This window comes from Pelecanus crispus, chromosome 17, assembly GCF_030463565.1.
Source record: "Pelecanus crispus isolate bPelCri1 chromosome 17, bPelCri1.pri, whole genome shotgun sequence".
NCBI lineage: Eukaryota > Metazoa > Chordata > Aves > Pelecaniformes > Pelecanidae > Pelecanus > Pelecanus crispus.
Window position 1 is genome coordinate 3,463,791 of NC_134659.1, and position 68,322 is coordinate 3,532,112.

Below are 68,322 nucleotides of genomic sequence, written 5' to 3' on the forward strand. Positions count from 1 at the left end.
GCAGATCCTTCCCAAAACGCTTTTCTCCGGCCACGGCTGGGTGCCGGGGGGGTTCAGCTGGCGGAGCGGAGCCAGGGCCCTGGGAGAAAATCCGGCAGGAGAGGCCAGGGGCGGCCTGCGCTGCCCAGGATGGGGTCGGGCAGTGTCTGGGGACCCCGGGAGCATCACCCCGGTGTGGCTCTGAGGTGGGCACCCTGAGGGAAGAGAGGGTCGCCCCTTCCTTAATCTGTTATCCCCCTTTCCCACTGGAATCCTCTGCGCCTCTGCAGGAGAGCCTGGGTGGGATGTGGAACACCCCCCCTCCAGCCAGCTAAAGCGTGGCTGTCGAAAGTCTCTGCGTCCCCTGATGCAGGGTCCCTGCACCCCCCTGATGGGGAGGGTCCCTGCTTCCCCCGTTGGAGTGGTCCCTGCACCCCCCTAGGAAGGGGGTCCCTGTCCCCCCAATGCAGTGTCCCTGCATCCCCTATGGGAGGGGGGGTCCCTGTATCCCCTGATGTGGGGTCCCTGCACCCCCCTGATCGGGAAGGTCCCTGCTTCCCGCGTTGGAGTGGTCCCTGCACCCCCTGATGGGGGGTCCCCGCGTCCCCTATGGGAGGGGGGGTCCCTGCACCCCCCTAGGAAGGGGGTCCCTGCCCCCCCTGATGCGGGGTCCCTGCATCTGCTATGGGAGGGGGGGGTCCCTGCACCCCCCTAGGAAGGGGGTCCCTGTCCCCCCTGATGGGGGGGTCCCTGCATCCCCTATGGGAGGGGGGCTCCCGGCACCCGGTGACCGGGGGTCCCGGCGGGCCCCGCTGCGCACTCCCGGCAATGGGGACCGGGATGGCGGGGGGGGGGGCACACACAGAGCACCGGGACGGCTGCCCCGGGGGCCGGGCGGGTCCCGGGGCGGGGCGGGGGCGGGAGGGAAATCCCGGGCGACGCGGTGAGCAGCGGCGAGGCCCCGCCCCGCCCGGTATAAAGCGGGGCGCGACGCGCCGGGCACCGGCCGCCGGCAGACGCGACGTGACGGTGAGTGCGGCGGCGGGGCGGCCCCGCGGGGGCTGCCGGCAGCCCCGGCCCTTCGCTGCCCGGGGTGGGGGGTGGCAGCGGGGCGGGGGTCGCCGGTGCCCGGCTGGGGGGAGCGGGCGGCGCTCGGCGCCGGTGGCCGCGTCCCCAGCGCGGCGGGAGGGGGTGGGGGGAGCGGGGCCGCTGCCGGGGGGCGGCCCGGCCCGGGGGGGTGGGCGGTGCGGAGCCCCCGGAGACCCCGGGCGGGCGCGGAGCCCCGGGCCGGGCAGCGCTCGCCCCCCGGCGGCAGCGGGGCGCGGTGCGGGGCGCGGTGCGGGGCGCGGCCGGGCGGCCCCGCCGCGGAGCATCCCTGCGTGTCCCTCGTCCCGCGGGGGCGGCCGCTCGGCCATTGGGATGCGGACCCCCCCCCCCCCCCCCCCAGGGCTCCGGCATAGCCCCCCGCGGCTGGTGAGCCCCACGGGCTCATCGGTGTCATGAGCGGGGCGTTCTCTGCGCCGCCCCCCCCCCCCCCCCCCCCCCCGGGGCAGGCACTTGGCGCGGGGTCCCAGCGGCCGCCGGCCCCGTCCGCCCCCGGGGGTGGGTGCTCCCGGCCCCTCCCGCTCCCCAGGCCTTCTCCCGACTGGTGTAACTGGTCCTGGGTGTCGCAGGTGCCTGTGGGGCTGGCGAGGGTGCGTGTGTCCCCGGGAGCACCTTCGCCTCCCGGCCCGGCTGGGTGAGGCTCCAGTGCGCCCGCATCTCCCCTGCGCCCCAGTTTTGGGGCTCCCAAGGTGGGTTGCGGGAAGCCTGGCAGCTCCTGCTTTGGGGAGGCCGCTGGAAGCGGCGCCAGCGCCCGGGGAGGGGACGGTGACCCCCGTCCTTCCCTATTTGGCGGCTCCAGCAACCTGCAGTCATGAGTCGGGGCCAAGCTGGTGTCTCGAGGTGCGGGGCTGCGGGGGGGCTCCGGGGCCGTGGCCCCAGGATGGGGAGATGGGTGCCTGACACAGGCGGGGAGGGCCGGAGGTGCCCGGTCAGGGTGTCCAAACACGTCTGCTGCCTGCTACCTGCCAGGGCTTGCCTGGACATGCTGGGGCTTGCCTCGCAATGAGGTCACCCTGTTTATGTGCTCTGCCTGCCAGGAGATAGGAAGTTGGATTTCTATTTTTACTCGGGGATGCTCGGGCTGGGCTGGGAGCGAAGCTCGCGTTGGGTCGGGGTGGCCCCACCAGCCCCGGGCTGGAGGCTCTGCAGCCGCCCGCTGGCACGCCGTGCGGGTGGCAAGCCTGCTAATGCGGCGTGGGCAATCCGGAGGGGCTGGCGGTGCTGAATTTGGGCAGAAATCTTCCCTGCAGGAGGCTGAGCACCCCATCCCCGAGGATGTTTGAGGGTGTGGGGGGTACAAGCCTGGAGGTCTGTTGTGGCCCTGACTTTGGGGTCCCAGAGTGGGTGGGAAATGACAAAGCTGTCTTGCATGCAGGGATTTTATTTCTGTGACTCTTTTTTTTCTTTAAAGCAGATCCAATGCGCACAGCTATCTAAGCAGGGTCAAGCCTTAGTTCCAAAACCTGTCAAATCCCAGAGCGTTGTTTGCTTTTGCTCTGATAACGAGGTTCCTCATAACTGCGGGCGGCGTGAGGGATCCATTAGCCCCACGCACATGTAAGGGGGGAGGACTGCTTGGAAGGAAAGGCTTTGCCACTTACTGTGAAGGTCAAGGCTTTTGGCACTGACTGGGAGGAAGAAGAAAAAAAAAAAAACAAACCAAAAACCAAACAAACAGGGTCTTGTCTGTGGTTACCCAACAGCTTCTTGCAGATAAGGGGTAGTTAACAAAGTGGTCAAGCTTGTGGCATGTTCTTGCAGTTGCTTAAAAGTCTTCCTTACCACTGGGCCTGGGTTCTTGAGATGAAGAAACTGGCCAGAAAAACATCCTGTTGCTTCATTTGCCCATGCACCGACTTGCCTTGTGCCTGCGTGGAAGTGGGAATGCAGCGGGGCTGTGGAGGGAGCCGGTGGCAGCATCGAGGTGCCAGATGCTCTGCCCCAGCAGGGCTTTACCTGCTGGAGGAGGAATGGAGAACATCAACACTTGCACCTTCCCCATCCTTCTGCGTCACACTAGGCTGTGTTTGACCTCAGTCACGCTCAAGCCTCTGCCCAAGACACCACTAAAATCCCAAAACTGAGTCCAAGATGAGCGCTGGCAGATGGAGGTCCCCTCTGGGCTGCCTCGCTGCAGAGCCTGACCCAGCTTGTCCCACCTTGGCTACAGCCTGCTTTGCCCTGCTAGCAAACGTACCAGTCCTTGGGCTTGCTCGTGGCTTGTCCAACGGCCAGTAACTCGCGCTGCTTTCCTTCCAGCCACCACGATGCCCCTGTCTCAGAGCAGGGCCGGGCGGATGCCATGCAGCAGCAAGGTGTGCAGGAACCTCTTTGGCCCTGTGGACCATGACCAGCTCCAGAATGACTTTGAGGACCTATTGAGGCAACACCTGGAAGAAGCTCAGCAGCGCTGGAACTTCAACTTTGAGACGGAGACTCCCTTGGAAGGGCACTTCAAGTGGGAGAGGGTCTTTCTGGCTGAGCAGCCACCCCAGGAGGTCCACAGCCTGGCCAAGGTCGCTGGCAGTGAGAGCAGGAGCTCCTTGGTCCACAAGGTCCCCTCCAAGGACCCTCTTGGCAGGATTTGCCCCGAGGGATCTCAGCAGAGCTCAGGGGTTTACAGGGCTGGTTCCCCACAGAGCTTGAAACGGGGGCAGACCACCATCAAAGGTGAGTGCTGGAGGCTTGGTGGCATTGCCGGTGTCATGGCTTTCCTGGTAGGGACAGATGGAGGGGACTTGGATGCAAGAGCCCTGCCTGGCTCCTGGGCATGGGGAGGGGACCACCCTCCATGCATCTCTCCCGGAAGAGCAGAGCCCATCTTCCAAGGGGAAAAGACTGCAGACTGGGTGCCTTCTGGTTGCTGGGAGTTAGGCAGGTGGCTCACATCGGGCTTGTGGGTCTTATAGCTGAAGATGCCCCAAAATAGTTCATGACCCTCAGTTCCCATGGCCTGAGCCTGTCCTCTAAGACCAAGGGCTGGGGTGGAAGTGCAGGTGAGACCAAACAGAAGAGAATGGTGGAGACCTACAGGCTCTTCTCTCCAGGAATGCATGGCTTTGGGTGGGTGGCTCTAAAACAGAGTCCACCTGGGCTGGGTTTTGGGGTACTTCCCTGGGGACACCTCCCTCTTCCTGCCCCACTGCTCCTGATGGGCTGGAGGCACTTTCCAACCCTCTCTTTCTACCTTCCAGACTTCTACAGCTCCAAGCGGAGGATCGTCCCTGACAAGCCCAAGCTGTGACCTGGTGGTGATGGGCTCCTCTGCCATTGGGGACAGCTGCCGATGCTGATGTGCCCTGGGGGTGTCTGTGGCTCTCTTCCCCCACCCTGTACTGTGTAAGCTGTCTGTATGAAGCAATGTAGAGTCTGTAGTTCCGTATTTATGAGTAGCTCTGGGGTCCTGAGGGACCTTTGCTGTGTGCAATGTATAGGAGTAGCCCATGTTGAGGCTTGTAGCCCCACGGAGGGGGACTGAAACGGGCCTGGTGGGACTAAGACACTGCCCTGCCTGCGGAGAAGAAAGCGTGCATCTTCTGCCCTGTGTTGGTGGGGCCAAGCATTGTCCTTGCACTGTCCTACTGTCCAGCTGTGGTCCTTCCCCTGCTTGATGGCTGGCCATGGAGGACACTTGCGTCCCAGCCACCTGGTGACACCAGATATCCTTAAGAAAGGGTCACTGGTATGGATCGTGGAGCCCTGGGACAGCCTGATCCTGAGGACACCCTGATCCTGAGGACACCCTGTTTGCTGGCACATGGTGGTGGCCCTCTTCCCAGCAGGATGGACCCAGCAGTGGCAAGCCCTTGTCCATGCATGGAAGCAGAGTGACACGGGGGCTGCTCCTTCCCACGGCTGCTTGGGAGAGGAAACACTGTTCCCTGGACAGCCCTTCCTTCGGGTGCTGTCACCTCTCGGATGGGCTGCAGATGGTGACAAACCCACTGGAGGTCCCCGGTGCTGAGCTCATTGTGGGACCAATGCTGCCTGGGAGGCTTTGGGGTCCCCTGGACTCTGCTGACCCAAACGCCCACTTTCTGACCTTGCTGTTGGCTTGTTGAGTGGTGCTGTTTGCCCTCCTCTTCTTGCCTCCTTCAACACTGACACCAGGCTGGGGAGCTGCCCACTGTGGCCATGTTGGACAGCTCTAGGATGGAAGGAGTCCTGCTCACCAGCAAGGATGACACCGGAAGATGAAATGGTAGCTTTTTTCCCCTGAACTTTTTCTTCTTTGGGGCTGGGAGGAGAGAGGACCCTCACTTGACTCTGCAGAGCGAGGGGTTTCAGTCACCTCTGGGACCAAGGGATGTTCTGGAGCGAAGGTTGTGCAGTCCCAGCGCTGAAGGATGAGTCCCTGCTCTTGAAGGACTCAACACTGTCAGGTCTCAGCACTTTCATGGGGTTCATCTCCTGCTCTGCTGGATTTGGACTCGGGAAACTGGTGCAAGATGGTCCCAGGCAGAAAAGGGATGGGGTTGACCTCCCGCCTTGCACCGCGACGCACTTTGCTGTCAGTGAAGCTGGCAAGCTCCCAGCACTAAATGTTTATTTATATTAAAAAAAAAATGCTATTAAGTCTGTGTCGGGGGGGGAGGGGAAATACCTGTTTGTCTCTAAATGTTAACTCTGAATAAACACTTGTCTTGTGTAAGGGAATTGGTGTCCCTGGCTTAATGGAAATAATTGTGCTGGGAGCAGGGTCTGGCTGTGGGGAGGGGGATGCAGAGGCTCTGGGGCTTGGGGGTGCAGCCCTGAGCTGGGAGCAGGGACAGCTGCAGCACAACCCCAGCTGTGCAAAGGGGCTGTCACAGGCCCTGGTGACTCCTCTGCAGCATGAAACAGCAAAGCAGGGGGGACGAGGAGCTGTGCAAGGGCTGGGAGGGGCCAAACCTCCCCACAAGCCCTGGGCTTAACTCCGCTCCCTTGGGACGGCTGCCTGTGCCGCGGTCCTAGGCGCAGGATTGGTGCTGTGGCGTGTGCAGGGTCTCGCTGTGGGACCTCTGTGTGAACGTAGGCTCCTCCGCTGCCCGCATCATTCCCCCTTCCCCGCTGTGACCCCAGTCCCCCACTCCTACCCCCCAGTGCGCTATCTTGATGGCATGTGGCCATTAGCCATGGGCAAGCTGCTCATGTCCCCACTCCTCCTTTACAGGGGGCCCAGGTGCCCAGGCCAAGGAGGGTGACCCATGTTGTGGGACAGGGACATATAAGAACATACAGCAGCGAGTCCCAGGTGGGACTGGAGCTGCTGGGTGCCAGGGCTGCGATCCCCTGGGAGTCAGGGATGCCTCCACCATCGGCTGCTTCCTCCGAGGGCTGTGCAAGGCTTGTATGTGGACTGAGCTCAAGTTATGGTTAATGTGATAAATGACCTGATTTGCAGAGGATCCAGGTGAAAATGAAGTTTTGATGGTAACAACCTTGTTGTGTCATCATTCAGCTGAGGATCCCTAAAGTGTCTGCCTGTCCCCATAGTACTGGGTGACACCCACGCATGCCGATGGCCCTTGAAATGCTTGCAGAGTGCAATCACGCAGCCTTTTAGCTGCTGCTGAGTCAAGCCCTACAGATTTAGCCCTTTTAATCTTTCCCCTTATGTCAGTCCTTCCAGCCCCCTTGGCTGCTGCCAGCTGCTCCCCTCTGCTGTCACCTCCTGTTTGTCAGGAGCGGTGCTGATGGAGGAAGCAAGAAATAAATCAGCAAATACTTCCTCGTCCCTGTTTGTGGGGCTCCGAGGGCAGCCAGGGTCTGTTTCAGCTGTGCGAGAGGGAGCTTGGCACCCGGGCTTGAGGTTTGCACCCTCCTGGGAGACCCCAGCCCTGCACCACCTCTTCCAGGCAGGGGAAGACTGTGTCCCCTCAGCTTTGAGGACACAAAATGGTGATGGGCTTCCAGCAGCTGAGAAATGGATGCAAACCTTGCACTTTCAGCCCAGGTTGTGTTTTGCTGCTCTCTCCCATCCCAGCCTGACCTCAGCACGGAGTGAGGATGCCAGGGTTCAAACTCCCACGATGGCTGAGCGGGGCTGGGAGGAGGGTTGGGCACTTCCCCTCCTTTCCCCACTGTATTCAATCCCATTCCACCAAGCCCTGCCCAGCATCTCCTCGGGGCTGGAAAGGGCCATTGGTGCTGCGGGGCTTGATCGTACCCTCGAGGGGCTTGATCGTACCCTCCCGTGGCTGGTGCTAACCCCGGTGCAGGCTGCTGGCAAGGCTCTGCAGCTGGGCTCTTGCTGGACAGAGGGCATGAATCACTAAGCTCTCCCAGGGATATTTACGGTTTCCCCCCAAAAAGCACCCTCAAGGAAAGCAAAGCCAAAAATTCAGCTTTCTCCGTGCAGCAGCAAACAGCCACGGGGGTTGCGAGATGCAGTGACAGCTGAGCTCAGAGGTGGTTTTTTGCAAGCTGAGCACCCCAGCCTGGCCGTGGGGTTGCTTTAATCTGGGGTAACAAGCACCAGCTTTGCTCAGGGAGCAGAGAAGAAACAGCTGAGCCCTCCATTGGCCTACAAAAGCCCAGGTGGAGCAGTTGCACCTGAGCTGGCTGCTGCTTCGTTAGGTTAAACGCAAACGAGCAGGGCTGGGCTGTGACTGGGTGGGTGTGATGGGGCAGGGCACCTGTGCGGCCGGTTCCCAGCGAGTGATTTAACACCACAGACTGGGAGAGATGGGCAGGGCACACAGCTCCTGCCCTGGGAGCATGGGCTCAGACCCATGCTGTGAGCTAGTGGGTGTTAATTCTGGTTGTAGCCCAGAGATAATAGTTAGTGTTTCCCCTTGCTTGGGATCTCTTCCCATGTTGCAGTTAAAGTGGAGCAAAAATGCACAGGGGCCGTCTAATTCCCCTGTCCCCTTGCAGACCAGAGCAGATGCAGATCATGGGCAGTCACTGGGTTTGTTCATGGCTTTAAAGCTCAGTTAATAATTCAGGCAGGAGCCTTGGAAAAAATCAGTGTGAGCAGCGCAGCAGGGGAGATCGCCAAATCCTGGGATCAAAGAGCCTCCGCAGGGGTGGGTTGCAGGTTTGTTGTCTTTGGAGGGTGTTCTAATCTGTGGGTTATATGTAGTCTTGTAGTTTGGGTTAGTTGGGCTCTTAAAATAATGTTTAGTGTTTCTCTGATGCTTTTTCCCTGCCCCAAATGCCTTCCAGCCTTGGCCGGACCATTGCAAACAAGGAAAGAATGGGGATTTCTGCTGCGGTTCCCGATGACACCAGCGGTGCCCGTGCTTTGCGAACTGGGGGATTTGGGGGGGACGGTGACCCCACGGATGGGCCCTTCCCGCACCCCGCTTGCAATGCAGCAAACAGGAAACGTGTGAGCACCAGCAGTTGAGTGTAAGCCGAAAACGGAAAGCTGCCTTGAGTAAGAGAGAAAATGAGAGCTCAGGCGCAGGGCAGGTCAAACGCCTTCGGCGTGGGACCAGCATCCCTCCTGGCCCGGGGTGCCTCGCTGCCCTGTGCACCCCAAAACTGAAGATCCCTCTCGGTAGGTGGGAAAGGTAAGCTTTGCTGCTCCGGGGACAGCTCGTGCATCACCTTAAAAAATAGAAAAGTGAGGAAAATAAGTGTTTTTTCTCGCTGTTGGTGGGCTAGGGGGGCTTTTTCTTGCTGCCTGTGGGGGGACAGTGGCTGGCGACCCTTTTCTGATGGCTGGGAGCAGCGTGGGGTGTTTGGGGGGAGGCAAGTTGCTGGGTGTCGGTGATGCCGGGGGGGGCCCTGCTCAGCTGGGACGGGGGGGTGCGTGGTTCCCATCCCAGCCCCCCTGCTTGCTCTGCGCCTCTGTTGTGCGGTGGGCTCAGCTCGCCCCTGGGGCTGGGGCAGGTAACTGGGGGCTTCCCCTTGCCCTTAACAACCCCACCTGCCCCCCGGAGCTCCCAATTTTGCTGTCCTAGAGCCTGGGACCACCATAAAGGCACCTGGTTTCTGCTCCCCCCACCCTGCTGTCCTGTGGGACTCCAGCAACTCCACAAGACCCTCTTGCTTTAAGGGGAAGGGGATGTTTTGGGGGACTATTCCTGCATTTCTGGTGCACCCCAGGATTTAGCAGAATTGGGGCAGAGGGCTGGAGCAGCCGGGGGTCTCCCCGGGCTGGGAGAGGGAAGCCGGGCTGAAGCTGGCTCGAGCATGGCCCTGGCTCTGCGTCATTGTTGCCTGTGGCTTCCTTCACTCGGTTTTTCAGCTCTGCCATGCAGACAACAACCCCTCCCGGGGATGGCACAGTGGCTGTCGGTGACACTGCCACCCACCCAGGATGGGGAGAGGGGAGCAGGGGGGTCCCACAAGCCGGGGCGAGCACGCAGGCGTGATGAAAACCTCCCCGAGGTCTCGCACAGCTCTTCCCGGAGGTGACTCACGGCTGTGAAAGCCGGGGGAGGAATTTTAAAAGCTGCTGCTGAGCTCCGAGAAAGCAGGTGGAACCACCACGTTTTGTTCAGACCTCCAGCATCGCCTTGGCTTGCCCTTTGCTGGTGTCACCTCCCGGCTGTGTCACCTCCTGGGTGGCCCTCAAGCCCCGGCGGTGCCAGTGCATCCTCCATAGCCAGGGTGGAGCATGGGGAGATTCGGGATGGGTGCTTGGCCAGTGGCAGGAGAAGCCGCTTGCCTGGTGGGTGCTGGGCTCATGGACGGTAGGGATGGCCATCGCTCGCTGCGGGTCGAGGCTCCGTTTGCGCTGTGCAATCGGAGATAAGAGCCTCTCTTCCTGTTTGCAAACCCGGGGGCCATTTACACCAGCCAAAATTAATTTCCAGCTCAGTCCTGCTCCGCCATCTCCCACCGTGCTACAGTAAAGGTCTCCGGCAAGGAGAGAGCCAGCCGAGGCTCAGCACCCGCCAGTTTCCCCCTCGACAGGACGGAGCCGGGAGCCATGGCCGAGCGCCGGGCGGCCGCCAAGGGCCGGCGCATGGGCTCCAGCCGGCGCAAGCAGCTGCGCGAGGCCTCCGGAGAGGCGCTGGCAGCAGCCCCCGGCCCCAACGAGGAGCTGCCGTGGGCATCCGAAATAGCGCAGAGGGTGCAGGACTTCTTCAGAGAGCGGGACAAGGACCGGGCAGGGTTTGTCACCCGCTCGGACATGCAGGTAAGGGATGGGGACATCTTCTCCAGGGCAGCTGGAGACTGGATGATGGGCAAGTTTTTCCCCCTGATTTGCGTTGTTGTTAGAAATTGCAGGAGGAAGATTTCCCGTGCAGCACGGAGGAGCTGGAGCTCATCTTCGATGGGCTGGATGCTGCCGGCACTGGGCGGTTGAGCACCGAGGAGTTCACTGCTGGGCTCTGTAAGTGCCGGTGCTGCTTCCAAGCAGCCCGGGCTGATCCTGGACACTGCTCCGGTGCTTTCCCAGGGGGGAACCTGAAATGGTCCCCTTGCTGGGTGGCACATGATGGCACAAAAAGTGTCCCCATGCCTGGGTCTCAGCCCATGGCTTGCCTGGTGAGGGGTCGTATTTTGCCGAAGCAGCTCGTTGAAGCCATGGGGTGGGAAGAGTCAGGGTTTGGGCTCTGCTGTCGCCCCGGCCGGGCACTGAGGGTTTGGGGTATCTGTCGGCAGCACAGTTCCTGAGGTCCCAAAAAGCTGCCAGGGACCACCGCCGGCGGAAAACAGCATCCCGGAGGGTCCGCTTGGTCCTCCCCAGCCCGGCGTTGGAGGGGGTGGACAGCGAGGAGCGGAGACACTTTGCCACCTTCATGGACCAGCTGGGCACAGACAACATCTCTTCAGAGTAAGCCGCCCTGTTTAGCACCCATGGGTGTCCTGCAGGATGGGTGCAGGAGCTGCCCTAGGCAGAAAGGCTTGGGGCAGGGCAGGGTATTCCCCTCATTGGGTCCCCATGCAGGCAGCGAGCCCAGAAATGGGTTGGGGGTGTCTTTGCCCCAAGCGCAGGAGCAGGGGACAGGATCACGGTCACCCCAATGGTCATCTGTCCCCCAGGACCACGCGTCCTGAACGGCGTGAGCTAAATGACCCAGGATCCCATAGCTGGCCTGACTTTGGGGGTTCTGGGGGGATGCTCACCACAAAACACCCCTCTCCCTGCAGACAGGAGATCTGGCAGCTCTGGGTGAAGCTCCGGCAGGATGAACCCCACCTCCTGGGCAACCTGGAGGACTTTCTTGCCAAGATGAGGCACCGAATCCAAGAAGCCAGGAGCAAGAAGGAGGCTTTGGAGGTGACTCTGAACAAGTGAGTCACCAGGGCAGCAGAGAGGGACGGGGTGGGAAGGATGGGGACAGGGAAGGGGCCCTCTGCTCACCCCAGCTGTGGAGACACACCCAAGGAGGGAGAAACCTGGGTGCTTTCAGCATCTCCATCAGTGGCTGGAGCAGAGGTTTCACTGGGAGCCGAAGTTTGGGGTCGGGCTCCCTCTACAGTCACGCACAGGATGGCAAAAGTGCCGGACCCAGACTGCTGGACACATCCTTGTTGGGTGAACGCCTCTGGGCAAACCCGGCTGCAGCCTGCAGGTCCTGTGGGCAACGTGGGGTCCCAGGGACCTGCATCCACTGCAGCAGGGTCTGACCACCCTCTGGCCTTGCTGTCCCTGGCAGGCATGTGGCTGAGCACGACAAGGAGGTGCAGCAGCTCTGCGAGGCCCTGGAGCAGAAGGTCCAGCAGGAGCAGCAGCGGCTGGAGCAGGAGGTGGATCACCAGCTGCTTCTCTCCCGTTGCTACCCACCCTGGGAGGGGACCCAGCACCCCCAACCCCCTGTGGCAGCTCCCAGATGGGCGAGTGGGTGCAAACATCCTTGTTGCCATCCCAGAGCGTGGCCCGGAGCCACCAGCATGGTGTGGAGCTGCAGCAAGCACTGGATGCCAGCGAGAGGGAGGTGCAGCGCTTGGTCATGGCACAGATGGAGGTGAGCTGGCCCCAGCCCCTGCTCCCTCACCGTGCACGTGGGGTCTCTGGGCTGTGCCTGTAGCAGTAACATGGTGTTGTACACCTGATCTCAGTCTGTCCCCACCAGCCCTTGATGCAGATTGTCACACAGGACCTCCATCGCCTCTCCTTTGCCACCCCCATCCCCATGCTCCCCTCTGTCCCCAGAGCATCTAAGTTGAATTTCCCACTCTCCACCCTCAGGGGGAAAAATTCAGCCCCAGGTCTAGAGGAGATGGTTATCCATCATTCTTTGGCATGGGTCTCATGGGGGTCCTGGTGGGGTGTGAGTGTCCTGGTTGCCATCTCGCAGCTGGAGACGCGGTGCCGCAGCCTCCGCAGCATGCAGCAAGCCACCAGAACCGAAAACAGGCAGCTGGAGGAGAGCAACCGGGTGCTGGAGGACCACCTGCAGCACCTCCACCAACAGCTCCAGCAGACCCGTGAGCGCCTGCAGACTGCAAGGGCCACGATGGCTCGGGAGCATGCGGAGGAGCCCAGGTGAGTAGCTGAGTGACCGGCACCTCCCTCTGCCACCTACGTGGTTTTCTACTGGGGGTTGCAGTGGATTGGGAATGAGTTTGATGGGTCTCAGCCATCACGGTGCTGCAGTGGTCTCCACGGTGCAGATTAATGGCGGTTTGGCATGAAAAGCATCAGAAAAAAAGCCAGGACTGTCAGCACCATGCACTGAGCATGTCACTGTAGGGCAGTGCCAGTGGAGGTGGAGATGTCCCTCACCCAGAAGGACCCAGGACTGGTCCAAGGGTTGTGGGTTTTGCTGTTCTGCTCCAGCCCATCGCTGCCTCTGGGGCTGGGGACAACCCTGGGGCAGGGATGGACATGGTGAAAAGGGTGCAATTGCTATTTTGACCCCTGTGCTCTGTGTTTGCAGGGACAGAGCAGTGACAGAGCCACCTGGTGAGATGCCCCTGTCCCCACAGGTACTTCAGCTGGGTACGCAGGGATGGGATGGGATGTCTGCGCTCCAGGGCCTTGCACCATTCGGTTTGGGACTGCTGGGGAGCCCAAGAGCACGGGGTGCTTCCGCAGCAGAGGCCGTGCCTCTCCTAAAAGCTTTCTCAAACCGGGTCGGCATGGTGGCAGATGTTTGGGAGGGGAGGGGGTCAGTTCTGATATCCCCAAGATTTTGGGTGGGTATGTCTGGACACCTGCCGGAGAGCTCAGCATCATTTCATGTGGACATGCTTCCTCTCCAAGCGTTTTTCTTTCTTTTCTTCCCACCCTGTTTACTGCAGATGAGTCTGGAGAAGAGCGAGGAGTACCACTCCAAGATGTGGATCAGGCTGGGGTCCCAGAGCAACGAGCCCAAAGCCAAGAGCACCCACCAAGTGTAAGGGGTCCTGGGCAACAGCTGCAGCTTCAGCTCGTGCCCTTGACATCTGCGAGCCGGTGCCAAGCACCCAAGTCCTCCACCTTCCCCAGGCAAAACACGATATTTAGTCCTTTTAATGCTCCTTTCCCACCCACTCATCTCTCATCCCAGAGATCAGATCTCCTACCCCAGCTCGTTGCCCTGCATCAGTCCCTTGGCGCAGGCGCTGGCTGTATCTGGCCGAGAGTTGTCTTTTCATCTCCGATAATGTGAACACGGAGCCTGGGAAGAGGCACGCTTGCTTGCCAGGCAGGATATGGTCCCGGGTCTGGCTCCCTGGGTGTGCATCCCCCTTTCCCCTGTTCCCATCACTGCGTGTGTGAACCTCCGGTACACCTGGAGGGTAAATACAATTGGGTTTGGGGAGGGGTGGGGTGAGGTGGTGGAGGAGAGACCCCCCGATACCAGCTCAAGTGGATGGGAGGGAGCTGCAGCCCGACCCAGGGGCTGGGCTGACACCCCCTCTCCCCCCATTTTCTGCCCTTTTCAGAGTTTGGGAGAGGCTGCCAGCAGAAATAAGCATTTTGGGAACCCCACCAAGAGCAAGCTCCATGGAAGAGGATGCCTTCCCAGAATTTCTGAAAGAGGAATGCTTTTCTGACCAAAGCTCTTTGCTAAGAGAGATGAATGATGCAATAGCGGCTCTGAGCAAACAGCTGAAGCCACAGGCACTGGGTGCACCCCCTGCACCCGCAGACGCTGCCCATCACCCCTGGGATGATGTTGAGCCCCAAATGGGGCCGGAGGCAGCTGCAGCCCATGGCACAACCCCCGGGGTCCTGCGAGAGACCCTCCCTGGCCATGCTGGTCATGAGCTGTTTGAAGGAGACCTGAAAGAGGGATCAGCCACAGCTGAGCTTCACGCTCCAGACATGACACAGACTGGTGCGTCCGTGGGAGCCGGGCACCGCAGAGCTCAGGAGCCGGGGGCAGAGCAGGGAGAGAGCCCAGAGGAGGCGCGGAGGATGTTATTCCTGCAAGGAAAGGGTGCTGGTGTGAAGGAGCTGATGCTAAAGGCGGCTGAGCATCCGCAAGGAGCTCTGGGAGAGAGCACAGAGGCAGGAGAGCAGGCGTTCATGGAGGTGGAGGGAGAAGGATGGAAGCAGGAAAAAACAGGTTGGGAAAAGGCACAGCTCCTGGGAGAAGCTGAGGAAGCGGCATTAAACCAGGGAGGAAATCTGGACGCAGGTCTGGGGCAACCTGAGGCTGGGAAGGCAGGTCTAGCAGCGCGATGGCAGCTTGCCACAGATGAGCTTGGCCCGGCTGCGGCTCCGGAAGAGTGTGTGCAACCCGTGGGCGCAGGGCTAGGGGAAGAGGCTGAGCCACCATCGGGGGTCTCTGAGAAACTTGAAATAAAGCCTGGAGAGCGTCTGGAGCCAGAGCCACCATCCTGGGGTGAGGTGCAAATGGGAGCAGCCCAGGGGGACGGTGTCCTCCCCGAGGTGACAGTGACTCCTGACCCCAGGACGCTGGAGGAAGAGCACGTCGGTGCAGAGGTCCAGTCCTGGGGAGAGACCTTAGATGCCGACGTGTGGCCAGGCCCAGCTCAGCATGGAGGGAGCAGCGGAGCCGGGGCCGAGGAAGGGGAGGTGGAGGTAACGCAGCCCAGGGAGGCAGAGCCGCAGCCGCAGGGTGAGTCTGCGAGGGGAGACACGGCGTGGGGAGGGAGCACGGGTGCAGAGGTGCTGCCGCCACCCACCAACGTGCAGGAAGGCGGAGCGGGAACAGATGTGCAACCGCTGGAGGCCCAGAGCAGTGATGCCAACGTGCAGCTGCTTGCACAGGTGGAGGCAGCTCTGCAGCCCCTGAGTGAGGCTGGCTCCCTGGGGACAGAGCAAGGAGGGAGGGTGGCTCCAGGTGTGCAACCACTGGAGGAGGGTGATAAACCAGAGTTAGGGCTGGAGGAAGAAATGGGTGCTCCTGTGGTACATGGTGAGGGTCCTTCCCCAGCAGAAACACCTGCGGGGAGCCAAGACCTGTGTGGACTGTTACAAGTTAAGGCTCAGGCACTGGAACTGGTGGAGGCAGAGGATGCCCAGGCAGGCACACAGCTGCATGTGGGTTCCAGCCCAGAAACGCTGCAGGGAGGGGAGGGTCGTGCAGCCATGGAGCTCGGGGAGGAAGCTGAGGATGGGGCACAAGGGCAGGGTGAGCGTGAGATGTCACCTCAGCCTGGGCTTCTCTCCCACAGCGTGGCCATCAGGCAGGGAGAGGGGGCTGCTGCAGATGTGCAGCCATGGGAGGAGGCTGAAATCCTGGATGTGCTGGAGGACCAGAGCAGCGATGCCAATGTGCATCTGCTTGCAGAGGAGGACAAGCTCAAACTGGCCCCAGAGAGGAACACTGAGACAGATCTGCAGCTCTCGAGTGAGGTCAGCTCCCCTGGGACAGAGCAGGGTGTGAGCATGGCTCCAGATGTGCAGCCCCTGGATCAGGTCGATAGACAAGAGCTAGTGGAATTGCAGGCAGAGGATGCCCAGGCAGGCACACAGCTGCATGAGGGTGCCAGCCCAGAAATGCCCCAGGGAGGGGAGGGTTGTGCAGCCATGGAGCTCGGGGAGGAGGCTGAGGATGGGGCACAAGGGCAGGGTGAGCATGAAATGTCACCTCAGCCTGGGCTTCTCTCCCATGGTATGGCCATCAGGCAGGGAGAGGGGGCTGCTGCAGATGTGCAGCCATGGGAGGAGGCTGAAATCCTGGATGTGCTGGAGGACCAGAGCAGCGATGCCAATGTGCATCTGCTTGCAGAGGAGGACAAGCTCAGACTGGTCCTGGGAGGGAGCATGGAGGCAGATCTGCAGCTCTCGAGTGAGGTCAGCTCCCCTGGGACAGAGCAGGGAGGGAGCGTGGCTCCAGATGTGCAGCCCCAGGGTCAGGTTGATAAATTAGAATTAGTGGAAATGGTGGAGACAGAGGACTCCTGGCTAGACACACAGCTGCATGGGGGTTCCAGCCCAGAAACGCCACAGGGAGGGGAGGGTCGTGCAGCCATGGAGCTCGGGGAGGAGGCTGAGGATGGGGCACAAGGGCAGGGTGAGCGTGAGATGTCACCTCAGCCTGGGCTTCTCTCCCACAGCGTGGCCATCAGGCAGGGAGAGGGGGCTGCTGCAGATGTGCAGCCATGGGAGGAGGCTGAAATCCTGGATGTGCTGGAGGACCAGAGCAGCGATGCCAATGTGCAGGTGCTTGCAGAGGAGGACAAGCTCAAACTGGCCCCAGAGGGGAACACTGAGACAGATCTGCAGCTCTCGAGTGAGGTCAGCTCCCTGGATACTGAGCAGGGTGTGAGCATGGCTCCAGATGTGCAGCCCCTGGATCAGGTCGATAGACAAGAGCTAGTGGAATTGCAGGCAGAGGATGCCCAGGCAGGCACACAGCTGCATGAGGGTGCCAGCCCAGAAATGCCCCAGGGAGGGGAGGGTTGTGCAGCCATGGAGCTCGGGGAGGAGGCTGAGGATGGGGCACAAGGGCAGGGTGAGCATGAAATGTCACCTCAGCCTGGGCTTCTCTCCCATGGTATGGCCATCAGGCAGGGAGAGGGGGCTGCTGCAGATGTGCAGCCATGGGAGGAGGCTGAAATCCTGGATGTGCTGGAGGACCAGAGCAGCGATGCCAATGTGCATCTGCTTGCAGAGGAGGACAAGCTCAAACTGGCCCTAGAGGGGAACACTGAGACAGATCTGCAGCTCTCGAGTGAGGTCAGCTCCCTGGATACTGAGCAGGGAGGGAGCGTGGCTCTAGTGAAAACGGAAGCAGAGGATGCCCAGGCAGACACACAGCTGCATGAGGGTTCCAGCCCAGAAACACCCCAGGGAGGGGAGGGTCATGCAGCCATGGAGCTCGTGGAGGAGGCTGAGGATGGGGCACAAGGGCAGGGTGAGCAAGAGCTGCCACCTGAGCCTGGGCTTGATCCACAGGGAGCAGGAGTCAGGCAGGGAGAGGGGGCTGCTGCAGATGTGCAGCCATGGGAGGAGGCTGGAAGCCTGGTCATGCTGGAGGACTGGAGCGCTGGTGCAAGCATGCAGCCATTTACAGAGGCAGAGGAGCTTAAATCAACCTTGGGAGGGAGCAGAGAGGCAGATCTGTCACCCCTGGGCGCAGCTGGTATGCGGGAAGGGGAGCAGAGCCAGACTCCTGGCTTGGAGGCAGGTCTGTGGGCAGCTCACGCCGCAGACCTGTGGGAGTGGGCTGCTGGTGCACGTGTGTCCCCTCCAGCTGAGGCTGCTTTACATCCTGAGCGTGCCGCTGCTGCCGAGGGTCCTGGTCTGGAAGCAATGGTGGGAGCACTCACTGGTCCAGTTGGGCAGATCCTGGAGGATACCCAGACACTGGAAATACCTCGGGGACAGAGGGCTGATGCAGAGGAGAAGCCTTTGGATGGAGCTCAAGGCCTGGAAGTGGTACATGGAGAGAGGCTGGAGACAGGGGTGAGGATTTTAGTTGAAACCCAGAGTCTAGGCATAAAGCAGGGCCATGATGACAATGCATCTGTGCTGGCCCCCCCGGTCTCCGAGGTGACATTGCAAATCAGCACACTAAAGCTGGAAACGATGATGCAGGAGGATGTTCTCGTTCCAGATGTGCAGCGGCTAGGTGCTTTGGGACAGGAAGCCCAAACTGAGCTTCAGGAGCAGGTCTCAGCACAGACAGATAAGGTGAGACTTCACGCTGCTTCCCAACAGCTGGAGGAGAAGCCGCCACACATGATGGAAACGGAGCGGGTAGCTGCTGGACCTGCCAAGCCTCCAAAACAAGAGGTGCCACCAGTGTCAACCCATCACACAAGGGTCCAACAGGATGAAGATGCTGGGAACAATCAGTCGGGGATGGTCCTCAGAGACAGCTCACTGGGGGATGCAGCCAACGGCAGCATGCAGCCTCAAAGGCAGCTCTTGGGAGAACAGGGCGAAAACCTCAATGTTGGTCAACAGGAGAAGCAGCAAGAGGTTGGGTGGAAAATGAGCCAGGATGGCAAGCCCAGCCCAGGAGAGCCAGGGGCCATGACTGCAGATGGGGCAGGAGCTGTCCCAAGGGGTTCTTCTGAAGCCTCCCTGGACCCAGACCACATCTACAACGTGCTGTTCATTGGGGACTCGCACGTGGGCAAAACATCATTCCTGTACCGGTTGCATGCCAACGCCTTCAACCCGCACCTCAACGCCACAATAGGTAGGTCTCCTCCAGCTCCTGTCCAGCACAGCTCTGCACCTGCTTGGGTCACCTTCACAATTCTCCACCCCACAAGCTGCTGGTGATCGCTTACATGCATGTTACAGCTCACGCCAAGCATGCTGTACAACCTGCCACCAAGGACCAAGTAGGATGACCAACTTCACGCTCCTGGATGCTCAAAAGCAGGCAATGCAGGTCCTCCTTGCCCTCTCAAGGGCACCAATACCAATGGCCCTAGTGCTTTTCTCTCTGCTTTGCCTTTCAGCTCTATTTTCCTCTCTTAAGCAACCTGGTTTTATTCATCATGAAATTAGAGACCTTCCCAAAAATCCAGCCATTAAAGATCTAAAAGCCAGAGGTTCCCTTGGGACCAGCCCCTTTCAGCTGCAACCTTAGACCACACCTGCACCATATGCCTTCTCCATCCATCCTCTGTTGCAGGGGTGAAATCTACAGTATCAAAATATCCCTTTTTGTGTCTCCTAGGACTGGATTATTGGTTCAAAAATGTTGTCGTGGACAACAAGCACTTTTCTCTCCGCCTTTGGGACTCAGCTGGTCAAGAAAGGTAAGGTGCTGTGCCCTCTGCTTAAGGAGAGCAACCTGTGGGTGGCTTTTTTTTTTTTCTGGTAGTTTAGTGGAAATGAATGTTCTTGGCTTTGCTAAGCAAAGGAGGGATTGTTTAGGAAGGGACTTTGTACGGTGTGTGATCTGATAAAGAATAATAAAGGAAGTAATTAAGATAAAAATAAGCACTCAGGCTGTTTGTACAGCCTCTGTGATCAGGGCAGGAGCAAAATCTGAGTTTTGCCTTTTTTGTAGACGTGCATTTCCAGCTTTCCCACTGGGATTTCAGATAGCTTCTAGGCAAAACCTCCTTAGACCTTATCTGTGACCATTTAAAATGTACACAGGTACCACAGCATCACCAAGCAGTTCTTCCGGAAGGCAGACGGGGTCGTGCTGATGTATGATATCACATCGGAGTATTCCTTCTCAGACGTGCAGTATTGGCTGAGCTGCATCCAGGTGGGAGAAGTAGGAAAACCTCGTTCTGTCCCCAAAGTCTGGGAACTGGCAGTGACTCAGAGATCAGCATTTCCCCACCTGACCTAAGCCCACCGGTTAGGGGTGGACGTCTGGGGGTGACCAAGCCCTTTGTAAAGGGCATTCTGCTTTGCTTTGGTTAGAAAATAAGTGTTCTGCGAGAACTTAAATTCAGATGCTGACAACTTTCCCATTTTTGCAGTGTTTCCTGGGGTAATTTGTTGATAGCACCATTATGATAATGATCAACTTTTTTAAAATTAAAAACTGGTGCAGAGGAATGGAAAATGTTGAAAGTGGTTTTGATAACACCTTTCATAGAATCGTGGAATGCTTTGGGTTGGAAGGGACCTTTAGAGATCATCTAGCCCAACCCCCCTGCAGTGAGCAGGGACTTTTAAATCAAGAATAGTCCACTTTGAGCCCTGGGAAATGGGAGGTAACTCGTGTCTTATTAAAAACTTCTTGTCAGAGATTTCCAGTCAAGTACAAAGTCAGTGTTTAAAAACGCTGGAAGAAAATAGGATGTTGCCTTGCTCAGTGCCTGTACATCTCAGCCAGAGCATCTTCTGGAGGGTTCCTGAAGTTGAACGCAAAGTGAATTCACTACAAGGGTAACTCTTCCAGTGTTCTGCCCTGTTAATAGACCAAGACAGATGACTTAAGAGGGGAAAAAAAAAAAAATCCCTTTCTTAAATGCTGTTAAACTTGTTTAATAATTTAAGGTTTTGTTATCAGCCCAAATCCATGGGCATCCTTCATGGTGCTCCAGGGTGTGTCTAGACAGCATGGCTGGCTGTGATCCAAGGGAGATTCAGATGTGCTCCTGATCCTCCCCTCTTTAATTGCCCAGGAAGGAGCAGAAGATGGAGTCACTATTCTGCTTCTCGGGAACAAAACGGACTGCGCTGCAGAGAGACAGGTCCCTACAAAGGAGGGGGAACGCTTGGCCAAGGTAGGTGCACGGCCCTGCTGAAGCGTGCTGTCCACCCGAGTTAGGCAAGGACAGCTCGGGATGGATGCTGCCAGCCGGGGGACCTGGAGAAAGGTGGAAGCCCTTACCTTACCTTTTGTGCGTCGGTACACAGCAAAGTGATCTCTGAACCCATCTTTCACCCTTCCCTGCCTTGCTTTCCCTTTGCCATTTTCATTTTGACTCAGCACTGCCCCAGTAAAACAGTTTATGGGACTAGATCTATAAATTAAAACATTTGCAGTCCTACTTATCTTTCCTGTAAAGTGTCACATATCTTCCCAGCAAAATGTAAATAACTAAACCACCAAGCCCTATCCTGTTTTATAGATACTGAAATGCTTAAAGTACGATTAATCTTTTCAAGCGTAGATGGCTAATAAAAATTACGCGAGAAGCAGCTCACCTTTACTGACTTAATTTCAAAGTTTATGGGATTTGGGCTGGTATCCATTGACCAGTTTTACAAATGGAGACAGCAGGACAAGGGATTAAATGCTTCCCCCCCAAACCAGTCACTGGCAGGCACAAAAGACCGGGAAACATCTAGTTACATCTCCGTATTCGCTCCACTAACCAGAGGGCATCACGTCTCGTTCTGTCTGCAGTGTCAGCTTTTTTTTAATACTAAATGTTGGTGTTGTAGCTACCAGAAAAGCTGGATTTCACCCTCACATGCCAGTAAATAAGTTATTGAGTTATTTGTTTCCTTAAGTCCTTCTGTTTCCCCTTGACCGTGACCGTCCCTTGGCTATTTACTCCCATATTAAGCTATTCCAATGCAAGAATGTTACGTTGCTATTTGGGCTCTGTGTCTTCCAGAAGCATCAGCTCATGTTTTACGAATGCAGCGCTGCCTCGGGCCACAATGTCTCCGAAGCCATGGTCAGCTTAATCAGGTGAGGCATGTGCTTGGATTTTGCCAGCTGTCCTGAGTTTAATGGGCTCCCTCCCTGCTTTTTTGACTCCAAATGCCGGTGTGTTACTGTCAATGGAGTTTCCATGTGCCCATATGTCAGGGAAAACTCGGGGCAGCATGCACACTGCTGGGATGAGCCGGAGAGAAGTGCTGTAAGATGTCTCCTGACTATCTAGCATTGCAAGGAGATTAATAAAACCCTTCTCAGGATGCTGCTGATTTCTCCCTGGGTTGACTGAAATCAATTCTGTCCGTGATTTGATTGAGGTTGGTGTTTTTAGCAGAGTCCATGGTTCTCAAATCATGCCAAGCTGAAAGGCTCCTAACTCCTTTCAGCCATGCTGAGCCTCCTTTACTGATGCTTGTCAAGACAAACAGCACAGAAATACAAAATATGGGGGAAATACCCAGCTAATTTGCTTCCTTTTCTCCCAGGTCACTCAAAGTTCGTGAAGATGAATTGAAAAATAAGGCAGAAGAGGTACCAAAGCCACCTCAGAAGAAAAAGGCCTGCTGCTGGTGATGGACAAACACCCCCCACCACCACCTTGTGATCTGAAACTGCAGTGACAGCCAGAAAAGCATAAAAATAACCCTCAGGCACCATCTCTGCTCCCTGTGCGTCTGCCTTGCCCGATTTCCCTCGGATGCTGAAAGCAAAAGCCGCTGCGGAGGAGCTGGCTGTCACCCGGCCCCTTCCCCGCTCATCTCCTGCCATTATCCCAGAGCACACGAGCACTGCAAAATACTTGTTAGGAAACCTTATCCCTTTCTTTTGGAGACAAAAAAACAGGCTAAGGAAAGAGGCAGGAAGGGGACCCAGCTGGGTCTGAGATGCTGGAATGATACTGGAAGCAGCAGGGAGCAAACCTGAGTCTTGGGGTAGAAGAAATGAATACCCAGAGTCACCTGAAGGCCAGCGTATGAAACAAGGAGATCTAGGGCCGTTGGTGCCGCTGTGCAGCGGTGACTTTTGCTCTGGCTTTGCAATCAGATCGGATTTGATCTGGAACAATGAAATATGCAATATATCCTAAAAGCACTTTGTAAGTCTCTTCAGTTAGGCAAGGTAAAGCTAGTTTTTTTTTCTCCTTCCTGGTTTATCATACCAGTGAGCTGTAATGGGTCTTGACAGAAAACTAATAAAAGCTTTGCTCAAAATAAATTCAAAAGCCCCAAGAGCACATCCAGGATAACAGAAAGAGCACTGGGTGGTGGGATATATGATCAGATAAATGCTTGCAAGAGCTCTTTGCATTGCATTGCCCCCAGTGCAGATTTTTGCACTATTGCAGCAAATCTCAGGATGGGGAGGGAAGAGCAAGCTGCTGCACCCTGCCCTTCTGCAACTGAGACGGCTTCTTTATGAAGTACTGAATCGGTTTTAAAACCCAGTGTGAAAAATCTAAACAAGCACATGTCACATTTTTAAGGGTTTTTTTCTTTTTACAGCTTGATGCAGAGAGCTATATTTTTGCAAAGACAGACATACAGACTAAATAAGTAAGAATACAAGTGCTATATTTTAGTATTTTTATATATTACATGTGTTGCCTTATCGCCCAGCAGTTCAACAGAGGTATTTAAGGACTGTGCTTACATGCAGATTTTGAGGAAATAATTCTGCTCAGATGGGTTTGCTTTTTGTTGCCATTATTATTTATATGTATATTATGGCAAAGCATAATAGTAGCCAGTTTCTGCTTTACAAAAACATAGTGACAAGAAGAGTTGGTTTTCTAATAACATTATATATTGGGGGGGGGGAAAAAAAGTCTATAATTCTGTTTCAGCTTAGCTTTCCAAGGAAACAAGGCTTAAGAGCTCCTGATGCCTGTGTATATGTACCTGTTTTCTCTTTCTCTGCTTCAAACAGCTCTGGAGTCCAGGGGCTGCTTGTAGCAGTCCCCGATGGGTAGTAACTGCAATGCCATGAGACGTTGTGACTTCTGTATGAATAAAGCCCTGCGTAACTGAGACTAATTAACATTCCCATTGATGGAAAAATTGCAGTTTATGTTTAGTCCTTATTACGCAATGACCAATCTCCACGGGAGAGACCTGCGATGCACAGAGCCAGGTGAGAACAGGCTTCCTTGGTTCTGCTGCTCACAGAATTGTCCCTTTAAATGGGCCAGCTCTGTGTGAGACCCAAAAGCGCCCGCTGGAAATTATGTTGATTTGCAGATGGAGATGTACAGAGACCACTGATGGACCAAGCTCATGCTCAGAAAAAACAGGGTTATGAGCTTCTCCAGGTAGGGTACAACTTTGCAACGACGCAGGAATTTCCCAGTCTTGTAGAGATGAGTTCTCTCCTCTGCGTGCCCCAGCTCGGTGCTCCAACACCTCTGCACTACTAAAGCCCCCATCCCCTACGTGTCTTGCCCCAGCCTGTCCCCCACCACAGGCCATACTCCCTTGGCACTAATCTTTAAAAAACTTTCTTTTCTTAATGCAATATATTTATACTCTCATTCCATGTTGATCCCTCTTTACCATATTTCATTATAAAATATTTTTACTGATGGAGCAGTGGGAGCAGCCTGAAGACCACAGCTCTTCGGGAAGGTTTATGCGGCTCACTTCAGGGCTGTGCCTGGATTTGGTGTTTGGGGTATCTAACAATGGCCTGCTTGTTTGTTCGGGCTGATCTTCACTATTTCTGCTTTGCTGTTTTATCTTAAAATAATATAAATCCAAGCACACTTTGCAAGTCTGGTCCATGATCAGAGAAGCACCATTAACCCTGATTAACAGGGTTAATTAACAGCCTGATTAACCCCAAGAGGTTCTTTTTACTGGGTCTGCAATGGTTCCTGGCTGCATGACCCCTGTGCAGAGCTGCCCAGCTGCACATACACCAAAGCCATTCATCAGATCAGCTTTTCCCTTTGCCTAACTTTGCCGGGATTATGCATGGAAGATGCTGCTTTGCCGAGTGGTAGCTGGATTGCCTAAAAAAACGTTTTTATTTGCTGGCAAAAGAGTAAGGAGTTGAGGTTGCCGAGGCTAAACTCTCCCATTAGATGGCAGCAAATGCAGCAATACCTTCAAACTGTGCCATGGTTGTGCTGCAGAGAAAGACCAGGGAGCTTGAACAGGGCCCAGAAGAGAGATCTGCAAAAGAAAAGGCTTCCCAGAACAACAGACTGAAAGAAATGTCTGTCGTCTTCCACTAGAAATCAGATGGATTGAGTTTGTGCCCGAAGGTGTTGCATAAAATGAGTGTTACTCCACTTCAAACTTCTCCTCCAAACTTGGAAATGAATTTTTCATTGCCAGGTTGAGAGAAACACCAGGAAGGCAATAAAGCATGTTGGAAAACACAGTCAGCGTGTTGCATTTGAAAGCATCTTTCACCTTTAATAATTCACAGTCCCAGCAAACATTCCCACGTCCAGAATCAAAGGGACCGCTCACTGGCAAGCTGTTAAACACATGCACGAGTATTTGGAGGAGGATCAAGGTCTGAGATATTAATAGCAACAGGGAAACGCATATTTGTTGGGACCACAGGAATTTTTTTTAAATCAGGTTATTTCCCTTCGAGCCGTTTCTAATTCCTCAAGGCGCTCCACAAGAATTAGAGGAGCTGCCGCAGCCAAGCCAAGATTGCGGCAGATCTCAGATACCAGCCCAAAGTCAGCAGGCGTTTACCACCGTCTCGCTTTGATGCATCCCCCTTGAAAGCAGAGAACCCGGACGAGCTCCTGACAAGTCGGAACAAATCATCAGCCAAAGCTTTTGGTGCCCGAGCCACCGGGTCTCCGGTCTTGCCCAGAGTTTCACCCCACTCCCCTGGAAAGGCAGTAAAATGGGGATGCAGAGACCGTCCCGCTTCCCACGCTGGGATTGACAGGGCAGGAAATTCAAACCTGATTAAGAGGAAGTACTTTTTCTTGCAATGTTTAATTAAACTGCAGAATTCACTGCTTCAGGAAGTTGTTGAGGCTGAGAACTTAAACAAGGCTGAAAAGAGACCGGAGAGATACCAAGAACGCCCGTCACAACCAACAGCTCTCTCTGGAAATGCATTTAATTACAATTAAGGACTGAAGCCTGCATCTGAGAGCTGGGTGAGGCTGAGATCCCTTGCTCCTGCTTTCTTCTGAGCTTTTCACACCGGAGGTGGCTCTGGGGACCTCTGCTTGCTCCGTCTCCCAGCCCTTTACTCCTGGAAGCCTTCCCTACACTTTTTAGGGCAGTAGCATCTTTCTTCTCCCCCTGCTCCCCAGTTCCCACCCTGTGTATGGTCACCACTCGTTGCTTGAGCTGCAGGAAGGGGCATCCATGTCCCCATGGGGCTGGGGGTAAGTGGGGTTCAGGGGGGCACTGGATGGGCCTCGTTGGGGGGCACAAACGCAGCTCAGCGGAGCTGGAGGAGGTAAATGGGACCGATGGGGCTGCTGTAGGGTTTGGGGGGGCTGTAGGGGGTGATGGGGGGGATGCTGGGGACTTAGGGGGTGCTTGGGGGTGGACGGGGGGGTCTCATGGGTGCTGTGGGATCTGGCTATCAGGATTTGGGGATGCTGTGGTTTCCAGGGGGTGCTGGGGGGGTGTGTGTGTGTCTCAGGGGTGCTGTGGGCTTAGGAAGGTGCTGGGGCGGTCTCTTAAGGTTGCTGGAGGGGGTGTGAGGGTGCTGGGGGTTCAGGTGGGTGTTGGGGATTATCTTAAGGTGCTGGGGGCTCAGGTGGGTGCTGGGGGGGGTCTTAGAGTTAGTATGGGGGTGTCTGAGGTTGCTGGGGGTTCAGGTGGGTGTTGGGGATTAACTTAAGGTGCTGGGGGCTCAGGTGGGTGCTGAGTGGGGTATCTTAAGGTGCTGGTGGGGGTCTGAGGGTGCTGGGGACTCAGGTAGGTGCTGGGGGGGTCTTAGCATTAGTATGGGGGTGTCTGAGGGTGCTGGGGGCTCAGGTGGGTGCTGAGTGGGGTATCTTAAGGTGCTGGTGGGGGTCTGAGGGTGCTGGGGACTCAGGTAGGTGCTGGGGGGGTCTTAGCATTAGTATGGGGGTGTCTGAGGGTGCTGGGGGCTCAGGTGGGTGCTGGGGGGGTCTCTGAAGGTAACGGGGGTCAGGCAGGTGCTGGGGGTGTCTCAAGGTGGTCATGGGCTCAGGTGGGTGCTGGGGGTCTTAGGGTTAGCAGGGGGGTGTCTGAATGTGCTGGGGGGGTCTGAGGGTGCTGGGGCTTCAGGCGGGTGCTGGGGGGGCTGAGGGTAGTCACGGGCTCAGGGGGGTGTCTCCGTGTTCTGGGCTCAAATGGGTGCTGGGGGGTCCCATGGGGGACTCTGGGCTCCGCTGGGTGTCGGGGGGGGGGGGTCCTAGGGCCACCGGGGGATGCTCTGGGCCCGGGGGGTCCCGGGCCGCCCCGGCTGGGCCGGGCCATGGCGGAAGCAGGAAGCGGCGGGGCGGCCCGGCCCCCCGGGTCCCGCCTCCATCGCGGGCGGGAGGAGCCCGGAGCCGGGCGGCGGAGCGGGGCAGCCGCCGGGCGGAGCCGGGGTGAGGCCGGGGGCGGCTGAGGGGGGCCGGGGCGGGGGTCGGGGGCCCGCAGCGCCGGGGCGGGCGGGGCTCGGGCCCTGCGGTGGGCGCAGGCCTGGGGGGGTCCCCGGGCCTGGGGGGGCTCCCCGGGCCTGGGCCAGGCCCGAGCCAGGCGCCCAGCTCCGGCGCTGGGGGCTGTTTGCTGCTGCAATGTATTGATTTTTATTTGTTTATTTTTAAAACGGTCCTGGCTGGAGCAGCTCTGCCTCGGAGATAAATAAGGGCGATGCCGTGGGGCCTGTGGTGGTGGTGGGTGCAGGTCCCTCCCCTGGGGGGTTTTAGCCCAGGGCTGGGCCCCGACCCCCCTGAGCAGGGCCGAGGGAGGCGGATAAACGGTGTTAAAGCAGATGAGAATGTGTTTGTGTTTATATCGCTGTTTCAGGTTCACCAGCGAGGCGAGCAAGCGTTCCCTTTTAAAGACAGCGTTTCTCTCTAAATATTTAGCTTTATAAAGCCTGGGTCCCGTCACCCCGCTGTGCATGGGGTTTGCGGGTAGGACCGGGCGCTCGGGTGGAAAGCCGAGCACCATCGCTATTTGTGTTTGCGGAGAGAGCCGTTTGTTCCTCCTGGGGTGCTGGAGTTCATAAAAAAAATAGCTCTAACATATGGGTTCCCGAGTTTAAAAGGCCTGTCTCTGAGAGGCTGCTGTGTGGAAGGAATGAGACTCGCTCAGTAAGCGTGTGTGACGGCAAAGTGGGTACAGTAGTCTGTTGTTACTATTTTGTTGGTTGCATTGTGGAGATAGGGAAATAATGGATTGTTATTTGTTTTTTTAAGGCCTCATCTGCGCTCAAAACAGGGAGCGTAATGCCTTATTTCTTAGCTGAGGACAGGGGTTACTGGTGAGTTTGTCAAGGAGCTGTGTTGGGTTTTTAATGTCTGTGACTTGCAGGGGTTGTCTTCAAAGGTGTTTGTTCAGAGTTGAATACAAATGTAGAGGGGGGACAACTGGGATGTATCTTGGCATTTTATCGTAGTAGGATGCTTCTGCTGTTTGGAAAGGGGGAAATTGCCGTGTTTGACAGCACTTCCGTAGGGAAAAGTGTTTTTAAGTGGTTCCAGGCAGATTCAGCAAGCAGGGGAAGCTTGCTGAATCTGCTGGAATTCGGCATGGAAGAGCTTCACAGGTGAAAGCTTTGGCACATGTGAGCCAGAGGAAGCTAGATAACCTTTCAGGCCATGCAGCGCAGCAGTTGCAGTGTCAAAGCAACTGGAGTAATCATAAAAGCTGGGGGGGAAAAAAAAGCATTTAATATCCTGCAGATGTGCTGGCTCTTGCTTGTTATATGAATCAGAGCATTACATAAATGAAAGAGTTAGTAAAGCAATTTATTGTTTTTATAAAGCCAAATGCATGCCAGGTGCTTTACAGATGAGAAGAAAAGGTCCCTGCCTTGGAGAGCTTACGATCCATAACGAGATATTATTGATCAAACCTGCTTTGGGGCAGCTTTGCTAGCCCATGGGGCTGCTCAGGTGGTAAGATCTGGGACAAATATTTGCATGGAACGCAAGGAATGTCGGTAGAACAGGGCCAGGAACTAATTAACCTGGCAATGTAGTGCAGCATGTTCTCATTGCGTGCTTGGGGTTAGGTTTTAATTTGGCATTTTACTATTTTGGTGTTTCTAAGGCCACAGCTAGAAATTTGACACTAATGTTAATATAACATCTGACATTAACTGCTTGAGTTAGATGCTTAGGCAGCTGCTGACCAAACAAATAAGGGTTATTTTTCAGCCAGATAATTTTCCTGATCTGATTCACCATGTGACGACATAAACAAATATGCAGGAGCAAAACAGGGAATTGATCTTGGGGAGAGAGGAGCAATTGCTGAAGCTGGTAGCCCTGTTGAAAAGTGGGGTTTTTTTCTGAAGCTACACACTAGCATTGCAGAAAAAAAGATATTAAAAATGCCACTGTTGAGTTCTGACTTGTGGGAGCCCATGGTTTAGGGGGAGAGCTGTCAGCCAGTTCTTTAAAGGCAAATCAGGTTTCAGGCTTGGTTGCCTAACAAGAGAATTTTATTTCTTGATACATACATTTATGGCTGATTTGTCCTGTGGGAGCAGCCAGAACGAGTTACGGCAGAGCAAATCTGAGTTTAGGTAGCATGTTATGCAGTGCTTGTCAGCTTGTTCTCAAGTGAGCAAAACGGATCTGTGCTTCGAAAATGCAGGCTGTGCTGTGAGGTGTGTGCAGAGAAGATCCGTGTAAATAGTTACACAATTCTCGCAGTACAGCGATGGACTTCGCGGAGCGAGGGGGTGAATTGGGTGAAGCAGCGCACAGGATTCATGAGCTGCTTCCTGGTGGTACTTGGAGCAAAAGGGGGACAGGGGCCTGATTTCCATTTTCAGCTGTGAGCTGGGTGTATTGGTTGTGCTTCTTGTGTTTTTATGTGGTGGTCCTCAGCCTGTGCTTTCAGGGCGATGCATTGCTAAACTGTGTCTCTCCAGAAAGAGTTTTGGTTGTCCCAGTTTGATCCAGGTTAGAGTTTTCCCAGCTCAGAAACAAGAAGCAAAGCAAGACCTCACAGATGCTCCCTTTCCCCCAGCAGTGTTTTTCCGAGGCTGGATGTCTCTCTAACAATGGGATTCTCACGTTGGCAGCTACTAGCTTGTCCAGCAATTTCTTTGCGTCTATTCTTCAACCCATCTGCTGCTCTTGGTATCGCGAGGCTCTGCCTTTGTGGCAGACAGGGGGAGTGGTAGAGGAACACATTTCTTTTTTTGGCATCTTAATGTTGATCGCTCATAGGTGTGTTCTTACAAGCTTCCCCATTGAAATTTCACGGTGGGAAATAATTTGCTGTCAAATGCCATTTTGTCTCTGTCTCGTGTTCACAATGCAATTCTTCCCGCGGTATTTAGTTATGTGGCATTTCTGCATATGAATGACCCGCAGGCAAACTTTCAGAGGAATGTAGGAGCTTTTGTTGCCTGCAGAGCATGCTGCTATCACGTTACTGTTACTCAATAATCAGTTGGCCTGGACATTAGGTTGCGAAAATTTAAACAAATTGTAAACTGTTGAACTTTGCCCCACACATACTGCTTATTTCTCTGTCCTGTTCTTATCGCTGACAGGGGATTTAATGAAAACGTTAAAATAAGCGACTAAAATTATAGTGCAGGAGAGCTTAGCTTGGCTACTGTGTGTGATGATCGGCTTTGTATTGCTGGCTCTTGTACTTGGTGAGCAATCGCTTTATGGGACGGATTTGTTTGGAATAGATGTATAAATGGAGTTTCATTGATTTCTGGGAAGCTTTGTTCATTTACATAAGCTGCGAATCTCGGCTGGTTCTTCTCTTGTCAGGAAATTTCACGGCTTCTTTCAGTCCCCGGGAGATACTGAACCAGCAGAGACTCTTAGGAGTGCAGCTAAATGTTTTGCCTTTGGCTGTGAACAGGTTTGCTCCAGAGAAGTCTTCCTTCTTGCCTAGACATTGCGATGTTCCTGTGATCTCTCTGCACGTGCTGCTGTTGAGCTGTACAGCTGGAGTGTGTTTTCTGTTAACGTACTGAATCTCTCCACAGGGATTTTTCATCGGAGGCCATGGAGCTTTCGGCCAACGAGCTCAGCATTTATGACAGGCTATCAGAGACGATTGATCTAGTGAGGCAGACTGGCCACCAGTGTGGGATGTCAGAAAAAGCCATTGAGAAATTCATCAAGCAGCTCTTCGAAAGAAACGAACCCCAAAGGGGACCTCCGCGGTACCCTATTTTAGCGGCTCTCTACAAGGTAAGATGTCTTTTGTGTATGCACAGAGCGTTTGAGGGTTGGAAGTTTTCCTTTTGCACCTGAGCCTTTTATTTTCCATTGTGTTTTCTTGATGAATTTTTCCTAGTTCTGTATTTAAAAAGCTGTGAAGTGTAGCTTGCTTCTCTCATCCCATGAATTGCTTTGAAAACAGAAGACAGCTGACCGAGATTTGAAATGCTCACGTGTGTTGAAAGTTTAACATGTCAACACCTTCCTCTCCTTAAATTATTAAAGAATGAGACTTGGATTGATTCGTTGGGCAAAGATTCCCAGTGTCAGCACCCTCAGTGGAAATGTGAGGAAGGAAGGAGATTCTTAAAGTTCAGGGTTGAATAATGAAGAGATCCAGGTTCCATTTCTGACCCTGTCACAAGCTTCCACCTGTCTTTATTCTCCTCCTAGTCCATAAAATAAACCTGTTACCGTGATGCTTGATGCTAGAAAAAATGTTTTGAGACCCTTAACTAAAAGACACTGCAAGAAGTTTTGCAAAGTGGGTGAAAGGATGCTATTGTTAGGTAGGTTCGAGTTGTTTGCTACAAGAATGAAAAACTTCCCACTGGCATAATGCTCAGTAATATTTTAGTGTCATCTTTACAAAATGATCACGATGGTTTCTATTTAGGAAAAAATTCAAGCTTTCATCCTCACATGCTGTAAAAAGCTGTAAAATGAGGCAGGAGACCAGGAAACTGGAAATTCGAACTTTCAGCTTCTGTTCTTGTTTTTGCTGTTGATTCACTTTGACTTTGGCCAGGGGGAGAAATGCGTCATGTCATCTCTTTAAGGCTTATTTGGGATTCTGGTATGGAGGAGGGAGCTGGTGCCAACTCTGCGAAAGTGTTTCAAGGCTTGACGGATGTTTGCAAAAAGCCTTGAAAAACCTTGTGTAAGAGGTATGGCAGAAGTGCAAGCTTTTATTTGATTAGGTGGGAGGAATCAGAACTATCTGCAGATAATCCTCATTGCTCTGGTGCTGGATTATTTGCAGTGCTAAAATAGACGAACAGAGTTGTGTGGCTTGGGTTTGAAGGCTGCTTAATTTTGTTCTCGGACAGCCCTAACAATAAAACTGAGTGACAACGCTGTGTCTGTAAATAGCATTGCAGCTGAACAAGGAGCCACAGCAAAAATTTGAGTGTTCATCTTAACTGCGCACAGCCACAACCCCTTGATACCAGCGAGAAGGTGTGTCCTGTTCTGAAGAGACATCAGCTCACTGCAGTATGATTAATTATGTGCCTCTTTTCTCTCGCAGGGCCTGCTCACGCTGGGATTGGTCTTGCTGACTGTTTACTTCATGATCCAGCCGTACAGCCCGCTGCCGCCTGAAGCTCCGCTCTCCAGAGCCCATGCCTGGGGCTCCCTCATCGGTCACATCCGGCTGCTGTCTCTGCCCATTGCCAAGAAGTACATGCTCGAGAGTAAGGAAACGATTCCTCCGCTGTAACATAAGCCTAGCAAGAAATACCAAGTTAAATACCAGCCATGCGAATCATTTGAGTATCTCCCTGGGCACCAAGTAACAAATGTGTTACTGGCATGGCACCATGGTTTTCTCTTTTCCTACCACTGGACTTAAAAATAGCATCCTGAATTCTAGCTAGGGCTCTTTCCCTTCCATTCACTGGGCCGAAGCATATTTTATCTCTAACTTCACAATTTTGTCCTTGCACATTTTCTTTTCCTTGCTTTTAACACCTCTGTTTTTTTCTTCCACAAGAGTTCCTCTTCCTCTAAAAATCTCTGCAGTTCTGAGAATCATACTGAGATAGCTATGCTGGGTAAATGTCACCTTTTTTTGTTTTTTCTGAGTAAGCAGGCAAAAACGGTTTGTCAACCAAATCTTGCTATCTGTGAGCAAAGTGTAGAAACGTCAACATGTGACCCGGGTTTAAGGAAAAGTAGTTTTTGCCAAGTGGCGTATTGGGAAAGGACTGTGGGCTTGAGAGCTACGGTGTTTATAGCGGTTAACATGACATTAAGGGTAGCGTGTGTGTGTGAGGAAGCTAGATAAGTGGCTGCCTAATGAGGTGGTCCCATCACGGGAGAGGAACGTAATAGATTTTCCTAGACTGGCATAATAGAAATGGAAAAGTTCAAGTATTTCTCATTCTCAGTTAATCATTTCCACTGACTTAGACTGGCAAATGGGTGTAAGCATGGGCTCTGCCTCTGATAAAATACAAAGACTGTCAGTAACGATAAAGCTGCGAATTATTTTGAGCAGGGATGTGGCACAATGCTGGTCATCTGTTGGCTTGCTGTAAAAACAAACTCCTGTATCCATGCCCTCGACGGGTTTATATTTAGCTTCGGCAACTCATTGTGTTGGAGTTGTCTGTTCTGGCTCTGACCTTCCTGCCGTAGCTAAAAAGGGCGCCCTGAAATGCCAGCGCCGTTCTGCATTTTCTCTGTGTGTCTCCCTCTCTTCCGCTGACACATGGGATTTCTGTTGATCGGGTTCGTATGGGTGGGACGGGGTATCCCCCATTGTTCATCTCCTTCCTTAAACACTGGGATCTCTCGCAGGGAGGAAAAAACAAAGGCAAGGAGATGGTTCTGATAGCCACTTGGCATTAGTAGCCTGCTTATCTGATGCATTTCAGCATTGACATGAGTCTGTGCACACCCCTCTGCTTCTGTACGGAGAAGGAAACCAATGGGAACTTTAATGCTCGTAATTCTTCAGTGAAATTTTGTTCAGAAAGTTGACAGGTTCTTCCTTCAGATGCCGCAGGGCTCACTTGGATGAGGAGAGCCCAGGGAGGTTCCCTGGGACTGCAGAAGGTTTCCAGGACAGGGGTTGCCTGAAATCGTGAGCGTCTTGCTGTGAAGATAAATAAGAGTAGGAGCAAGTCTGGGCTACTGGTGGGAAAACCAGCTGAATGGGGAGGAGATAGGGAAACATCCAAAGGAGCAGGGGAAAAGGGAAGGGAAGGATGGATGGGGAGGAAGGATGCGAGGTGGTTGTTTAAATGCATATAAAATCCCTGATGGCTTCATGAGTCCCGTAAATCTTCAGAAGTGATGAGCAATAGGGTGGGCAGCAAGCCAGTTCTGGGGAAAGGAGGGGAAGTACGGAGGGGATGAGGCAGTTCCTGCCCTGTTTTTCCAACAGTATTAGCTTGTGGTAGGAACCGCAGCACGTCCCGATTAACAGGTTCGCTAGGGATGGCTGGGGTAACTTTGATCTTGCCTCAGCAAAAGAAACTGGACTAGACCCGGCTGTTTGAATGGGAGAGTGCAGCACCCAGGCTGAACCTTGGCTGGGTTTCTGTGGGAATCCCTCGTGTCCTGGCTTCCTGGCGGGCAGCTGTGGCTACCGGGCTGTCCCAGCAGCGCTGGTGTCAACTTCACAGCTTGCTGCTGAGCGGACAGTGGTAAAGCCATCCAGCAGGGATCTGGAAGAGAGATTTTCATGGCCCATGGCTCGGTGGTCTCCCGAGCTGTCTTTCAGCCCTGCCTTGTGCATGATGTAACATTTTGCCCTTAATTTTGGCCTGGTGGTCTGCTGAAGGGAAGGGATAAAGCTACATCTTGCCGTCCTGTTTGTCGATGTGAGCATAAGGCTGGGAGGTCTTGCAAGCAGGTCTAGCATTCTCTGGTGCATGCTTGCATAGGAGAAGGCACCATGCAAGGAGGCTGAGCAGCAGAGAAAAACACTGAGGGACTCGACGTACAGACTCCTCTTCCTTTCTCTACGTAGATCCCGGTAGATGAATTTTTTGAGGGGGCTGAGGATGAAACTTGGAGCTTTCTGTGCTCAGGCACCAGTTCAAATCCAGCTCAGGCTGTTCTTGTTGAAAGCCACCTGTTAGCAGTTTGGAGGCTGCCTTGGCCCACCAGCAGTGCTGGCAGACTTCCCCCGGCCCCGCCGCCCAACGTGGTGCGGACAAAGCCCAGCCATGGCGAGTGTGGGCGTATGGGTGGTCCGGTTCGCTTCCTCCTGGCCTGAAGCTGCCTGGACAGGCAGGGGCAGCCTGCCCGCCTGGGGCTGTGGTCTGGGGCCGTGCTGTCCCTCCTGAGCCTGCTCGGGGAGTAGTGGGCTTGGGGCAGTTTTCCTGTCTCCGGGATTGCAGGTTGGAGCCCGGTCCCCTGGTAGATGTGGGCTGAGCGGCCAGACTTGCGTTGTGTTGCAGAGCAACAGGAGCTTGGATGCCTGGTTTCCCCCAAGAGCCAGAGCCCCACGTTAGAGTGGTGGTGGGGCTTTGGGAGGAGCAGCTCCCTCCAGTTCAGGGTGACCTGCCTTCACTCTCACCTTCATCCTCATCCCTTCCACCCCAAGAGCCGTGCTGTGGATGACAAGGGTGGCTGTGGGTGGACCTTTGAGCGGCTGAGGTGAGGAGCAGCGTCCGCAAAGCGCTCTCTTGTGTTCAGTTTGTAGGATTAGGTCCAAAGTAAATTTCCTTTTTGCCTGTCTCTCTGCTCGGTTGCTTGCCGGCTTTCTCCCCCAGATCAATTCCCATATTAAAACTAACGTTCTCACCCTTTGTTTCTTCAAAGCTGACTCTTAGACCCTTGGGTTTGGCGTCTGTGCCTCTTTTTCAGCTGTTTTCCCAGGGCTAGGAACCAAGGTCCCTTCGGTTGGGGAAGAGTTCTGCGGAAATGTGGTTTGCATTTGCTCTTCCTGAGCTCATGTTTATGCAGAGTTTGTGAAAGCCCCAGTGCTGGGTCACGCTGCCTGCTCTGGGCTGGGGAAATGCCTCGCCGTGGCAGTGTGCGGTGTTAGCCGGGTAGATCAGCGCTTCACGTACCCCCCGGGGAGCCGATGGGTTTGCAAACCTCTGGGCTCTACCTGCTATAAGGAACACAGTGGATTTTGGGTGGGCACGTGGGTTAACTCAAGGCTTTCTAGTGCTGTTCCAAGGAGAAAGTAGGGCCTATGTAACCTGGATTTCTCTTCTCTGATATACGCTGGGATGGAAAAGTCATTCCCTCTGTGTTTCCGTTCTCTGGTGCAAAGTAGGGGTATGAGTACTTCTTTCTCCCCTGTAAGCATTAGGAAGTAATATAATGAGCTCTGCAAAGTCTGTAGTAATCAGAGCCAAATGAAAAGGGGTTTTCTCTTTTTTTTAACAGAAGTGTTAAAACCACAATGGTGGTCACTGCACCTGTTTTTCAGTGGCTCTTCACAGCTGTGTGACATCCTTCTAGCTTTGTTAATATCTAAATATGAATTTTGATGTCAACTGTTGATAACTGTTCGCTGCCGGCCACACAGAGCAATGATGTGATGAGCAGAGCATTAAGGTGCTCTTACGTGAACTTGTGTGTCTGCCCATGGTAAGTTCAGTCACTGCAGCTCAAAAACCTCAGCAGAGCAGGTCGGTCAGTGGCGAACAGGCTCTCGTCCAACAGCATGACAATTTGCACGTTGTACTGATAACAGGGGTTTGTAATGACCTCAAGGAAAATCCAACTTTGCTGCTAATAATGAGACTCAGTCCTGACCGCATACATCCTATGCAGTTCAAAATTGACTGGATCGGTAGCTGCTCAGCACCCTTAAAATGGTGTAAACACACACTGTGGAAAATAGATCCCGTGCAAGTTACTCCTATCTTGGAGAAGACTCCTTGCGTTTAAAAACTCTCTTTGGCATAGACCAGAAAGGCTAAAATCATGTTTATTGGTTTTATACGTAATCTATTTTAGAGAAAGGAACCCTGCTGGAATAGCTGTGTTTATGCAACACCTTGTAAACAGCCTGTCACCGTCACGTCCCAAAGCAGGGTGCAAGAGCTATTTGTGGGGACGGGTCACAGCAGGCTGGGTTCCTGGGAGAGGACAGCAGCCTCTGCCTCTTGGCTGGCCACCTTCAATTTAGCTGGAGGCCTGCCTTGGCACCTGGCCAGGTCCTGGCTTCTTTCTGATCTTAACCCCTTGCAGGCAGCCTGCGATGGGCCAGCCACATTTCTCTCCGCTTCTCACGCTCCTCTCCTCCCCTCTTAACTGTAGGCCTGAAGTGTTTATCCTTGGTGCAGCTCTGTACAGAAAGGGAGCATCCAACACGCCTGTCTTACACGAGGGGGGACTTTCTGCTTCTTGAGTGCGACGTGGGCTAAGCACCCAGGTATTCCGGCAGCCTTCCCCCATGAGGTTTTGCAGCTCACGCTGTATCTGACCTGCTGGGTTCAGTGATGCATGAGCCCGAGGAACGTGGGCCCGCTCTGAATGAAAAGGTTGCACAACAAGGCTGCTTAGGAGATAAAGCAGGGTCTGATTTCTAACTTCTTGCTGCCTTCAGCATGGCCTTCTCCTCTTGCTCACAAAGGATCTTACCTTTTCTCTCCTAAGCAAAGTCAAGCTGGTTTGCCTTTGCGTTCATGCATATTCTCCTGCACCCACTCTGGGGACTGGAGCATTTTGAGGTGGATGCGAGCGTGATGTGGGTTGCAGCACTGTGCAGGGCTCCCTCCCATCCCCGTACAGCTGGCAGCTTATCTGATCTTTCTGTGTGTGTGTATGTGTAAACAACCCTTTTATAATATAACGTGAGAGCTGCCAACAGACACGTGTGTTGGCTAGTTCAAAGGGGGGGAAAAAGGCTGACTCTGTAGTGCAGGGTGGTGCCAAGCTGTTTTCATATACTGCTTTACTTTGGCCTCTGTTCAGCCAGCGGACTGTTTATTTGGATTTGCTGACAGTAAACTAACTCCAAATCATTGTGGTAATCTGGAACATGGAATACCCTTCCTTTTGCTTCTTTATTTCGATGCCTCCAGAATTTCTTGTTTCCTCATTTGGAGAGCAAGTGAATTCTCACTTTGGGTTTGCTTGCCTGGAAAGAGAGCGCGTGTGCCGTACGTGGCGTGTTGCAGAGGCATTTCGCAGCCTAGCAGAGCCCTGTTTGTACTGGTGACACAGGCACATCAAACCTTTTACAGACTGGAGCCACTGCTGGGCAAGCGGCAGCAACTGGGAGGGATTCGCTTCAAAAGCGTGCTGTTCCTCCAGGCCAGGTTGCTCATGCAGACGCTGCCAGAGCAGCACAAGCTGTGTTCTAGGGCACGTAACCAGAGGTGCAGGCTGGAGTCGACTTTGGAGGCTTTCCTGACAGCTTGGTCCCTGCCTTCAGTTTTCTAGATTGGTAGGTGCAGATTTCTCCTGGAAATAATGTTCTTTTGCCCCAGTGGACTGTGAGTTCCTCTTGGGCTAGGCTGAGCAGCCTTGATTTCACAATGTCTCATTGGATCAAAATCATTCTTGTGCTTTGCTAGAGATTGACTAATCATCCTTCAGTTGTTTGACCAGCCGTTACCCATTAGTGAAATGAATGAGTAGTTCTTCGAGCTGTTGACTTTTTACCCAGAACAAAAATAAGGGTTTCTTGATGAGTTTATTTGTAACTGTTATTTTGTTGCTAGCTGTTCCTAAAAATGCTATGAACCAAACTGGGAGGTACTTTCTTCTCCTGGCATAAATATATTCAATATACTCGAAGCTACAAAAAAGTTCAGTACAAGAAAGAGGTGAGGATCTTGTGCTGAACAGAGACCCTCTTTGTAGTATATCTTTAAAACCCCACTGTGATGCATTCCTTAATCAGGACTTCCACGCTGTAATTAATAAGCACTCCTTATGATTCCTGTCTGACTTACTCAGGAACCCATCAGTTTAGCCTGACTTTGACATGACATTATAAATGATCAAATTAATTTTTAGCCTAGTGAAAAATTTCAGCAAGATGGAGCTTGGGAAATAGTGCTTTTGCAACAGAGTGCTTTGAATGTCTCTTGAACTGTGCCACACAGTAACTACAGAGCTCTTAATTTTTATATCTGTAAAGTAAGAATGATGAGATTTACTCATGTCATAGGCTGTAATTGTGAATTGATGTCTGTAAATTGCTTTGAGGTTTTAAAATACTGTTTTATCTTTCTGTAAGGTCTGGGAAAGGAGGCGTGGTTATAAGCATATAGTATATCCTGCTGCAATGACATGGCATAAGTAACAAGCTATTGACTTGAGCATTACAGTATCTGTAAGTGCAACGCAGGAAGTGGCTGGTCATATCTTAGGAGCAAGAACAACCTGGCCTGCGTGTTCTTTGGCTGTCAAAGCAATAACAGTAGGTTATGAGCTGCAACTTCACTTTAAGGTTAAGGGCTGGACCTTGCAAATCCCTGTCCTTAAAATAATGGAAAACAGCACTGTAAAATCCAGCATCTGGAAGCTAGATATTTTCAACTGGAGGGAGAGCTGCAGGCCTTCTGTGATGATGGTAATTGGACGTCAGAGCACTGAGGATCTTGTGGCCCCTTCACCACTGGGGATCTTACAGGTGGGATCAAATGCCTCTTAAAAAGCCCTGCCCTATGTCAGCCATAAGAACCAGCTTGTAGTTGGGCTTTTGCTATGAAAATGAATGGAGGAGGTAAGTACCCCGTGGGCTGCCAGATGCACGTCTGTAAAGGTCCCCTTTGGCCGAGGGGAAAGTATGGTCGCAGAGAGCAGAGGGTAGGCCGAGGTCTTAATCGCTTCCTTTGAAGGGTGTCTTCAAATCCACCTTGAAAAATTCCCTGACTTTTACAAATGTGCAGCTGTGGGGAGACATTGTGGAGATCAGCATCTTCTCATTGTTGGATCTAGCACGTAGGAACAAGGTTGTGGCTGTCAGTGCAGTGCCATAAATGAGTCACTGGGTCGGGTGAGTCCACCCCCATCCTGAGCTTGCATTTGAATCGGCCAATGTAGAGTTGGTCACGCTTTTTGAGAGCCCTGAAGTTTTCCTGCTCACCTACCCTGATTACAAGTATTTTTGTAGTTCTTGATGGTATGTTGGATCGTGTGAGGGACAGTCCAAAAGTGTTGTAGGTGTTAATGGAACAGCCAGCTTGTACAATGGACCTACAAGAAAGGACAGAGAAATGTCTTGTGAATATTCAGTGCATAGGCCAGTCCTTCTTGAGAGCCCTGAGTTTGCCCTAGGCTTGCTGAAGTTGCTTGACTGCTTCTAGGACTGGTCCCTAGTGAGGTATGTGGTGCAACTGGGGAATAGCATCATCCTCAGAAAAGAGGAACTAGGGATTTGGAACCAACCTATGCAAATTGTGGAGCTGCTTAGAGCATTAGACAGCCCTCTGGGGAGCTTGCTTCTAGCTGTTGTGGGTGATGGTAGCAACAACCCCCAAGGACAGAAGAGCTGCGGGGGCTGTGAAGCCCTGGGGGAGTCCCCCTTTCCCTGGACCAGACTTTTCTGTGCCTGCCGGACACTGCTTCAGCCTTGCAGTCATCAGTGCTGGGGAGCAAACCAGCTTGGTGGGGAGCCAGCAAGCTGTCTCAGTTCTACATGCAGGAGGTTTTACGTTTTCAATAATTTGTTAGGGTCAGGAGCAGCCCTTGGCTCCGTGTGTCTTGCTGGAGCAAAAGGTCCCCCTGCTACAGGGCTTCTGTTTGAACCTGCTGCGGTGGCAGACTGATATTTTGCCCTTCATGTGGTCCCTAAAGAGACCAGGGCTGTTGCTGAGGTCCTGCTCTCAGATGTATGTGGGCAAGTTTCCATAAGTTTTATTGCTTCGCTGCAACAGGCAGAAGCAGGGCCAGGTCTTCTCAGTAACCTCTTAGCTTCCAATCTGATCGTCCACACCCAGCATCTCTGGGGTTGTGTGCACACACCCCTCTGTAGTTCAGGGGACAGCCAAAAAACTTGGGAGATCCTCTGTGAAAATGTCCAAGAAGGCGGGGTGCTCATTTTAAATTGATTGTAAGTTGAAAATTATTTTTCTGCATAGTGGAAAGTACAGTCATAAACTCCTTCTAGCATTAATCATAGATGTGTTTTAAGGAAAGTTGTTATCTCTTCGTCTGTGCTGTGTTAGCAGCTGGAATCCCCAGCCCTGGCTCTGCTAGGAGTTATCCTGGCACAGGGGAGAAGACAGCTCTTGTTCTGGAGAGCTAATAAAGTGTAAAAGCAAATATTAGGTGGGTATGACTGATGGGAACTGAGGTTCTGCTTAACAAACCGAAGGCTGCTCCTCAAAGAGGGGTGAAAAAGCACAAGCATGGAGGAGAGGTTGGCTGGGACTGGCCCGTGCTTCTGTCGCGTAATGGATAGTTGTACGTGTCAACGCTACAGCTGCTTTCCTGCACTTGAACTCCGCAGGGATGGTTGCACACGCCCAGCACTTCAACATTTGAATGCGAGTGGATGGGACCATCGTGTGACGGCTGCACGTGACGGTTGCGCTGGGATGAAGAGTGCATCTTTCTTTTCAATCTCTGAGCAGACCGTGCGTGCGCACAGACAGCGCGCTCGACTTAAAGCAAAATAATCCCCCAGGGTGTCTGGGCAGGGTGATAATGTAAAAGGAATGCAGGGAGGGTAATCGAAAGAGAGAATAAGCATCCTCGGTAAAACTCCCGCTCTGGTCCCCAGTGTGCAGTTGCATGCCCTCTCCTCTGCGCGCAGTCTCTTCTCCCTCCCTGCCTGGGAAGGGCAGGCGCTTCTCGCTGCCCGTACTTGTCATGCCAGTCACACGCATGCTGGTGCACAGACTAACACCCTCAACAATAAATCTAAAAGATTAATTACCAAAAAAAAAAAAAAAAATCCCACAACCCCACTTGCGGCATTTGAAATGCGTCTCAACCATGCTCCGCTTGGGTTATTCACGGGGAAAAGAAATAACCTCCTGAATCGAGCAATTGAGAATGCAAATATCCCAGCCTAGCTCAAAAGAGGAATCAAGCTCTATACTGTCAAGCTGATTAGCATCCTGTTACGTGGGGTACTGCCCTGAGCCCGGAGAGAAAATTTTGGGACAACTGTGCTTAACCCTCTGGGATGAGGTTTCTAAGTTTTGCCCAGAAAGAAATTATAGTATCGCTACTCCCTGTATGATGAGAGACAATAAGATATGTTTTCTTGTTCTCTTCATGGTGACTGCCCTTCCTCTGGTGAGATCTTTCAGCCTTTTGTTTCCTGTCACTGACCAGCTGTTTTTTCTGAGTTGAGGGTTTTTTTGTTGTTGTAAAATTGAAGCTTTCTACAGGCAGTGGAACAAAGATTTTCTTTTTTCTCTTGTGAGCAGGGAGGGAAAGTAGGCTGGAGCAGTTTCTCATGGGAGCGGCACTTCTGCTTGCAATAAGGATTTTACACTTTGTTTTGCCTTCTTACCCCTTTCCCTGAAAGCAGTGTAGACGCGTCTTCCAGAAAGACTAGGAATTATATTCTGGTCCCTTTCAGTCCATATCCCAGCAGTAGGGTGGGAAATGCAGCATTTGGGAGTTGACTGGAGATATTTAGAGAGAAAAAAAGCAAAATGAATCCCAGTCTGTTCCTTGTTGTTATGTCCCAGTGAACCGAAATCCTCTATAACATTCTTGTTTGTCTGTTGCAGATGTAGGAGGGGAAAATAAAACAAGAGCTTTCCTATTAAGTGCTGTTCATCAGTTTTGATCCATGTGCAGGAGGGTGAGCGTGGCTGGAAACCACGATGGCAGTAACAGGCAGACTGCGTGCGGGTGTTTTCCCCCCCGAAAAGCCGCTGTGCATCCTTGTTTCCCAACTTTATTTTTCAGTCAAGCTTCACTATCTCTTCTTTCTCCCCTTTCCCATCCACTCTGTTTCCCAAGTGGGTAGCCTGCAGCAAGGTCCAGGAGACATGAGCTGTTTTGACATATGCTGGCACCAAACGGGGCGGGTGGGCCTGTCGTGAGGACAGAACTCTGGACGTTTCGTATGAGGTGTGTCCCGGGCCTTGGGTTTTTCCTAAACCACGTCGACAGATCAGGCATTTGGGTAGGTTTGCTGTCACTGTCCAAATTAAACATCTCCCTGTTGGATTAAGGCTGCAGAACCAGGGCTGTCAAACTGCCACAAAATTAGAGCCGTGTCCTTCTAGCGTGGCAGCTGCTCCTCTGGATCCTTTAGCATAGAAATATGTGGGGCATTCAGCGTTATCGGCTCTTGCCCTGTTCATTCAGTGTTGCAACAGGTCTCTTCTGTTAATATTTACTTAGTTTTTTATGCTGGGAGGGCTGTTAAGTTGGAGGAGGGGGGCAGAATACAGGCATCAAGTAATGGTTCAACATAAAAATTGAATTTTTGAAGATGTAAATATATGCAGTGTTCATTGTTGACCAGTTCAGCCGATTGTGGTGTAACAATGATTTTTTGAATTTAAAATGGGCATAGCTGTGGTCCAAGGGTTCCTTATGCCTTCTGGGTGTCTCCTTGATAACACGCTGGGATTGCTCTTTTGCTTGTAGACTTGTTTCAATTTAATTGCACTATATATGGTGCTTGCCATCCTTCTATTGGTAATGAAAGGGTAACTTAGCCTGTATGCCTCCTATATACAGAGAAGTGGAATTTCCATGAAGCTCTCTCATTTCTCACAATCCTCATCCATATCTCCAAAATCTTCATCCCATGCTGGAAATGTTCTGTGATGAGTTCCCTGCTCTGCTGAAGCTTGCTCTTTTTGAGTAACTTAGAGCTGTCAGAAGCTATAAGAAATCTCAGTGTTTCGTGTTAGGGATAATGAGTTTATCATCAAGTCTGTCTCCTTTCCTTTTCATTTTTGGTCTTATTAAACACATTTCTCTTGTTTCTTCCCAAGAATGCCAGGACTGGTGGGCAGCAGGTTGCAGACAGAACACTTCTATGCTTCCTGCAAACTGCACAGTCTGTTCTGCTGTGAAAAGCCTTCAGATAGTGACAGATTTTGGAGAACTATCAGAAAAGCTCCAGAGGTCTCAGCCTTTTCTAATCAAGGTAATCCATGGATTTGTAAGGCTGGATGATTAGTCCAAAGTCTTGAATAGCACCAGCCAAAGACCCCTGCCCAGTATTTTCAACCACAAACTCAAACTGCTGATTGAGGTAGAACATATATCTAAGACGACATTTAGCCCAAGTTTAAAGACGTCAGGGGGTGAGGAGCTCACTGCATCCTTAGCGAGTTGTTCCTCTGACTAATGATCATTGTGGTTGGAAATTTAACAATCTAGATGGCTGTCACTCTTGGATGTTCTTTGGCGGGATGGAAATGGGAGCGGGGAGGAACCCCGGGTGCACAGTTTTTATCTTTGTTTTGTGTCATTTAAGACAGGGCAGCATCTCTCCTATGAAGAACTGAAGCATTTTCAGTCCCAGGATCCAGAACTGGCAGAGGTTATAATAGAAGAAAATTCAGCTGAACTGTGGAGCTGTCCGTTTTTCTTTCCCTGGTGAGTCAAAGACAAAACATGTGATAGATGTATACATCCTTTCTGCAGGGGTGCCCAGGCTTTTTGCCTGTGTGAACTACCAGGAGCTTGCAAGTTGAACTTTAACTGGAGGGGAGGGGAACAGTAGTTGGTTAGAGTCTTCTCTCTGCCTGCTGGCACTGATTTGATCCAAGGAGAAGACTTCTGCACTAAAAATGGAGTGTTGTGGCTGGGACTTCACATATTGCTCCCCTTACAAGACAAAAATATCCCAGTGACTGCTCGGTCCTGTTTTTCAGGCCATACATTAATCATCTGAGCTGTGGTCTGATCACCTGAGGCAACTGGTTTGCATTTCTAATCACCTCTGTCCGCTCAGTGGAAATCCTCCACCATTAGTTCTGACTGAGAAGAGGTCCCATGACTTTTGCAAAACACTGAGAAGTAACAGAAAGCTAAGGGATCCCGCAATTTGTGTCTGGCCTCATGCAGGAAAAGTGGCCTACCCTAATCCTGGCCCTCTGTTAACTGTGCTAAAGCCTTTAGTGTGGCTCTAAGACATCTGAACAATTCAGAGCTCCCTAACACTGTTGCAGAGCAACCCGGTGTGTTAGCCAAGTCTTTTCATGTGGAGAAGTGAGAAGTAACGTGCCACCTGGTGTGGAGCAGGCTCCCTGGCACGTTTGTACCAGCAAAGGAGCAGTGTCCAAGCAGACCTGGAGAAGGGCATGGTGGAGTCTGTGCTTTGGCTAACGCTTAGACGGGATCTTCTTGCTGCACTTCTCGACCGCAGCACTGGTAGACGGATGATCAGGGTACAGAAGTATTAATCATGTCAAGCCACTAGACAGAGATGTAAAAATAACAAGCCCCACCCTGCCTTTTCCAGTTACATTCCCCGGCCTAGAGAACAGACTTGGATTCCCGCTGCCTTGCCATGTGGTTTCAGTTATGGTTGCGTACAATGCCACCTCTCTGCATCTTTTGTAATTAATGGACCCGATCAATGACTCGGATCATTTTGAGGGAAGAGGGGAGGGAAATTAAGTTTAGGCATCCATGATGATCTGTTTGTTCCCTGCTTACATGGTCCTGCTGCAGGTACTAAGAGGAAGATATGAAGGAGCACAGGTTTAGAAGCTGAGAGGTTGAATTTTGCTCCTAGGGGCTAGTCTGTCAGCAGGCTGTTTATCAAGCATGATTATTTGTGGAGAATTTTGATCTTGGGAGTAGCCTTTTAAATACAAGCATTATCATTGGGTGATATGTCTTTAATATGGGTTGTTTTGTTTAGGAACAAATCTGTGAATAAAACTCGGATTCTGCAGGAGTTTTTTCCCACTTCCTCTTTGCTGTCCTTCCCCAAGACAGTGTCCCTGGAGAGCTGCTTCCTCATCCGCCATCCACATTTGGGGAATAAGGTGAGAAATTCATCCCAGAGGCATTATATCCCTGTTTGTGAATTGTCCTCCAGAAGCTCCAAGTCTTTGGGGGATTTGCAGGACATTTTCAGCTGATATACTTGTGCCGGAAGGGTTCAGGGCTGTATCTGTTCTGTCCATCCCTGTGTAACATGGCAGCTCAAGGTTGCTGTGCCACCCAGAAGTCATGTCTGGTTTTGTGCAGGTGGCACACCGCGTCCATCTCCCTCGGCAGTTAGAGGTGCCCATCTGGTGTCCCAGCTCCGTTCACGTTTATGTCCTGGCCTTGCTCTGTAGCTGGGTGAGGGGATGGTCTTTTTGTGCACAGTTGGGCAGAATTCATTTAAGAGTTGCGTTTTAGGAGCTGTTCCTGGCGGTAAGTCTCACGCGTTCTGAAATACCTGAAAAGTTAGCAACGCTTTTGAAATGTTGTCCTCTCATCCTAGAGTTACAGTTTGCACAGCCTCTTTGCTGTTGGAAGCGGACAGCTCACCCTGACTGTTGCGCCTCTGGACAAATGCAGAGGACACTGTGAGATGTTCAAGGTGGAGCTGGAAGCTGGAGATTTGGGTGAGTGCTGGTGCTGTAGCATGCAAGGTCTGGGAGATCCCTTGGAGTCAGAGGACTGCTTCCAGCTGGGTCTTTTCTGTCTGACGCCTGAGAAGGTGTGTCCTGGTTTTGGCTGGGATAATTTTCTTCCTAGTAGCAGGCACAGTGCTGTGTTTTGGATTTAGTATGAGTGTAATGCTTATAACGCACTGATGGTTTAGTCGTTGCTAAGTACTGCTTGTGCCAGTCAAGGACTTTTCAGCTTCCCATGCTCTGCCAGGGGCACAAGAAGCTGGGAGGGGGCACAGCCAGAATAGTTGATCCAAACTGCCCAAAGGGCTGTTCCATACCATATGGCATCATGGGCAGTATGGAAACTGGGGGGCGTTGGCCAGGGAGCAGCGATTGCTGCTCGGGAACTGGCTGGGTATCAGTTGGCAGGTGGTGAGCAATTGCATTGTGCATCACTTGCTTTGTATATTATTGTTATCATTATTATATTGTCATTATTATCCTTACTATTTTACTTTATTTCAATTATTAAACTGTTCTTATCTCAGCCCAGGAGTGTTTCTCACTCTTACTCCTCTGATTCTCTCCCCCATCCCATCGGGGTAGGGGGAGTGAGCCAGCGGCTGCGTGGTGCTTAGTTGCTGGCTGGGGCTAAACCATGACAAGGTGGTGTGTGCAATTTCCACCTTCAAACTGGTGTGTGCCTGCCTGTAGCAGTACAGAGGAGTGATCATTCTGGCCTGGGAGTTTGTGGCCTGGAACACAAACAACAGGGTGCCACAAGATGCTCAGTGTAAAAACTGAGCAGTATGGGCTACGCAAGACACGATGCTCTGCCAGGTGTTCCAAACCCAGTGTGTCATTGAGGGCAGTGTCTTTCCAAAGAGCTCCTGCATACCCCCATCACTTCACGGGAAATGTGAGCAGTCATTAAACATGGATTCATCTAATATGGCCTCTATTGCATCTTCCAAAGGTTATGCCAGCGCAGATTACTGGACGATGAGCTTCATGGCCAAAGGGACAGAGCCGGCGGTTGTTTGTGACGGAGCAGCTAGCTAAGGACAGTGGGTTGGGAAAACAGAGCTGTTTCCAGGACAAGAACACTTTCAGCTTTGAAGCCAAGGCAACGTCTTGAAAGCGATAGACCTGGGGCAACTGGGGCAGGCAGCTTTGCCACCCTGCATGTTTACAGTGTTTAAAAATGACTGTTTTCCTGACCCTTGAGGTAATTCTTTGCCTTTCCTCAAATGTATTTTGGGAGAAGCGCAAGCTATTTATGACTTTCCCTGTCCCCTCAGGTAAGCCCTGGATTTGCAGCAAAGGGTTTTTTCCAGAAGCAGCAGAGGGATTTCTCAGGATGAGATTCACCTTGTGTCCTTTGTGGATTATGGCACTTCTGAAACTTCTGGGGGTTTGGGAGTGAAGGGGGTGTGTGACATTTCTGTGTACATTCCTCCTGCGGAGGAAGCTTTGAGCCTGTCTTGTCGGGTCAGCTCTATAAGGGAATGAATTGGTGATGTGTCCCAACTCCACCCCATCTCTCCATCATGTACATAGCTGTGTGCCTCAGTATTGTACCCCGCAAAGCCAATCTCAGCTCCGTGCTCCAGGGCTGACATAAGCCTTGCAGCCTAAGGGCAGAGATCCTCACCCACTGCATCGTTCTTGTACCAAAAGAATCCGTTCAGGCCTCTTCTTTGTGTCTTGTGATCACTTTTCTGCGGTTCTCTATCAGCAGGTTGTGAGTAAGTCAAATAGTTACTGTGCTTTTTCCCCTCCCCCTCCCCCCCCCCACTTCCTTTCCTACAAAAATACTGATGCAAGTTTTAGTGGTGATGATGCCGAGAGTGCGGTAGTTCTGGATGGAGATGGGGCTAGGTGCAGAGCAGCTCTGTACAAGTTTCATCTTCTGATTGTGCACCTAAGACACCAGGGCTGCACGACCATTTTCATATACTCCTTGCTTTGAGAGGCGCTGCCTGCGTTCCTGGCCCAGGGTTACCTACGGGAGCACCTGAAAGCATCCTCATCCCTGGCACTTTTTTGCGTCAACTCCTTCCAGACCTGGAACTCTGTCTTCAGAACGAACGTTGGTTTTTCCTGAGTCCTTTCCAAGCTGCCTTTGCATGCTTCCTGTTGCTTGAGCACTGCTTCATCCAATGCCATGAGAGAGGCTTGGTTGCAGTGTGTGCAGGCTGCGGATGCTGTGGTCCCTTCCAAGTCTGATCCTTTGGGTCTGATCCTGCTGTTGAAGATCATTTACAGATGTGTCAGGCTGAACTCATAGGCCAGGGCTGGGGTTCAGGACATACTCTCACAGTTGTTAATATGGAATTGGGAGGGGTTTTGTTTGAAAGCAAGTTAACTCTGTTCTCAGGAGTGAGAACCTTTTCCTCTGTAAATATTTTAGGTACGTGTAAAATGACAGATTGGAAAAATGTCTATCCAGCCTTTGTTTTTGAGCAAGACCAGGATAACGGGAGCGAACGTCATGCTAATCTTGTTAGGGTCTAACAAAAGCTGCCAAGTGGGATGGCCACGTCTGGCTCCTGTACGAGGATAAAGCAGAGGACAGTTCCTGCTCCAAAGAATTTAGTGTGAGGCCTTGACGCTACAAACATTTCTATGCATAACCCTTGTTTTTCTCCTGTAAATGAATAAGAACAACCGCAGCACCCATGTCAGTCTGTGTGCATGGCCCTCAACACTGGACCAACACACACCAGATCTAGTAGAACCAAAGGGGGAGAGCCTGACTCTCTCAGGACAGAAAAGGACTAATTTAATTTGTAGCAAAATATTAAAGGGAATTGGATTAATAAGACTTCTGTTAGTATTGTTAATGCTTGGGGTGTGTTTTACACTTGTGACACTACATGCAATCTTGTACATGCCAAGACACACGCACACCACCCCTCTCCCTCCTCTTAAAGCCTGGGTCTTAGTTCATGGAAATTCGTGAGTTTGGTGATGGCAGAATTAGGGCCTTGTTAGTGACTGTTGCTATTTACACTTTGGCAGCTTCTCAAGTCAAATTCAAAGGCTGACAAGGTTACTTCACCTCTTACCAGTTTTGTACCTGATCCATTTCTGTAGAGCATTTGGTTAGAGATGCATACGGAGAGAACCTGCTGGACCCATTATTGCCAAGATTGCGGGTGGTTCGTGATGCTGTCACTTCTAAGTGTCCTTGAATATAACTTGTAAAAGAGCTGCGGAGACAATTCTCAAGTGTCTGTGAAATGCCTGTATTTTGTGAGTCGCACTTAAGCCATTGAGGCTGTCTGGCTCCTTTGGGAAGAAGCAGAGAAAATGGATCTGTTTACGTTTGCTGTTTAGATTAGGGGGAAAGGGGCAGCTCTAGGGCAGGTTTGTGCCTATTTAGGAAAAGTGCTCTCACTTATTTCTTCTCCCCTCTGCAAAGAGTTGCAGCTGGTTGGACAGAAGATGGTGAATCTGGACTGTTTGCAGATCAGCTTTCCAAGTGCACTTTATGGTCTCTGCATAAGTTTCCAGATCTGTGTCTAGGCAATACATTGCATATGTCCCAACCTTGTTCCCTTTGGAGTTTACATCATTTGTTTTTAAACTTCCAGTATATTTTCTCTTCCTCTTCCAAAAGCTGTAAGGAATTAGCTGCTAAACTAAAACAGGAGGGCAATTCTTCTGCTGATAAAGAGGCGATTTTTGGCCCTAGCCGCTGTGGAGCGCGGAGCCCCAGTCTGTAGCACGGCTTCTAGAGCAGCTCCTGTCTTCCGCTGCCAGAGAAGTAGTGTTAACGCCTTCCGCATCGCAGCGCAGGCATGGAAAACTCCGAGGTGAGGCCAAAGTGGCAAAAATAGGATGGCCAAAAGGAGGTGTTGACACCTTGGCCAGATGGCTGCAAGTGAGCCCTGGTCATCTTCCTCATCCGGACCTCCGGCTTCACAGAGCCTTTCCCGAGGATGCCGGGGGCTGTCATTTCCCTAGAGAGCCTGGCAGCTCCTAGTGATCTGCTGAGGCTGAACTGGGGGCAGTGTCGCTGTTTTCTCAGCTATTGAGGCATCGGGGTGGCAGACGTGATCGGATGGGTCACAGAGGGTGCACGTCCCATCATGGTCTCCCTCGCCTCTGGCTTCACTTCGGCGCTTGCGTGTATCCAAGTGTACATGCTGGTTTGGACAATCCCCCACTCCCCACCCTGGCCAGCTCAGAGGGGTGCCCAGTCAATGCATGTGTCTTTTTTTTTTTTTTTTTTTTTTTTTTTTTTTTTTTAAAAAAAAAACCTATTTGCGTGCTTTAGAGCTCTTTGCCTGTGAGCTGGGAGATGGGCTCCCACTCGCCTGACATCCCGGAGGCTGCGAAGCTGCTCTGAAATCACACCAGCGAGGCGCAGAAATCCGTGCTACTCGAGAGCCCGGTGGGCAGAGCTGCGGCGTGGTCATTTCTCCACTTGTCGGGCTAGAAAGATGGGCTGTCACCCGTCAGCTGGGCAGGAGGATCGTGGTTTAAAGCTGGTTTCCAAGAGCAGGGGTCATTGACCGTTGCTCTCGGTCAGTCCTGAACTCAGGGTAACTGAAGGAGGAGAAAGGAGTGTTATTATTTACTTCAGTACCAGGAAATCAGCATCCCCTATGGGAGCCAAGCTGCCAGTTTCTAATTGATTCTTTTTTTTCTTTTTTCTTTTCTTCCTATTTTTTTCCTCCCCACTGGCATTGCACACACAAATTCCCCTGAGGCAGCTCTGCAGATCCCAGCCTCAAACTCCTTTGCAAAACCCTGGAGAGCTTTCTCGGGTCGGGTTTCCCAGGAGTCTTGGGCCTTTAGCTTCTCCTGCTAGTCCTCTTGCTGTAATGGTCTGGCAGAGAAGCTGGTTTTACTGGGCTGGATCAAAGCACCTCCCTTGTCTGGTTGCTGGCCTCCCCGGCTTTCCAGCAGCAAGCCTTGCACGCCCTTCCGCAGCAAGTGCCGCTCGCAGCGTGGGAACACCCCGAGCGAGAGGAGGTGGGGGGCAGGAGAGCATCTCGTTGCTGGAGATGTGAGCTCTACGAACTGCAGCATCTCGGAACGGCGATCCTGCCTTTAAACCCCCGCGTTCACATCAGTAACGCTGCGCCGGGGAGGGAAGTGTGCAGGATCTGCCCAGTCCCAGGCTCAGCGGTCCGCATTTAGCCCCATGGCCCCCAAGAGAACCAGGCACTTTCTGCGGTGAGGCCATTTCCGTGGACCTTGCAGTGCGTGCACGAAGAGCTCTTGCTTCCCGCAAACCAAACTTTCTCCTCTTGGTAAATTTTATATGTAGAACTCTGTATTCTCCTCTTCAGGAAACTCCTCCTTGTAAAGGATAGATTTACTGTCCTGCTGAGTGAAACAAGGGAGATGCTGGACTTCCCCTTTGCTTTGGAGATTCAAACAAGTGACAGGTGATTTATTTTTAGCATCATCTCTGTCTCTGGGGAAAGGGAGGCATGTTCTAAAGGCTCAGGGGTGCTGGGAAGTAAAGCTATATATGCATAAAGACTGTTTCAATGCTGAACACTATAAATTCAGTGGTGGAGAAAAAAATCAAATGTAAATATGCACTTAATGCAGAATTTTATGGATGGTCATAATTTAATATATTGCAAACTTTGTAAATACTTGGAAAAAGTGTGTAAATAAATGAGATTTGTATGTAAGAAGAATAAAAAAATGTTTTTACTTTTTGCAATTAAATACAAGTGTTAATGCACCTTTTCCCCTTTCCTGATTTTTTTTTTCTTTTTTTTTTTTTTTTCCTTGTTGCATGTCTGCCATTGAGGGGTCATTTAACCCTTTTTAGGGCATTTTCTCTAAGTGGAAATGTCATTTTAAGTGAAAAGGCAGAACACTGTTGCTTGGAAAATGTCAAAAGAAACACTTTGGAAAAATGTTTTGTCAGTTTTAGCCTGGTTCCCTAAACAAAGTTGATGCAACAGCTCTGCCTGTCCCTCCTTTCTTCCTAATAACAATCTCTGTCCTTCCTTCACAAGTCAGCTTATTCCAGCCAAACCTTGAGGGGTGGAAGACAATAAGCTCCTCCAGAGTTCATCCAGGCAGGTAGAGGAAAGATCCCACTACGACCAGGACAATGCGTTAGCTCCGTTAGACACCAGAGAAGCCACACTGAAGACCCTCGAGACGTGAGTCAGTAGAACCCCAGGCTTTGTTGCTTCTGCAGTGCGGAGTTGTGTGTTTCCAAACCCCACCGGCCTCGAGCCAGACCCTGTCACCCCATCAGGTGTCGGGGTGCGGTGGACGGGCTGTTCCTTGAGCGAGCAGAAGGAAAGCCGCATTCCTCGTGTGCTTGCCTAATGCCGGCTGGACATGAGTTGTCAGCTCCAGGGTGGGGCTTGGACCTTGTGCTGTTAATCTCAATGCTTCAGATGTTGGCTCCAGAAAGAGCCGTCGGGGCAGGTTGGGGAGTTGAGAAATGGCCCAGCACCCCCTTCGCCAGCAGCCGTGCCTGACCTTGCCAAATGCATCGGCTGTTACTCATGTTTCCCCATGAGGCACGTGCCCTGCTTGTGACTCCTCCAGGGCTGTTTTCTCTTCCCCGCAAGCACTATGTCCCATTTTCTTTAATCCTTGTTGCTGCACTATCTCCTGTGAGGCTTAGTCAGGATGCTGTAGTGCCATGGCCCTTCATCTCCACATCACGTTTGCAGAGACCAGTACGTGCGCTAGGGTCTTCTCAGCGCTGCCTTGTTCCTCGTAAGCCAGGCCACGGCGAGCTGGCCGACAGGAGTTGGAGCCAGTGTTGATCCTTTCTAGTTGTTTCTCCAGGTCTCTGGAGATGCAGCAGCAGAGCTTTTGAGGTGTCTCATGATGGAGATGGCTTTGCCTTGACCCAGATTCCAGGCCTGCAGTTCACCTTGGCAATAAATGGGAACCTTTGGTTTGACCAGATGAGTTGAAGATAGCCTGTTCAGGTGTTAGCCTCGGACCCTGCTTGCACAAATTGCTGGACTATTGAGAGTACGGTAGACCCTGGACCTAATGAAGGAGAAGGCAATATGCAGAGGTAAGAGATTTGGGGGGCAGTAGGAGAGCTATTGGGGCAAGAGAGGTGATCAGCGTGGCCCAAAGCAAAAGGAAAAATGGCAAAGCATTGCCTGGGGAGCTGGGAAGGGAGAGGGGGAGGCAGAGCCGACAGCGTGTGATTAACTTGGCTCTGCTAGCCAGAGCTGCCCACCCGCTGATCCTTTCTAATTGCGTGTGATCCCCAAAGGCAGCTCCTGGAGCAGAGCCGGGGCGGTTGCACAATCGCAGATGGGGAGGAAGAGGCTGCAGGCAGGCTGGAGGGTCTCTGACAGACAGCCTCCATGGCGGGGCGATTTGGGACACCTTGATGTTGAGCCCTCCAGGTGCCTGCCTGGGGAGGGAGCACAGCCTGTCCCCGCAGAGCTACGGGCTGGTTATCCCAGCCAGCCCTGAAGACAGATATAGACTCTCAACTCCCCTTTTTTGGGGCAATTTCAGCTCTATATCCTGTTCTTCCTCGCCTGCTCACCCTTCTCCTGATGGCACAGGGAAGAACATCAACCCTCTGCTTAACTCCCCCCTTCCCAGCAGGCCGGGGGAGCCCCGGGGGGCTGTTCCTCTGCTGCCCACCGCTTTCCCCCCAACACGGCCAGTGCATGGGCATGCAGCTGGAGAAGGTGGGCTCTGACTCCCAGCTGGGGAGTTACTGTGCTGCAAACTGTTCTCAGCAGTTGCGTCTTGTTGCTTTTGTTTCTAGACACAGCTGCGTTCCAGGGACAGGGGAGGACCCTTGTGTAAAACAGGGCTTTGCTGGTTGCTTAGGAATTGTTATTATAGTTTAGGAGAGAAGGGACAGGAGGTAGAGGACCCATAACTGAGGGCTAAGGGGATGTCTGAGGTTTGGAGCAGCAGAGGCTTGGATGAAAATACCAATCCAGGGATTACGATTCAGGCGCAGGGTCTGTCTTGGGGAGTGGACCCTGCGCGCTTGTTGGCACCGGCCGCACTGCTGCTTCTCCATCAAGGCTGATATGTGAGATGGGTGTGTGCCGTGTGGCTCCGAAACTCTGCTCTAATAAAGAAATACATTTCCTCCCCAATCTTCAAGCTGTTGGGTGTTCCTTGCTTTTGGGAGGTGCTTTAAATCTGACTGCCAGAGCTGTGGGCTGCTAAGAGCAGAAGCTGGCTGCACGATGCTGAGCTCAGGTCTTCCTCCTGTTTTCCTGGTGCTCACAGCGCTGGAGCTGAGCTGGTCCCTGAGTGATGAAGAAAAGAAGATAATCTTGGATGAGCATAATAAATACCGCTCCCAGGTCTCTCCTCCTGCTATGGATATGCTGAAGATGGTAAGTGGCTTTTATTGCAGGGGAATGTCAGAGAGCGTTTGTGTAGCGCAAGCCTCAATCCTAATGCTAGGAGGGATCAGGGTTTTCTTTAGGGGAGGCAGAGCAATTCTTCTGTAGGGCTACAACGAGGTATCAGTGAAGGGATTCCCTAAATTACCTCTAAAGAGATGAGATTGCTTTCACCTACAGAGTTGGTTTTGATTGTTTGTGGAAGTTCCCAAGCGTGATCCAAGTCCCCTGATGCTCTGTGTGAGAGCGATGCAGCTCTCACTCAGGTGTGTGCCCGCTGGAGCTCCTTGTGATGGGGAGGAAAGGCAGGGGAGACGTTGCCATGCACAGGTGCCCTGGCTGGAGGGGGAATCCTGCTGTGTGCGGCATCGCCTGCTGCGGTTTATTTGCCTTTGCAGGTGTAATGGGCTTTTGTCTGTAGGAGGGAACGTCAACTTCAAATGTGGCAAACAGGTCATTCAGTTATTTGGACTTTCCCATCACTTTCCTAATCTCCCCCATGACTTGTGCACGGGTGTCTTGGAGGCGAGGGATCTCGCATTTTGCTTGGGGAAACTGAGTCAGGTGCCTGCCATCACGTGTGGCTGCAGTAGCAGCAAAAACGAGCTCTCGAGCTAGTGCTGCTTTTTGTCTTACTCAGACACTTCATTTGATTAAAATTTGGCTATCGTGTTTTATCTTGTGCCACATGTGATTTTTCTCACTGTTTGCAACACGCGTGGAGGAGGAGGAGGACAACTGTTTGTCATGGGTAGTTGGAGTGCTTTGCTCTTTTGGTCTCTCTGCCTGGCCCAAAAGTTGCACAGGCTGAATTAAACCTTCGTGGGCTGGTAAATGGGAGCTTGCTGAGCAAATGAAGGAAAAAGGGGGTAAAGGGAGTCTGACCAGTGACTTTGGACTCAAAGGGGACAGGGAGAGGACCCTGAGCACCATGATCCCATGGACACCCACCAGAGCAAGGCACAGAAAACTTGGAGAATAAGGGCTTTGCAGCCAAAGTCTTAGAGAATACCTGAGGGAAACAGTCTCTCGGGGTCCTTAAGGCAGCAGCAATTCTGAACCGGTGAGTGCTGCTCCCAGCTGCAGCTTTGATTGCAGATCGCGTGCTTCGAGAGATGCTCCCCTCCACAGCGTTGCTTTGTTTCTGCTTAAACATACAGAACCTGCTCACAGTCCAGTGCCAAAGGCTTTTTTTTTTTTTGAAGCACAACAAATGTTTCACTTACAGCAGCCCTGACAATTTCTTGGTAGAGGTTTTCCATGAGAGCACCGTCCTCGCCTCCCTCCCGGGACGTTTGCTTGGGCTGTCTTCGCCTCCAAGTTCACCTGCTGCCGTGGCACCATGCCCGGCTGAGGTCACCCCGCGCTTCTGTTTGGGACATGGATCTGGTTGCTGTGGAAATAGTTAGGCGATGGGGGGGGGGGGGGGGGGGATGCAGAGCCTAAAGCCACTTTTCTTTTTTAATGAGGCAAATCTTGCAGGTGCGAGTCCCCTGTTTATGGAGCTCAGCTCCGTGCCAGAGGGAGAGGGGCGTGCGCTCCCCAAACTGGGTTTCCAGCCATCGCTCTCAGCCTGGCTTGGGGCCACAGTGTGAGGTCAACCAACACTCTGTGCCCCCCTCCAGATATTTCGGTGTTTCCTTCCCCACCAGTCCCATAGCCCCGATGGTGATGTGCTCTGCACCGGGGCCATGCTCTGTCCCCCTTTGGATCCAGCTTTGCCTCTGGCCGGGAAGGTCCCCCCCTTAGGATCTGCCAGTTGCTGGGCTGCCTTCCAGCCCACTGCAGAAGCAAAGCTGCTGTCTCCATCAAATGGTGCAAGGACGGTCCAAACAGCTGCGGTGTAGGGTTCCTTGTGTGCCTCCCTGCGAGAAAACCTCCTCTCCTCCTCCTCCTCCTGTGTATCAGTGTGGCCGGCGGGGGACCGTGGGCCGGTGGGCTCAGCTGGCGGCAGGGCCGCTGCCACTGCGGAGGGGGCTCCTGGCAGGCAGCCAGCCGGCCGCATCTCGGATCCAGGCAAACAGATGATGTTTCCCAAGAGCGTGTGCTCCCAGGCTCTGTGCAGCTGTTAGGGAAGATGTGTCCCGCTCTCCTCCCATCCCCACCCCGGCCAAAGAGGGATGTCCCCAGGCCCCCTCCTGTGTGACCAGGGGTGAGTTTCCTGCCTTCCTCTGTCCAACATCACGGTTTCTCCACGCTGAGTTGAGGATGCTCCATGATGATGATAGAAATGCTCCGGGCAAGGTTGTGAGAGTTGTGCTGATGCACAACCTTCCCCTGTTTGACCTATAAGCTAAGGTTTGGTTTGTGCTGGGACTGACGGTGGAGCTCCCTTCTCCTGAGGACTATGTTGGGTAGGGATTTGAATTTTACTCGTGAATGGGGAAATTGTGGCCAGAGAGCGCAGGGGTCCTTGGTATGTGTCCATGTGTATGTTGGAGAGCCCAATGTCCCTCCCCATATGCTGATGCCGAGCTCCTTTCAGAGCTGGGACACGGAGCTGGAGGCCTTTGCTCAAGCCTACGCAGAGAAGTGCATCTGGGACCACAATAAGGAGAGGGGACGACGGGGGGAAAACCTCTTCGCTATGGCCCCAACCCTGGACCTGGAATTTGCCGTGGAAGACTGGAATGGGGAGGAGAAATACTACAACCTGACGACTTCCACATGTGTCTCTGGGCAGATGTGTGGCCACTACACCCAGGTATCGAGCTGGCGGGGCAGAGGGATGGGGTTGTTGGGAAAGGAGCGCTACCAGAGCCCCAGTTCCTCCCAGAGTCTTTGCAAAGGGATGGGGAACCAGGCAGGAATCACAGTGATACAGGGGGACCTGGGCATGAAGACAGCCGTGATCAGCCTTCTTAGAGAAGACCTCTTTTAAACAAGCTCTGCAGCCCTCTTCAGCTCCTTGGCAGAGCTGGGTGCCAGCTTGTCTTAAGCAGAGATATGAGGTCTCAGTGTTTCTTCATAGCTTAGCGGGGAGCGAGGAGGAGCAGAGATGGTGGTGGTAAATACGAGGATGGATCTATGGAGGGTTCCAGGACCAAAGCAGAGATGGTGATGCTCTGTGTGGGTAGGCTATATGGTAGGAAAGCTATGGCACCCAGATACATGGATTGCAGCCCCAGGCTGGGAAGGAAGGTGGTCCAGACAGGGGCAAGGGGCAGGATCCTGAATGCTAAAGCAACGTGGGGATGTGGGATCTGGGGCACATGCTGAGATGAGGGGGACATTGGTGACAGAGCAGCCTTCAAGACCAGGGGACAGGTTGCCAACAGGGTGTCCGCCTTCCCCCAGTCACCTCACCTTCACCCCTGGTCTTTGCCTTAGGTGGTCTGGGCAAGCACGCATCAGATTGGCTGTGGGGCAAAGTTTTGCGAGAAGATCGACGGAATCGAAACAGAGGGCATGTACCTGCTTGTTTGCAACTATTATCCCCCGTAAGTCCCATGCCTCGCATGGCTTGGTGCATCCTGACGGGGTTTCTGAACTGGAAATGTCCTTCCTTCAGTCCTTATAGCAGAGCAGGATTTGGCCTTGTTCAGAAATAAAAGCAAAGCAATTCCGAGGAAGGCCTTTGTTATCTTGGGTTGGTCACAGAGGAAGGAAGGGTTGTCTGGTGATCCTTGCCTGTGATTGTGACTGCTGAGGTCTGATTCAGCTCCCGGCACAGACCCAGGGAGGGAGCTCCCCCCCAAGAGCTGCCCAAGGCGGATGCCAGAATAGCTGAGGGTACAACCGGGAGCTCCCTGCTTTGTGCCTTGTTCTTCCCTGCCAGCAGCAGCGGTCGCCTGGGGTGGAGAAGCCCCTTTGCACCAACAGGAAGGGTTGGGCATGGGAGGAGAGGTGGGTGGCTGCTTCTGAAGCCCTGGAACTAGCCTTGAGGACCACTTGCTTGGAGCTGGTGAGACCAACAAGAGCAGCTGGTTGCTGCTGACCTTCTTAGCAGTCTTGAGCAGAGGGGAGATAAAATCACGCATCCAAAGCCCATCAACTGCTCCGTTCTAAGGGGCGGTGAAGGATCTGGTCCATGGAGCTGTCTCCCCTGGTTTTAGCAGCCCTGGGGTCAGGCTGTTGAGTAAACGGCACTGACAGTCTGTGGCAGGATACCAAGACCTGTTTTTCACATTAATCCTGAGTTCTGCCTTGGCTGGGATATTCCAGTTGAATCAGATCCCCTCTTTGGGATGGGTGTTTCCCCCTCTCCTCATGCCTTCTTTTTTTCGGCGTCTTCTGCTTCCAGGGGTAATATGAAAGGCCGAAAGCCGTACAAGGAAGGACCCTCATGCTCGCAATGTCCCGAGGACAGAGTCTGTGTCAACTCCTTGTGTGGTAAGTGAAGCGAAGCGGTACGTGTCCCTTGACAGGCTGTTGGGACTCAGACCCCTGGGTTGGGGTGCAAGCTCTGAAGCCTCCTGGAGCTATCAGGAAGCCCTGGACCAGCAGTTCCAGGGCTGGATCATGAGACATCAGGTGCGATGGCAGCCCCTAAGACAGGTCAGCTGCCTCAAGACGAGGAGGATCAGACAAGGACCTTGTACCCCCTTAGCCAGCAATTGTTGCCCCATGAGGATGCCCTGATCCCAAGGGGCAGGAGGTTGTGTGAGGGAGATGAGATATCTCCAGGTTGGGAACCCCAGAGTCAGGGACAGCCCAGAGTGACCTGAGAGGGGTTGGCTGCTGCTTCTTCTTCACCCACCAGCTGATTTTTGGTGGCCTTGCTCAGTGCAGGGGAGCTGTTGAGGTCAGCTGGCCCCAGCCCTAATTGATGGCACTTTTCATCTCTTACCAGAACCCACTGTAGAAGAGACCACTCCAGCCCCTGTGACAGCAAAGGCAAGCCCATCCACCCCAACCACAGCCATGCCAAAACCCACAACCACAGCCAAACCAGAATCCGCAACACCAGTGCCCCCCACAGCCAAGCCAAGACCCACAACCACACTTCCAACCACAACCACAGCCAAGCCACCACCCACAACCACATTCCCAGCCACAGCCAAGCCACTACCCAAAACCACACTTCCAACCACAGCCAAGCCACCACCCACAACCACATTCCCAGCCACAGCCAAGCCACTACCCAAAACCACACTTCCAACCACAGCCAAGCCACCACCCACAACCACATTCCCAGCCACAGCCAAGCCACCACCCACAGCCACCCTCCCAACCACAGCTACAGCCAGGCCAAAATCCACAACCACGCTCCCAACTACAACCACAGCCAAGCCACCACCCACAGCCACGCTCCCAACTACAGCCAAACCACCTGCAACCACGCTCCCAACCACCACAGCCAAGCCACTACCCACAACCACACTCCCCACTACAGTCAAGCCAAAACCCGCAACACTAGCACCTATCACAACGACAGCCAAGCCAAAACATGCCACCACGCTCCCAACAACAACCCCTGCCAAGCCAAAACCCACAACACCAGCAGCTACCACAGCCATGGCCAGGCCAAAACCCAGCATGCCAGCACCCACCAGTACTACTGCCAAGCCAAAGCCCACCATGCTAACATCCACCATGCTAAAACCCACCACAACTACCACTACAGCCAAGCCAACACCCACCACGCCAAAACCCACCACAACTACCACTACTGCCAAACCAACACCCACCACACCAAAACCCACCACAACTACCACTACAGCCAAACCAACACCCACCACACCAAAACCCACCACAACTACCACTACTGCCAAACCAACACCCACCACACCAAAACCCACCACAACTACCACTACTGCCAAACCAACACCCACCACACCAAAACCCACCACAACTACCACTACAGCCAAGCCAACACCCACCACACCAAAACCCACCACAACTACCACTACAGCCAAGCCAACACCCACTACACCAAAACCCACCACAACTACCACTACTGCCAAACCAACACCCACCACACCAAAACCAACCACAACTACCACAACAGCCAAGCCAGCACCCTCCACACCAAAACCCACCATAACCACCACTACAGCCAAGCCAACACCCACCACAACAGCCAAGCCATCACCCACCACACCAAAACCCACCACAACTACCACTACCACCAAACCAACACCCACCACAACAGCCAAGCCATCACCCTCCACACCAAAACCCACCACAGCTGTGGCTAAGCCAAAACCTGCCACAGCTACAGCGAAGCCAACACCCACCACACCAACATCTACCACCACTACAGCCAAGCCATCACCCACCACACCAAAACCCACCACAACTGTGGCTAAGCCAAAACTTGCTACAGCCAAGCCAACACCCACCACAGCATCTACCACCACTACAGCCAAGCCAACACCTGCCGCTACAACATCAGCAAAGCCAAAACTCACCATGACAACACCAGCACCTACCACAACAGCAAAGATGCAACCAAAAACTACCACAAACCCAGAACCTACTGAAACAGGAACACCTAATCCTACTGAGGCAACTGGGCTAACTCTTTCTTTTGAGCCCATGTTAGACCTGGATTATAAGGTATCTCCAGAAGTAGAGGTAGACACTGGAGAGCCTGTTAGCCCCTTAACTACAGAGGATCCGGCCTTATTAGAAAGTGTGGGCACAGCCTTCAGCCCCAAATCAGTCCCAGAAACAAATAAAGGTGTCAAAGAGGACGGGAAAGAGAAGTCAGACTTTTCCAGTCCACCTCCATCCGTCAGCCAAATTGTTCCAGAGATCAAGTTAGGTTTCAATAAAGCTGAGCTCATAACCCCCTCAAAGTCAGTGTTCTTCAGCCCTGAAGAGCCCACCTTCTTGCGCTTAACATCATCTTCCAAAGAAAAAAAAGGGCAGAGCCCTCCTTTCCAGAACTCCCTCTCAGGTAAGGTAATTGTAGAGTCTGTCCTGGCATGGACACTCAGATGTTCAGTGATCCCCAAGCAGCATGGAGAGCGCTTGGGAGGAACCAGTATCGGACTGGTCCTCTGGATCCTCTTCTCGTATGTGGCACCAACCCTTTTCCTCACTCTTTCCTCTAACACTGAAAGGGGCTGGTTGGATGTCTCATTTGTGAAGCATGGTTTTGTTTACAGCCTGCTCCCCACTAACCCACCAGCTGCGTCACGCCTTCGCTGGATCAGTGCACTGCTGCCTCGCACCTCGCGGTGTCTTGGTGCACGTCACTGGTAGACCTGCATGAGCGGGAGTTTCTTTTTTGTCCAGATCTTCCTCTCTAACTCCAGGTTTTTTCCTCTTCTGCCAGCAGGTGCCCTGGACACTGAAAAACTGGAGACAAGTTCAGACCAGACAAGCGTGGATCAGCCCACGGCTGGAGCCCCCAGTACCTGCTTGGGGCTTTTACTCTTCCTCCTACCCAGTGTCATCCTGGTGGGCCTTCTGCTTTGAATGGTCTTTCTCAGCTGTTTCTGCACCAGTCACCAAGGCTTTCTTCAGCATTGGTTGTTCCACAACCCTGGTAGGCTTGGGAGACACCACGGACAATTCAGGTTGACATGCTCTCTTCTTACACTGCCTTATCTGCTCCAGCCTCGATGAGCCAAGGGCAGCTGGCAGTCCCATGGGAACTTGGTCCCCTTCCTGAGGAGACCCATGAGCAGGAGGGTGTCTGCCATAACGCTGGTGACCTTGCAAGCTTCTCCTTTCTTCCCAGCCAGCCTGGGCTTCTGGTCCATTTTCAAACTGGAAATGATGAGCTATCCCACCCACCTGTGTGGCTGGCAGGCCCCGCCACACCGTGTCCCCAGGGAAAGCAGAATGACTTGGAAACCCAAGTGGTGATGAGACGTGGTCATTGGTTTTGGTGTTTGTCTGTAGATGAGACATGGTGGTTGGGTTTGGTGTTTGTCAGGATGAGTTTCCAACAAAAATGCTCTTTTCCCCTCCTGATGTATCTGTCTCTCTCAACTTTGGAGAAGTTTTATCTCTTCCTTTCTTGTCCAAAAAGAGTGGGGTTTCCCCCCCCCCCCCCCCCCAGAAGAGGATTTCTATTTCCTTCCTGGTTCTGGTATAGCAATGGCCAGTACTACCCAGATCTACTCCTTTCTCCTCCTCACACCTCTGCAGCCCTTGCCTCCTTCCTCTCTTCTGCTCTCTACAGCGTGTACCCATTCCACAGTTAGTCCATTGCCATGACTTTATTTTACGCTTGTGCCTGCACCTGCGTGCGTGCACAGAAGAAAAACCTTCAGCGCTAAAGAGGAGTTACCGGCTCCTTCATACAGCTTTCTTCTGCATGGCTTCTTTCTTTGCGTAACTTAAGTGTATTTGAATTTAGATACAGATCCTGGTTGACATGTATTCTGTGTGTGGTGGAACCTGGTCCAGGAGAAACAAGCCATCGTGTGTGCTGGTACAATTTGAGCTCAGGAGAGCCAAGTGAATGATGTTAAGAGGTTACCGGTGGTTCCAGGACTTGTTGGAGGACCGCTTTCATTGTGTGGGACACTGTGTGTTTTATTCCCCTGTGTCTCTGCTCCCTTCACCTGAGGATTCCCAGCAAGGTGTGTTAAATATGTGACAAACTTTGCAGACCGGTGGAAGGGACTGGGAGATACAGGCCCTTCTCTGGTTGTTGCATCCTTTAATTTCTTAAACAGATGAGGTGAAGAATGACCTGAAGGCCAATATTCGTGTCCTCCCCCGTGATGCTGTGTCCTGTGCATCCCCAGAGCATGCACTGAATAAATCGTGTTGTGAAAGTGTGTTGTGGGGTGTGCAGTGTCTCGCTGGGGGATCTGGAGGCCGGGGGCCTGCTTATTATATTTGTAAAATGCTCTTGATTGTGTGCTTAGGTAGAATTGCTAAAAGACAAGGTGGCTCCTGAGGGTGCTGAAGGGTTTTTGGCTTTCCAAAAGCGTCAGGGTGCCGATTTTTTGCAAGGTTGCAACTTAATGTTTTTAAGTCTGTGTAAAAGCAGCAGGAGGGAGGAGATTGAGGATGACGTAGGGGATATTCCCCGAGTGCCCAGCTGAGTGCAAAGCAAAAAATGTGTCCCCACCAGTAATTTTTGGGCAAGGAAAGCAAGAGAGAGAGAGCTCGGAGGAAAAAAAGAGACCAAAACTGGGACTGGAGTGCTTCTCGTTCCGTTTTGAGAGGCCCAGCAGCCAGCCCCTTCCTGCCCCCAAACACACACTTTTTCATCTTTGCAGCAAAGAAAGAAGTTAAATGCAAGCATGTGTCCCCAGATCCCCTGTTTCTTCTGCATTTTCACTGCAGAACATCACCCAGCTGCAAGCAGCATGCGGGGAAAGGGCCTTGCGAGGGCATAAACTCGCAGCACAGGAGCGATGCCGGGATCAGACCTTTGCTTTTTGCTTTTCCCCATCCTTCTGCCCCTGCTTTGCCTGGTGAGGCTGCCCTGCGGCTCTGCGTTTTCCTTCTCCCTGAAATGCTGCTGCAGGAGCCCAGCAGCACTAGGTCTCTTGCAGGAAACCGGCTGCCTGCGGGGTTTTTTTAGGTCACGGTCACCGCTAGCCCTGCTAAACGGTGACCGGCAGATGGCACTGGGAGAGACACCGCAGAGAACTGGGCAGCTCTGAACTCGCTATGCAGAACCCTACAGAGAGTTAAGTGCTTTATTTAATCACAAGCATCAGATGTAGTTAAGAATCAGATTAAAAATAATCTCCTGCCCAGGTGCCGTGGCTGCTGTACGCTCTCGTTGCAGGCTGAGCTCCTGCTGCCGAGCTGCTTTCGGGGAAAAAAAAAATCCAGCCTTGGGTTAGGGACAGATAGAAATACAGCCGGAGCGGCTGCTGTTCACCTGTTGTAAGGGGCGAAGGTTCAAGCAGGGATGGAGCTGGGGGAGTGTTTTGGGACCGTGACTGTTTTTCCATCTGGGTGAAGGAGAGTGCAGCATTAATTCCCTATAAATGGTAAAAAGTGCAGAAAAGCATTTCTCCTCGCAGTGCAATCAGAGCATTTGGTCAACACCTGATTTTTTGCCATGCTGGATCCCCCACCCTGCCGAGAGCCATAATGGAGCTGGGAACAACGGTGCTGCTGATTAACAGCATTAGCAGAAGCCTATCAAAATAATTCTGGGGTTTAAATATTTTATCATGATTTTGGGGCTAGTGATTCTTGTAAAAACTGTTGAGTTTTGTTTTCCTTAAGGTTTTGACTTCTGGAGACACGCAGTTGTGCAAGGACCTATTTATAGAGTTCCTTGTAACAGAAAATTCAAACCCAGAAGGCAGATCCCCTCTCCTCTTCCCCCTGCACCCCAGGACAGCAGGGCTCAGCCCTGCCAGCACAGGCATTCGGGATGGTTTGGTTTAATCCTAAATTAGGGGGTTAAGGGAAGGAGGCAAGGTGACTGCATGGCAAGGGCAGTGTACAGTGTGGTGCGCAGGGGAGGACACAAAACACGCAGGAGAGATTTTTGCAGTATTTCCACTCCATTTCTGGGGCTGGCACGAAGGATGCTCTGGCATCGAGGTGACGCAGTGGGGCAGCTCCTGGAGGTGGAAGGAGCCAAGACCCCCAGTAAAAATACTGCTGGGTCCTGGCAGCCCTATAGCCATGTGTGGTGGGAGGAGGAGGAGGCATTTAACCATCAGGTGTGGTCAGTTGGGTTAAAATCATGGGATTTGTGGTGCTTATAAGGCCTGGCTGCTGCATTAACCCCACCTGCTTGGTTCCTGCCCCAACCCCGGGTCCTGTTTTCCAGCAGGGAGAGGGATGTGCCCGCAGCAGGTTGAGCAAGAGGCCACGTAGCTTCATGCTCCTGAAGCTCCCCTGAACACGGTGAGTCAGAAGGGTTGGGGCGAGCGTGTACACTATCCTGGGGGATTTGCAATTGGGGCTGTGATGCCAGTAGGTCCAGCTAGCTGCCCAATATTCCTTCTGAGCGTTTGGGCTGAAAGCACTCTCGTCCCGCAGTGTCCCCCAGGGTGCCGATGGGGACCCACCTTTCTCCCTCTTGCTTCCTGGCCGCTTTTTGCTAAAAGGTGGCGCCTGCCCCTCCCTGCCTTTGTGGCCAGTGATGGCATTGCTGCCGCAGCACTGCTGCCCCACCGAAATGTGCCTGGGCATCCTGGCCAGCGAGTTAGCTGGGCATCCCAAATATCCATGGTTGTAAGGTCAGACAGCCTGCTAACCCTCCTCCTGGGCAGAGGCTGCTCTTCCCATACATCAGGAAGTACTAGAGGGAGTAAATATTGCCTTGGCTGGTTTCTGAGCCCTAGTTGTGATTTATCAGAGATAAGATAATGGGTTAGTGGAGCCTGAAAGTCCCTGTGTTCTCCTGTTGCTGGTAGCAGAGTTATAAACTGATAGCAAGGACTATGCAAGGCAGAAGGAAGCCCAACCTGCAGCCCTTGAGCTGACTGAGGGTGAGGAAGCAGGTTAGGACTTCACGATAGGATTGGGGTGGGCCCAGGAAAGCCCCTACTGACAGCCAAAATGGATGGTCTCGGCTGCTCAGCCAACCCAGTCTGCCCCACATCCTCATCGTGTCCTGGCTGTGGCTTCCCTTTCATGCTCAGGATTTTGGTCAAATGGAGAATTTGGTCAGTGACGCATAGGAATCCTGGCCACTGCTCTAGAGGTCCCAATTCACCAGCCAAGCTCGCTTCAAGGCAGTCAAAAGACACTGTTTTAAAAAAGTCAAACTAAGTTTATTTTCACAAGAGAGTATCTCCAGTAATATTTTATTCATGGCTTTCAGCTCACACAGTTTCACTGCTTGAGATTCTCTGCATTAACATCAATGCAGTGGAGGGGGACTGAACTGAATTCATTTGGGAAACACAGGATTAGTTCTTTTCTAGGGGATACCTCTTAAATATGAAGTGGATATGCCGCTCTGTTCCCATGCTTGTGGTGCTATTTTGGTACCTTCCAAGCAATTTGCGGGTAGGAGCCCTGCCCCTCAGCAAGCAGCTAGAGGATAATAATGCATCTAAGAGGACCAAGCTATAGTTTTGCGCAGCAAGTCGCCAGGACTGCTGAAGAGCCAGATTTATGGAGAGAGGACTGCATTCCTTCACCGCTAGACACTGCGGCATCCCCACCCACCAGCTGTTGCCCAGCCTGAGGAACTCATGTCCCAGCCTCACTGCTGCTACGCCCCATCCCAAGAAGCAGCAAAGCCTTAAACAAGCTGCTTCATTTTGGGGAGTCCCGTGGCCCAAGCAGTAGGGTCTGGGTCTCCCTGTGCGTTTGCTCGGGGTGAAATTTGAGGGCTCCAATTTCTTTTTGCAGCTCTCTTCCTCCCCCTTCATCTGAGAAGGTGTCCTGTGCTTGCCCTCGCTCCCCGATGTCTCAGATCTCACACGATTCCCTGACAGTGAGATGGCAGTGATAATGGCCTGAGAGATGTCCTTCAGTCTTGAAGAACTGATGCAGCCCTGGTCGTATTACAGCTCCGCTCAGAGTCTTGATCCTACTTAGTTTGGAATATGGCAGAGGGATAGTCCCATCTGCTCCTATGAAAGAGAAGAAATAATGATTCCCTGTCCCTTGTCAAGTGCCTAGCTCTGAAGCATGCTTTCTTCTCATATGTCTGCTGTCGGATGACAGTGCTACCTGCCTGGGAGAACCTCGAAGAATTAGGACTTGCTCCCTTTGGCTCACATCTGTTCCTTACCTGTCTCATCTCTAGGACAGGGTGTTAGTCTGAATTGTTGGCTTATTCTGTGTAAATACACAAGAGCCCTAATCTCCTTGCCAGGGTTTGCATATAAGTGAGTTAGGTTGATATGGATTATCCAATCAGGAAGAACCACCCCCTATCTCCAAACCATGGGAGAGCTGGGAACTTGTCCAAAACAGAATGCACTTCCTGAGCAGGGGCTGACCAGCCAGATCTGGTCAGCTCCCAGGGCTTTGAGTCCCCAGGCTAAGCTTGCTCTTTGGTTTAGTTCTTAGCCCAAACTTAAAGAGCATGCTCAGATCTATCCTCTTTGTACCAAAGTATCCACTCCCCTCCAGACTTGAGGACAGACCAGAAAAGAACAGCACACTTAAATGATTTGAGCCCATCTTCTGCAAAAAAAGAACAGAATTGAACACCAGGAGCTGATGCACCGAATCATTTCATTGTTTCTCTTGCACCCATTAAACAGAGAGATTGATTTTCTGCAAGTAGGTGGCTCCATGCTCGTACAACTGAGGCACGGAGCAGTCCCTGGAAGAATGCAATCCCGCATGCTAGAAGAGAAGACCCACTGAGTTGTTCAACAACACTATGCTGTGTTTTGGGATCCTTAACAGAAAGAAGCGATGCCTCAGGAGCTCTGTGGCTGAGCCAGTCGTCCAGTGGTTTTGCTGCTCTTTAAGGAAGGCAATAGACTGTATAGTTATCACCTGAAATGGGATAAAATCCCTCCCACCAAACTATACAACCTACTACCTCACCTCCACAGAGCAGTACAGAGGTCTTGCCTGAGTCACGGCCATATCACTGGCTTTGCATTACTTGCACCACCTGCCTCCATGCTCGCAGTAGAAGTAGCTGACGAGATCTGAAGACCTGACTGTCTCCTTAGGAAAGACAGTAGATTGTATAGTTAGCTCAAAGGGAGGATAGGACTCCACAACTATTCAATCTACTACCTCAGCCTCAAGGACAGCTTGGGATCATGGCAGTCTGAGAGGCAATGAGATGATCCTTATCCAGGCATCGGCTGCTCTGCGGCTCCTGTGAAGAGAAATGCATGAAAATTCATCAGACTTCATGATGTTAGGGAAAAGGAGTCCTGTACCCAACCTTGTCCTGGAGCTCCCTTTCCTTATTTAAACCTCCTTCAGTCCACTTGGACTATACTTTATCCTTGGCAATCACACTGGCTGCAAGGCTGCAAACTCTATGCACCCAAGGGCTTACAGAAGCAGCAGCCCTCCCCTTTGAACCCTGGGCCATACATGCAGATAGCACGTCCCTTCTGAAACTTCAGTAATGCCAAGTAACATACAGCCAGGCTGACCTCACCTCTTGAACACACAGCATATCTAGAACAAACCTGCCAGACCAGATAAGAGAATCCATCAATTTAGCTGCTATGCACTCCAGGGAATTGAGCAGATTAGAAATAACTGAGTACAAGGAAGCTTTTAGGCTGCAAATGTAATGGTATCGAGTACAT

The 68,322-nt window shown here is 52.5% G+C and overlaps 4 protein-coding genes across 5 annotated transcripts; all 4 read left to right on the plus strand.

Moving 5' to 3' along the window:
• Positions 1–3,015: 3,015 nt before the first annotated feature.
• Positions 3,016–4,806, plus strand: CDKN1A (cyclin dependent kinase inhibitor 1A). The gene is made up of 2 exons (XM_009484105.2): positions 3,016–3,753; positions 4,278–4,806. The coding sequence occupies exons 1-2, from the start codon at positions 3,351–3,353 to the stop codon at positions 4,325–4,327; spliced, it is 453 nt and encodes a 150-aa protein (XP_009482380.1). The 5' UTR covers positions 3,016–3,350; the 3' UTR covers positions 4,328–4,806.
• Positions 4,807–9,949: 5,143 nt separating this feature from the next.
• Positions 9,950–21,994, plus strand: RAB44 (RAB44, member RAS oncogene family). Its single transcript, XM_009482188.2, has 16 exons — positions 9,950–10,159; positions 10,243–10,357; positions 10,630–10,801; positions 11,119–11,262; positions 11,628–11,718; positions 11,841–11,936; positions 12,270–12,457; positions 12,852–12,900; positions 13,216–13,310; positions 13,843–14,237; positions 17,931–18,521; positions 19,011–19,092; positions 19,439–19,553; positions 20,425–20,526; positions 21,367–21,443; positions 21,899–21,994. The coding sequence occupies exons 1-16, from the start codon at positions 9,950–9,952 to the stop codon at positions 21,984–21,986; spliced, it is 2,610 nt and encodes an 869-aa protein (XP_009480463.2). The 3' UTR covers positions 21,987–21,994.
• Positions 21,995–26,843: 4,849 nt separating this feature from the next.
• On the plus strand, positions 26,844–47,678 carry C17H6orf89 (chromosome 17 C6orf89 homolog). The gene is given in 9 exon segments (XM_075722445.1): positions 26,844–26,861; positions 26,864–26,958; positions 30,543–30,750; positions 32,030–32,195; positions 43,341–43,495; positions 43,829–43,950; positions 45,224–45,350; positions 45,797–45,920; positions 46,888–47,678. Coding segments are annotated over 9 exon segments (1,101 nt in total). The 3' UTR covers positions 46,974–47,678.
• A 3,335-nt stretch (positions 47,679–51,013) lies between these two features.
• Positions 51,014–61,938, plus strand: PI16 (peptidase inhibitor 16). 2 transcript variants are annotated; one of them, XM_075722473.1, is made up of 8 exons: positions 51,014–51,316; positions 51,905–52,054; positions 52,698–52,935; positions 54,132–54,241; positions 56,736–56,954; positions 57,581–57,690; positions 58,494–58,582; positions 61,476–61,938. In XM_075722473.1, exons 3-8 carry the CDS (start codon positions 52,911–52,913, stop codon positions 61,616–61,618), a joined length of 696 nt encoding a protein of 231 aa, XP_075578588.1. In that variant the 5' UTR covers positions 51,014–51,316; positions 51,905–52,054; positions 52,698–52,910; the 3' UTR covers positions 61,619–61,938. The 2 variants fall into 2 exon arrangements, with proteins under 2 accessions (XP_075578588.1, XP_075578589.1); XM_075722474.1 differs by having other exon boundaries at positions 51,303–51,316; positions 51,909–52,054.
• Positions 61,939–68,322: the final 6,384 nt, after the last annotated feature.

Coding starts and splice junctions, on each gene's coding strand:
- CDKN1A (XM_009484105.2), top strand. CDS start 3,351: ATGCCCCTGTCTCAGAGCAGGGCCGGGCGGATGCCATGCAGCAGCAAG. Junction 3,754..4,277: donor GGGGCAGACCACCATCAAAG/GTGAGTGCTGGA, acceptor TCTACCTTCCAG/ACTTCTACAGCTCCAAGCGG.
- PI16 (XM_075722473.1), top strand. CDS start 52,911: ATGAAGGAGAAGGCAATATGCAGAG. Junction 52,936..54,131: donor GGAGAAGGCAATATGCAGAG/GTAAGAGATTTG, acceptor TGGTGCTCACAG/CGCTGGAGCTGAGCTGGTCC. Junction 57,691..58,493: donor GTTTGCAACTATTATCCCCC/GTAAGTCCCATG, acceptor TTCTGCTTCCAG/GGGTAATATGAAAGGCCGAA.
- RAB44 (XM_009482188.2), top strand. CDS start 9,950: ATGGCCGAGCGCCGGGCGGCCGCCAAGGGCCGGCGCATGGGCTCCAGC. Junction 10,802..11,118: donor ACAGACAACATCTCTTCAGA/GTAAGCCGCCCT, acceptor CTCTCCCTGCAG/ACAGGAGATCTGGCAGCTCT. Junction 19,093..19,438: donor GACTCAGCTGGTCAAGAAAG/GTAAGGTGCTGT, acceptor AAATGTACACAG/GTACCACAGCATCACCAAGC.